The following is a 71,890-nucleotide window of genomic DNA, read 5'->3' on the forward strand; positions in this document are numbered from 1 at the left end:
CTAGATTAATGTGAGTTTTGTTTTGTTTTCTTGAGAGGAGAGTTTTCTCTTACATCATTTACCTTAATTAAATCCGCTGAATAGAGTATTGACTACTAGCATGCCTTTAGAAAAGTAATTAATTGCTAATTTAATGCATTGAATTTGACATGGGCAAAGGTGTGGACGAGAAGGATGTGGAAGCAGCCGTCTTTTTTTATTTCAGCAACTTTATAACGTGGATGCCCATCATCCCTATCATCCCTGTCGACTATTCTACGCTCCAAATAAATATCTCTTAAAAATATGCAGAAGGTCTTGTCACAAAAATATATACAAGTTACGAATTGCTGACCGAGAACCATGCTGCCCTTAATATCACCTTAAATAAGAGTTAAATACGGAGGAGATTTTTTTTTTTTTCATTAACTACTGATTTGTTCGCCATGCGAAAAAACGCATAGAGTTGAAACGATGCTTTGCTTTCATTGGTGCTGTACATAATGCATGAGCGTCGATTAAATGTAAAGGACTGAATATTTTTCGTTCGGACATGCTCGATGAAAATACTATTTAGTCCATCTGGCACTGAGGTAGTGCTGAGGTGACGTACACATATATATAGAATGATCTTGAAAAAGATATGTGCAAAAATTTCTATCCGCATTAAATATTTTTCGATGGGAGGGACCAACGTGGGCTGCTACGCGGCCGAGATTTTCTCTCTCCCATTGAGACCTATCAATCATGTTAGGGAAAACATCAGCAATTCAATGGAGCTAGTTGTTGCACCATTAATGGCTGCAACTCTCGCAAGCATGGCCCCACTGCCTCCCCCCGTTACATCAGCCGGTTGGAATGTCTAAAAATGGTGGTACAATAAAATAGTACGACGCTATAAAAAAAATAATGAACAATGAGTTTATTGAATAGTAGAGCAGGGAAGAGCAAGCTTCTGGAAGGAGAAAAAACTTATTAAAGATGGTCACTTTCGGAATACTGGCATGTATCCACCAATAGCCAAGCACGCGAAGTTAAAAAAAACCCATTCACACACGAGTAAGCTTATCAATTTTTTTTTATTCCGGCCTTGTTTGGTTTGTTAAAAAAATACAAAGTAGCTTCCCTAAAAATATTTTTTTTATATTTTATAGAAAATAAAAATTTATGTGGGATATGGAAAACTTCAATTGTCACTGATCGAGATTTTTTTTAATAAAAAAAATATGCTTAAGCTTTTCGATAGAATGAAATAAGATTTTTTTATTAAAGTCATAACAGATATTATACATATATTTTTTAGAAAATTAGATGCTCGATCGAATATAGGTCACTTTGAAACATGTCATTTTTCTATGATCAAGCAAATATGTAAAAGCTACTTTTCAAATATCATATCTTCAAATATTACTTTTTTATAAAAAATATGCCAATGAGAGAGAAAAAATTTCGCGAACCAAATGAGTTCTCTATGTTATAGCTAACCACCTACCACATTCTTTCTAAGCATCATATTTTCTGGCATCAGTTTTTCACAAAAAAAAAATGCCAATGAGAAGAAAATATTTTTACGAATCAAACGAGTATTCTATGTTATAGCTAACCGCCTACCTCATTCTTTTTATTCAGGTTGGATAGCCCAATCAACATAAGAAATTAGGAAAACATAGGCCTCCCACCCACCAAATATAAGACCTCATAGTGAGGGTGCTTTGTTGATGTGGTAGTACCACCGAACAATTAGCGTCCAAGGTTGGGTCATAGAAAGCTCAAGTTGTACCATATGCATTGAAAGTGCAAAAAACCCAAGTAATTATCTGAATTTTCTGCTTTGCTTCTTTCCAAAAACAATTTCCAGTTTTTTGCACAAAAGGCCTGTCATGATTGCTTGGGCTCAATCACTCACTTCTTCCTTATTTCAAACGAGGTAGAATGAATCAATTCATATAATATAAGAAGCAATTCAAAGTTGAAACAAAAGCCCTAAATGTCTCAGCCATTCTCAAATAGGGATCTAATGGATGCATTGAATAGTTGAGCTCCATGAACATAAATTTCTATTATCATAAATTGGTGCCATGCATGATTTGCTATATAGAGATCCATCAAATTAATATCTAGTATAATATATAGTATGGGCCTTAGCATTTTATATGCAACAGATTTTGATATTCGAAATAGCCATCATATCTTATTAATCAGCGTACCAAAAGAATTGCATCCAAAGTCTCAAAGCCCTCCATGTAATGTAGAAGGGCCTAAATTGCACATAAATTTCAGAGAAAACAAAATTTAATGATTGTCATTCTTGGCCCATGGTTTCAATGATTATTTTAATTTCATTTCTTAAGGTTTATAAAAGAAGACATAACTATGTATGGAAATTAGAAACAATTATGCCCATGTATAACAGATAAGACTAACAATATTTTAGTTTATTTTGATTTGTGTTGGTGCTTGTCTTTCTCAGGCTCGTGTCCCAGTTAGATTTCACCTTATCCCATCGTACCAAAGGAACAATTTTTTTTTTACATAAATACCCTTCTAGAATTCAAATTTGCATAAGTATTTTTTAAAATTTATATTTATTTATGTATTCCCATAAAACATTGTTTATTTAACAAATGCCCCTAATACGATGTTTTTTTTAATACCGTTTATAAAAACCATATTTATTTTAATTAAAAATAAAATAAAAATTTGAAATTATTTTTTTGTCCTCCATCGCGATCGCCTTACAAATATTTTTTTTATATCTACCCATTAAAAATATTGTAGTCATGTTAACTCAAAATTCTTAATTTTTTAAGGCATAAGATAGGGTAGATATATATATATATATATATATATATATATATATATATATATATATATATATATATATATATATATATATATATATATATATATGTAAAAACAAGAATGAAAAAAAAATACAATAGCAAAATAAGTGTTTTAAGAAGATAAAAATGCAAATATTAATTTTGAGAGAGTGTTTATGCAAAATTTGAAATTTAGAAAGATATTTATTAAAAAAAAAGGAGAAAAAATATGCAAGCGACCAACCAAGGACCAAGTGCCAAATAAACCAATAAGAAACCATCCACGTTGGATTAACTGCCAAAATTTCTAGCCAGCTGAGCTGCCAACTAAGGGAAGCGTTTAAGCACCAGTGTACCGCAGTGCACGCCATGCCACCCATCAAAGACCATTTCGCCCGTGGGCCTATAAATCTGAACCGACGAAGTTGTTGCGCTCGTTTCCAAGCCCCTGCACGCGTCCAACCGTGGATTTTTCCTTTGTGACCCCGAAAACTAGCCCAAGCCGCCTTCTTTGTCCCCGTCCCCGAACCTTTTTTCTAATCCCTCCCCCCCCCCCCCCCCCCCCGCCCTTGTTCCCTTCTTCCCCATTTCTCCGTCCATTCCCCTCTTTCATATTTAATAGTGTCATCCCCTCCTTCTCTCCTCCTATTCCAACCTTATTCCGGGGGATAGAATGAGGGGAATAACTTACTGGTTAGCGGAGCACCCCGCCATCGTGGGCTTCCGGTGGAGCCACGCCCAGTCCTGGGGCTCCACCTGGTTCTTCCTCATCTCCGCCATCGCGCTCTATCTCTCCCTCTCTCTCTTCCTCCATCTCGCGCTCCGCCTCGCCGGTCGCCGCCGACCGGTCCCACTCGGTCCCCTCCCCGCCCTCCACTCCCTCGCCATGGCCCTCGCCTCCGCCACCATCTTCGCCGGCATCCTCTTCTCCTCCCTCGCCGAGATCCGTGACACCCGTTGGTTCTGGCGCCGCATCAAGACCCCGCCTTTCCAATGGCTCCTCTGTTTTCCCCTCGGGACTCGCCCTACCGGGCGGGTTTTCTTCTGGTCCTACGCTTTCTACCTCTCTCGCTTCCTCCATCTCCTGCGGACCTTCATTGCGATCCTCCGGCGGCGGCCAAGGGCGCTGGCGCGGCTCTTCAGCCACTCGGCGCTGGTGTGCATGTCCTTCCTCTGGCTCGAGTTCTCGCAGTCGTTCCAGGTGCTGGCGATTCTATCGGCGACGCTGGCGCACGCGGTGGTCTTCGGGTACCGGTTCTGGGTCGGGGTGGGGCTGCCGGTGGCCAGCGGCGGCGCCGCCTCGTGCTTCCCGGTCGTAGTGGCGTGCCAGGTGGCGCTGCTGGGGTGCAACTTGTTGTGCCATCTGGGGGTCCTCCTGCTCCACCTCTCCAAGGGGGGCTGCAACGGGATCGGCGCCTGGGTGTTCAATTCGGTGCTCAACGCCGCGCTGCTCGTCCTCTTCGTCGATTTCCACGTCAAGAGGGCGGTCAGGAGGCGGAAAGGTCTCGCCTTGGACGACGATTGCGGTAGCGTCCGTTGTTACCGGACTCATACTTCTGGATCTTCTGAGGCTAATAAAGAGCAATGATTGTGATTCAATGGAGGAAGAGGATGAGGAGGGAGAACGAATAAGAATTCTTCTACTCTTCTTCTTCTCCATTCTCCTTCGCCTCCATGTATGTATAGGTGAAATATTATTAGACGACGAATTATTTGTAGAGACGGAGGATTATACTAATTCTCGGGGAACTCAAAGGAGAAGAGTACCCTTTTTGTATAATTTACTTCATATATTCATACAGAGACGGACACACAGAAGAGAACGCTTTTTTCTTGAAGTTCTTCTCTGTTGTTTTGTTTTTTTTTTTTTTGTCTCGCTCTCTTCCCTATTCATCAAAATCCAATGCTTCAATGAATGAGAAACAAGCATTTCTGCCTTTCTTTTTCGAAAAAAACTTCTTAAGAATCCAAAGCGAAGATGCAATGCAACTAAAGTATATTTCTGATGGCCAATATATAGATATTCTTTTTCCCTAATCAAAGAATGCCTTTGAATTTTGTCTGGCAAAATCTAAAGATTCGAACTCTAGTATCAAATTCTCTGAAGCTTGCCTTTCCAGCATCCTAACAAAGTTTTTTTTTTTTATTCCTTTATTGTTCCCTTAAGCATTTTCGCTTCATAGTTTACATGGCGTCCATGAAGGTTGTGCCCATCCCGGCATGTCCGCCGGCATGAAGTTTTATTTAGATTGGAAGGATGGTAACAAGAAGCCATTCAGGCCATCAGGTGAAAGTTTTGGCTTGCTAATAGTTTAGTCTGCCGAGATGTCATGAATTTTTTTGCCGGGCTTTGCAGATGTTAAGGTGGAACCCCCGGAGGGAGAACTTTAGCATCACAAGGCCTTGTCTAACTCACTTCTCGCAAACCCTGACAAATGAAATCTGAGCTTATCATCCCCTACTGCAAGCGGCAAATAAAGCAGGTTTCTTCTCCTCTCCTTGTTGCTCCTATCCCCATTTCTATCCAAAGCACTGGCATACAAGTCCGTACATTTTCCTCCTTTTGGTGAAACACCATCGATACGTTTAACCTAGAAACCATCTATCCACTCTACTCCCATCCTTTGCAGCACATCGTTCAAGATCTAGCGCTAATAAAACGTAAATTTTTTTTTTTAAAAAAATTCTCCAATCCGCAAATAGTGGATATGGATAGACAAGTGTTCTAACAAGTAGCAACTCAAAACCTCATAATAGCAGAGTTGCATCGCTCGTATGCAACTTGCCTGGTGCTCCTTGGTCCAAAACTTGCGTGGGTCGAACCGAGTTCCTCTCTAGATTGTGTTTGTGCTGGAAGACCAGTTCGATCAGTGCCACTTCGAAAGGGAGAAGAGGAAAAGCACACGACTATTTGGTGGCGTATGCTCCGGCTTTGGCCAAGGCCAATCCACACCCATATCATTGCCAAACACGACTGATTTGGCAGCGGGACCCAAAATATTGAAATACCCTGCGTGTAACTTGCTTTACCCCAACAAACAGCTTTCATCAGAGTCACCATACCATAAAGCTAGACTAGTGGAAGACTTTCTTTTGTTTTGTTGCATGGATGCTCTAAATGATTTTGACATGTTGCCTGCCAAACACGACTTAGAATCTCCACGAATCACGACAACATAGTAAAGTTGCCAGGCAATCTTCACTGATATCCCTAGTATAGGATTTTTTTTTCGTAAAACAAAAGGCCAAATTCAAACTTCATTTTTTTTAAAATTTAAAAATTATGTAGATCTGTAAATTACGCTATAGAAACAGTGTACGAGCGAAAAAAAGAGGCGGTTTTGCTCACGTCGTCATTGCCATCCTCAGAAAAGGGCCGCAAAAAAGGGCGCTACTGGTACCAAAAAAAAAAAAAAAAACACTAATCAATGGAGATGAAACATGCATATAATGATTATTGACAAAGAATTTTGTTAAGAGGAATAAACTTTTCCAAGATGTTGAAGAGATATTATTTCAATCATAGAGGAGTCCCCTCTTGTGCTCAAGCTCCGACGTGAACCTCTTGAGGTGACAAAAAGAGTTCATGCTCACCAAATATTTCGTCCCTACAAGAAAGTGCAGGCCACCATCCAGGGGAGGAATATCATGGCTAAGCCTTACTTGATGTTACTTTTCGCCTGGACGCATGCCCGCTGCAAAATAAAACAAATTTGACAAAATAAGATGGCACATATAATGTTACAGTAGTGGAAAGAAATCCATAGGCCATGAAGCTGATGAGACGAAAAGAATCAAATGCGGATCCTTGAAATTTCGCAATGCCTACGACACACCACGTTGAAACAAGGAGGGGACGGTATCAGTTGAAAGGCACATGTAAATGCATGCACGCGGCATTTTTTGCTGAAATCATGGCATTGGTCGTGTTGATTCCAAGCCATTGGAGTCTCATCTAAACGTCAAGGGACCGTCATATTTGTTGGTTCACTGCATAACCGAGCGTCTCTTTGCCAAAGGCTGCTTTTCAGCTCATGTTATTAGAATTAATCTGCATGTCTGAAGTTGCTGAGTTGCTGCGTGGATAAGGAAAATAAAGCAGCTAATATCATCAGGACTAAATCTAAATGGATGCAGTGAAGCTCCTGCACATGATCATTTAGAATCATAAGCAACATAAAGATCAGTGGGGAAATTTGGGACAAAAGTGAAGGTCATACATTGAATTACCTGCACATTGACCTTATGCAGCTTTTATTATAACCTTCAATGTTAGCTCCAACTACCGCAATCTTTGATTTCATTGAAGCTTTTGCATCATTTGCAACACTTTGGACATCCAAATAAATTGCAACTGATTTCACAAGGTCATCTAACATCTAATTTAAATTAATCAAGGAAAGCCGTCGCAGAAAACTTGTAATGTTATTAGGAGCTGATTAGTCCCTCAATGTGGCAAACCATTTGCATTTTTCTTGATCTCCTAAAAAGACATACAGATTTCATCGGTGCATAAATATTTGAAGGAACTAATATCCACTAGTAGATGACAATCTTACACCTTAGGAACAGAATGCAAAAATTTCATAACTGTGAAGCAGTAGCATAGTTAATAGCACACAAAATTGTTCATTGCAGGCATGTTTAGATGCTTGCGTAAACTGTCCTTCGCTAAACTCCATGTGTGGCCGAAATTGATGAGAGAGAAGAAACTTAAGGATCCCAACTATTCTAAAAGGTAATTTCTAGCATCCCAACTATTCTGGATTGTATGATTTGAAGTTCCCCAATCAGAAGAATTCTTCACTCTCACTTTTAAACTTACTCTCACTAGTAGCCATGTAAGAACAAACCTACAGATACTTCTTGCAAGCATCCAATCAGCCCCTCCATGTCTGTTGAAATGAGATAGAGAAAATGAATGGCATAGAAGAAAGCAGCATGCTTCAGACATCAGAGTTCATCTGATATGGCAATATGCAATTCACATCAATGCATTTTCATAGCAGAATTAATATATTCAGGTGAACAACGAATTCGATGATATTATAGCATGACTGCCCAAATGCTATAATAAGAGGTATGTAATAACAGTCTCCCCAAGTGCAGATATTACATAATGCATTTGCCAACTTGGAAACTGATCAATGGAAGTATCTGACAACCATCAATGGAACATGCCAGTTAGTGCAGAGATAACCTAAACTACCCTGCTAAATTTTCAGTAGTTCAATGATAAATTAGTTGGCATCAATTAAAGAGGCTCTATGCCACACTAACAAGGTATCCAGTGTCACATCTTTGAAGGAATGTAAGGTATGGAATAACATTCTCCCCAAGTGCAGATATTACATAATGCATTTGCCAACGTGGAAACTGATCAATGGAAGTATCTGACAACCATCATTGGAACATGCCAGTTAGTGCAGAGCTAACCTCTACTACCCTGCTAAATTTTTAGTAGTTCAATGATAAATTAGTTGGCATCAATTAAAGAGACTGTATGCCACACTAACAAGGTATCCAGTGTCCCATCTTTGAAGGAATGTAATCTATTGATGTTCATACCACTAGATCACATTTACATTGCTTTTCGAAGTCAAAAATTTGACTCTTTGATTAGCCTTGAAGAATAGGAAAACTGTTCTCCTGTTTCTTTTCCTTCTATATTTTAAATTTCATCACATGGAAAACATGCCCTCAAAGACCTGTCGAATATTGCATCAAATTCTTAAGTTAACAGGATTCTATTAATAGAGATATTCACATGGAAAGTTCTTGTTAGTGTTTACTTTGGCAATAAGGAACTCGTATTCCATAATAATGGGAGGGAGGAGGGCGACTGTGTTCTCTATAGTTTCTCTCCAATTTTCTTCTCGTCAATGAACAAATGCAGGGTTTTGCTGGTTCATTTAAATACTATTCCTCTTGAATGGATAATTGATTTTATTAACTATTTTCTTAAATGATCAGGTTGGTATGAATCTGCTTCTAGACACTAGAAGATCACTTAACACAAAGAAGATAAAAGAGCAGTTGTTATAGTGCAATCTGATAATTAACCACTGATCAAGAAGAATGATTGCAGAAATATACTGCAGCTAGCAATTTCAAAGTAAAAAAAAAAATGATTGAAAGAAGCACAAGCAAGATCAATGCACATCAACATTCAGAACATAAATATCTAGGCAGGTATTTAGATAGGTACATATGTATGTGTATGTATGTACTTTTGTGTACGTGCAAGCACATGTATTGAAAAGCTCGAGCATTCTAGAAGAATGGATAACTTTAAGCAAATTAATCTACATGGTATTGTAGACATTTAGATGCCAAAGTTCAAATAAATACTGAACACCTGCAGTATAAAATTAAATTTCAAAAAAGATACCAGTGAACCAATGGCAACAAGCACTCAGAATCTTTAACCAATGTCTTGGTTCCCATCCTCTGCAATCTAAAAGCCATTAGGGGAGAAGATTAGAACCAATATATTTGAATAAAGCAAGCATTGTCAAAGAATGAGCTTTAAAATTTGGATTAAAAGACAGCAGGATCTTTTAAATACTAATGTCGTGCCCAAACAAAACTACCTATTCTACCATATAATGCCAACTCCAATGTGCCTGTCCATGTGGGATGTCTGACCATCCACATTTCTCCACAACTAATATTGTGCATTTCCTCACATCACCTCTCCCTAACCCATCATGTTCTGTCCGCACATTTACCCTTTCTCCATGTGAGTGTTAACCACACAGTCAGAGGTTGAAGTCCTTTCTAGTATTTTTCATTTATTCATATAAATTTTCCTTTTAATAAAAAATAAAATAACATGTTCATTGCACATGCCACATTCTAGTATAAGATAATGAAAGGAAGATATTGAGTTTAGAACAGTTGCATAAATAACTGGCCATACTCCAAGTGCCGCACAGAGAACTTGAGACTGGGCTTATCCTTTATTTCGCCCAAAAGAACAGCATAGCTGCAATAATGAAGAAATTGGAAGAAAAAAGAATAACTTCATGATAAATGAAATTATCTCACCTGCACATCAGAAAACATTAACTATACTTAGAAAACAAAATTTGATAAAGAAAACATATCATAATCTGAATCATCACGACCTAAAAATGTACACAACAAGATAATACTTTACTATCCACAACAAAAAAGAAGACTAACCTTAATTATATTATGGATTATAATATAATGGGGTAAGTCTTATTATTTGTTCTTATGGATAGTAAAGTATTATACACTGCAAGGTGCGCCGTACCATTCTAGACCGGGCAGTACACAGCATACCGTACCATACCAGAGCCAAATCGAGATAGTTCGGGCCCCTAGATCAGCGGTATTGAGGCAACTCACACCGATTCAGGCTCAGTACCAAGCCCGTTCACCCACACTCACACCCCGTGCTCGACGAGTTTACAGGATTGGGGGGACACGTAGATAGAGTGATATTTATGAGAGATATCGCCCGTTCATTCTGAGCCCCTGCATACCAAGACGACCTCGACATTTATGAGAGACATCGCCAGTCAATAAGATTTTAGATGTTGGTATGCATTTAAATTAACTTTCTATTCTTTATTTTATTGATTTTCTTTATGAATATAATGATTTATATACTTTAACTATATTCATCACTGAAATTATAGTCATTTTATAAATAAAAATCATATTAAAAAAAAAAGAAACAACACATCAAAGAATATCAAAACACCTTAAAAACATCAAATTAATGTTTCAACTACTCAAAATCTCTATAAAATATCATTAAATATAAAAAAATTGAAAAAATAAAAAAAATTGCATGCCGGTTCCTACCAAGCCATACCAAGTGTCGGCATGGTACCGAACCGGTGGCTGACTGATACAAAGCCTGGTATCAGTTCAGCCTACCTTGATCCATTGTGACCTAAAACACAGAAAACAACCTATCTGCATGCAAGGCTAAGGCTGTAAATCTAATCCTCCCTAGATACAACAATGGCAAGAGCCTTGTGCACTCAATTATATTAGAGACTGGCTTTGTGAATCTAGTTTGCCAATCATTCTTAAGAAGTGTTATCAATTGCAAACTACAAGAAGATGACACCATTTACTGCAAGAATGGTAAGAGATCCACTTTATTCTTTTTAAGTTTTTTATCTAGTTTTCAAGGGACAAACTACCAAACCACAAAGCTGCAAGATAACCCCCGGGAAGAAAATGAAGGTCTGAAATGAACGCATTGGTTGCATGGTTATCACCACAGAAAAGATTAAAGACATGCGGTATAAGAAGAATCACATAGAAGCTTGCTCACTTGCACTGGAGTTGATAAGGAGAGGCCATGTGCATTATGACAGGAAAGAGGTACTACGTAGCTGGAGAAGGAAGAACTAATTCTCAATCAATTCATTCCCATCTAAGTATGATAATTACATGTACAATCATTAATACCAGCAGAAAAACTACAGCAATTCACAGTGGATCCTTAAGAATTCTTTGATCAAGCCACAAGAAAATAAATCTACAAGAGAACGTATATGAAATAGATAGATGCCAAATGACATTGAAGAACCACAATCTAGGATGACAGGATTGATCTTCAAATATGGACTATGATCTCATCAAGTTGCCCTGGTGATGGTAGTAATTAAGCAAAAGCGGCTCAAGAACAATCTACTGCAAATGCCACTTCAGTTTTAAAGCCTCTACAAGATTATGGTATGCCTACTTGGAAGTTACTGGTGGAAATAGCTGAATATTACTCACCTAAATGTATGGTGCTTCTCATGTGGCAAGTTTGACCATGTTTCTCATGTGTCTTAGGATGAAGAAGAAGTCAAATATAACCAAAAAAGGTAGTTGTTTGAGCATGTGCTGTTGAAGGTATAAACATTATACCCATATACCCACAGTACAATCTTTGCTGTAATTTATTACCACCTCATAAAACCCTCTTTATATGCTCTAAGCCATAGACATCGTCATTGACAACATAAAGCATATAGATATGTACAAGCTTAAACCACAGGGCATGAATTTGAGGTCACGCAATGATGTACTTTGTATATACATATGCAGAGTGTAATACATGGATGAGAAGTTACAACAGCGGTATGACCCTTCTGATGTTGAATCTCATCTAGCTAATTCTTTCATTTAATCAAGTATTTCTCCAACGAATCAAAGTGTACCTCCAAAAAGATCACAACTGTTTTTGGGGGAAAAAAAAAGCAGGAAAACTATTTATCTTGTAATTCAAAGTGGGCAATTTTCCCACAAATTAAACCAATATTCACAGATGGCACCTCTCCACTCAAGTTACTAAAAGTTGAGTGGAAGATAGTTACCAGATCAAAGTAACATGAAATTCGAACCAGGATAGCTATGGTCAGCAGAGCATTAGATGTTAAGTCCTTAGTGATTCCAGAAATCTAACAGAATCTATTTAAATAAGAACAAATAATCCAAGGAGAGCTCTTCATGCTTATGGAGCGGGTCTAATATGTAAATTTTGAACTGAAATGCCTTTAACCTTCAAATATAGAACTTCAGAACATACATCTATATACTTAGTAAACCATATGTATAAACTTTACAATTTGAGTTTTTGTCTTCCCCTCCAAGGGCAATTCTCCCACAGAGGATATAGCTAAGAAGAATCCATAAAGTGTTGGAATTATTTTCCAAGAGTCAATTATACAACATAAATGTGACAAGCCTGCAGAAGTAACTATTATCATAGTTTCCATGTCATTTCAAAAAAACAAAACAATTAGGATAAGAATGTAATGCATTAACAATTCAAATTTCAACCTAGGCATTCTAATGAAAAGTCAAGATTTGATGATACAGATAGTTATGACTGATGGCCCTTTCAGTCATACCTGATCGAAAATGCTTAGAAGTTTCAAAACAGCCATAAATAATTAGAAAAAAACTCATAGAATTAACAAATTTAGAGACGGAAGCCATGAATAGTTTTAGTGGCACTGAAAAGGGGTCTGAGTTTAATGATTAATATTTAATATACCAAAGAATTTATAGCCTTAATATTTATATATATGCACTATAAGAAACTTTAGTAGAAGTGTGGCATAAGATAGATGGGCACTCTTGTTAAACGACAATTGGCAACTTGACAGCATGTCCAGAATCTGGGAATTCAAACATTTTTACTAGAAGCAAAACAATCTTTTTAGCCTTCAAAACATTTTCCTGTTCAATTATTACTAGCAGTGTATACTTCAAATCTTCATTCTTATTCATTCATTTTCCTCATAATTCTTACCCTAGTACTTATGTTAACTCCACAAAGCTATGATATCCTTTTTGTCTTTAACAGAGAAACCCAACAGTTTTAAACTTATCAAAGAAATTTCTAAATATTAATTAATTAAAACTAAGTTTTAGATGGGGAATGGCTTTCTGTATACATGTTTAAGTTATGACACGTATTTTGTTTATTGGAATTAAAACTAGTTGCAGAATAACTGGAACAATAACAATTTGAAATGCTTATAATGCCGCGGAGGTGTTGAACCGAGGCTGAAAACTCGAAGAAGGAAGGGTATATCGGCGCAACCGATTTTGACGAGGTAGAAAACCCACTATGGCACGTAAAATGTAAGGTGTTCGAATAGACATAAGATAATTGGAAGAGTAGGGGTGGATCACCCTCTTCTAAGGCCGAAAACACCACCTTGGCTAGCCGCTCCAATAATACACCTCTCACATGCTCACAAATCTTAGGAATCCACCAAAACGGAGGAGAGAGATAGAATAGAGACAAGGCAAGAACAATTTTCATAAGAGAATTCTCACTAATCAATAACTCTAAGTATCCCTAGCATGATTACAAGAGGAGCCCCATTGCAGGTATTTAGAAGTAGTACAAGAAGACTCTTTTCTTCAACCTTTCAATGTAAAATTACAAATCCTATTCTAACTCAAAGAACCCTAACTACTAACTTTCCTAATAACGCCAAAAGTTCTTTAAAAAAAAGTCCACAAAAATCAAAACTTTCTAGAATTAACTAACATCAAACTTTTCTAACAAGAGAGAACTTATGTTGGGTTTCGCAACCCGTGCGGCCGAAATCCACGACCCATGCAGCAGGGACCCGCGACTCGTGCGGTCAGGACATGCAACCCATGCAGTGGCACATTTGTCCTGGGCACTCCGGCATCATACTCTTCTAGTTGGAGAAGACTTACTTCCTGATCTTCAAATTAAGGTTCGCGTGGCAACGAATATTTTCTTCGCTCGATGAAGATGCTTTTTTATTGTAGAACGGATTTAAATCTTTCACTTTTTCATTGGAACGCTCGCTTTCATTATCAAAGAGCTCTTTGTCAAAGTAATGATCAAAACTTGAGAATGTTGGTGTTCATACTGCTCTTGTCGTTGTCAAAGCCACTGATTTTCTTTTTGAAGTTGTTGAAGCCGGCGGTGTAGTTCATCCAATTCAATGTCATGCACATCTCGTACACGTTCAACATGCTCTTCAACATTGCAACAATGAGGCGGCATCTTGAAGCTGTGCTTGATTCCAACTGACGCTAAGGAGGTGTTAAATTTGGGATGAAAACTTGAAACAGGAAAGGTATGTCAGCGCAACGGATTATAGCGAGGTAGAAACCCGCATGTACAATGCAAAGTGTTAGAATAGACGAACGGTAGTTGGAAGAGGACTAGGAGCGGATCACTCTCTTCTAAGCCAGAAAATACCATCTTGGCTGGCCATTCCAAAGATACACCTCTCACATGCTCGCTCACAAACTCCAGAAATCTAGTAAAAATGAGAGAATAGGAAGAAGCAAAGAACAATTTCCATATGAGAATTCACACTAATCAATAACTCAAGTATCTCTAGTATGATTACAAGAGGAGCCCCACTAGGGGTATTTATAAGTAGTATAAGGGAATTCTTTTTTTCAACCTTCCAATATAGAATTTCAAGCCCTATTTTAACTTGAAAAATTCTAACTACCAACTTTCCTAATAACATCAAAAATTCTCGTAAAGAAAGTATACAAAAATCAAAACTTCCTACAATTAACTAACATCAAACTTTTCTAACAAGATAAAACTCATGTTGGGTTCTGCGACCCATGCAGCAAGGACCCACCACCTGTGCGGTTAGGACCCACGACCCATGCAGCAGGGACCTACGACCTGTGCGATTAGGACCTACAACCCATGCGGCGGCACGTAGGTCTTAGGCGCTTCGGTGTCGGTTTAGCAATATTAAATAGATTAAAGGATTCTTGCTATAAAAGTCTTAGTGATGCATAGGCATGGCTAAGAGCATCTTCTATTTTCCAAGATAAATTTTGTAAAACTCCAATGTTGACGTCTATTTTATGGTACATAAGAGATGCATATTCGATGTGCTTTACAACTTTAAACTTTCATTCTTCAATCATAAAAAATGCATTCTGCAACCAATACAAGGACTGCAAGCATGCATCCCTACACTCTGAAGTATGTTTGTAAATAGTGCACTGTCTGTAACACTTGGACATAAATTCCATGGTTTCAGAGCCTAGGATTCCAATTTTGGACCTTTGGAAAAACTTCTACATTTTTTGTGATCAGGAGACCCTTTTCCAATTTTTACAGTTAGAACAAATCATCACTGAATATATGAACATTTTCTGGGTGTTAAAGCATCACTAGAATCTGGCACCTTGCGACTATCAACAACTCCTCAACTTTGGACGAACAAATGATTCTGTTACAGCTTTCCATTTATAGCTAGAATTTGTAAAATCATTCGTATACAGATATGACCAACTTGTGTGCCCCATAAAAGTGTGTAAACAGATATGACCAACTTGTGTGCCCCATAAAAGTGTGTAAACAGGTCCTTCCTCTCCATAGCTTAAGAGTTGTGTCATTCGAACCTAGATAGCATATACAAATCGGTCATATTATGCACCTTCTTAACAAGAATATATATATACACAACTACAACTACTTATACATAGACATACATGCAGACTATGTTAAGTGCTCAATATGTTGATTCAAGCCATAATTAAGTTCTTTGGGAGCTTTATAATTAAATTGAGGCATTTTCTAAATGTGTAGGTGGGCTTAACTTGTTTTAACTTTTTTTTACAATTTCACTTTTACACTCACTGCAGCTTATTGTGTGTTGCAAAAGTTTGCAAAAGCTTAACCTCCACAAGAAAGGTTGTATACCACCAATGTCATTAGTAGAAAGCTGTTGGATACAATTTAACAGCACAGATTACCAATAAGTGAAGGTACCTGCATTCTTCTACTTTATAGAGATAAAAGTGGCGCAGACGTTTTAACACCATACTATTAAATACACTAGCATAATTCTTCTAGATATGTATAAACAGAATTATGAAAATCTACAATGCTGCAAGACCTAATCCTGATTCGGAAAATAACCTAAAATTAACTAAGATACTCAATCTCTCCAATCCAAGACTTCGCGCACTAAGGGCATCTCTATAGCTTTGTTTTTACCTCCTTTGTCAAGTGCCACTATCACTGGAAATAAGCAAAAATTAGATTGCTTCTACCAATTTTTCATCCAATGGTAAAGCTTGGAACTCAAATGAAAATTAGAGGGCAACTTTTAATGATTTGAGGGGTCAGATGGTCAGCCTCATCTTTCATTACATGGACCAATCCATGCTCGCCACCACTCCCTCCCCCCCTCATCTTTCTTCCAACTACCAAGCAATTTCACAAGGCTCTCAAGTTTATTTTGTTTGGTTTTTTAAAGTAACTCACCACTGACAAAATGGTTCTCTCCATGCAAGTGTAGAAAGTCCTTGCAGTAACTGCTCCCAAACAATCATTTGGAACTTCAATTGGGATCGTCCAGAGCTTTTTTGTATCCTTATTGATCTAAACATTTAGTAAAAGCTTTCATTCCACAAATATAATTGTTGTTCATGGTAGTAATCTCCATTTTTTAACTATAATTCTCCATTATAGAAATGTTATGAACTATGAAGTTTTCAAACCTCATCATTAAACTTCACCTGAAAATTATGAATCACAATGATGATTTGAATGAAGGAGTTTTAAGAAATCTATGGCATACATGCCTCACAAATTGCTCACACAATAGTTTCATCAAGTAATTTTGCTTAAGTGGCTCTTTGTCATGGTAATTCTCCCAACTTAAACCAAAAAATTCGAAGTTGAATCATCATCAAGAACATTTATAGCACCATGTCATTCAAGCACATCAAATCATTAACCACAAAACTGAGCTGCCTAAAATTGTAAGGTTGCATCATCTGATGCCTAATATTAAAAGCAATTTCAGCTTTCAATTAGAGAGTTGCAAGAATTATTAGGCAAGATATGATGTCCATTTGATCCATTATGTAAGTTTACTAAGCTTTCTTTACCATAAAAGAATGAGATGCACGTAAAGAAACAATGTTCCAATGCCATATCTTCTAAGTTCGTTGGGTTGAGAAATTTGCCAATTTGCAAAGACATCACATACAAATCTACAAACTTCAGCAGCACTAGAAACCAGTAGTGAATTTCTGCATAAAATCCAAAGTAAAATTTTCAAATTCAAAGGGTCAATTGTCTATCTGAACTTCATGATTAGAAGGCTAGAGAATTCTAGGCTAATTAAACTATGCAAAAAACCACAAAGAACGATTTCTTCCAAATTTTCCATATCACTTAAAAAAAAATAGCAGTAACAAGCTCACCACTGGGTAAGCGTCATAACTGCTTGAACAGCAACCCCATGAGCCTCCAAAACTCAATAGCATGACCTTACCACCACCATTGTATTGCACTACAAAACAGAGCTCGGTATATGATAGTACAGCAGCAAGAATATTTCAAAAAGGACTTATGAATAGAAGAAAAGACTGAATAATTTACTGAAATATACCAAAATTTTTTTAAAAATCAATATTTTGGAGTGGTTTCAGCATGTATTTTATTTCAAGATCATGTAAATTTATATTGCAGCAGGAGTTGAAGTACAGGCACATGCATTTGCACCTCGAAATGCATTACTTATTTCAAAAAACTCAGTGAACACACAAAGCACAGAAAAAGATATCCATAAAGATAGAATAAACTGAACCAAACATGACAAGTCGCACCAGAGATAGAAATATGATAAAAAAAGATAGGGAATCACTATGATCTCCGGCAGTTAGATACATAGAAGCTGACTTTAACTGATAACATCTTAAAGAATCACCGGAACATTGTTACCAGTCAATAGATGACCACATAATGTCCCTATTTTCATCAACGGCGAGACCAGCGACCTAATACGGATGTGCCTTCATCATCTCCGCAACCTCTCTCTTGCTCAAGTCACCCAACAACATGAGGGCGTCGAACCCTCCAGACACAATCCCACCCTCAGGGAAACGGTCCCTTGGAGGAATCCAAGCCATAGGTCCCAGAAAGCTGGAGTCCCCAGCAAGAGTCTTCCAAAGAACGTATCGGTGCTTCTTGTCCGGGTCCGGGGTCCAGAACCTAACCATCTTGTCCCTGGAGAACGTCGTGAATCCAGAATCGCTACGGATACAGATGCCCCGAACCAGATCACGAAAATTCAGAAAAATCAAACCAAGAATCTTGGAGTTTCGGTACCATACAGATGCGACGAATTTGATCACGAAAAATCAGAAGAATCAAACCAAGAATCTTGGAGTTAGGATGCCTAGGGTTTTCACTAAAACCCCTATAAATTCCGATCTTGCACAGAATTTGGGCGATCTACGAGATGATTTCAAGAAAATCTTAGAAACGAGAAGATCGAAGCGGAGAAATTCGAACGTAAACGAGAGAAGAGGACGAAACGGAGGCAGAGAGAAGAGAAGATCGCTTACGTCGTCTTCGTGGGCTCGGCGCTCGCAGCTGAGGCTGTACTCGGCGGTCTCGAGCGCCACTGGTGATCGCAGGAGAGGTTTAAGGAAACCTCAGAGGAAGAGCGGGAAGTCGGAGAGAGGTCGGTGGAGAAAGCGGAGTTGGGCACTCGGGCGTCGTTTCACAGCGCGTGGCTTTTATAGGTGTTGCTCGCGAATCACTAGTCCTGTGCGTCCTATATACCGGAAAATTGATGTGAGGCTTTTGAATTTGGTACCCAATGGAATGCAGTCCCGCCGGACGTTGATCGACGCAAACATCATCACCGTCCATTTCTAACGAATAACCCATCTATCTAACCAAATCCAACTAAATGACATGAAATATACTTATACCATAAATTGCCCCAAATAATTTCATGCTAACACTAGAGGAAACAAGGTAAAGCAGGAGAAAGAGTTTTTTCATGAATCCTAGATGAGTCTAAAAAAGGTATAAAAGGATATTTTCTACCTCTGGTTATCTTAACCGCAGAAGATACATTATTGTGCCCGTGGGTTGTTTATAATTTGCCATTGCATGATCCTAGATGAGTCGTTGATTGCCTGTTTGAAATTCTATGAAATGCCCTCAAGCCGAGGAATGATCAAATGCAGAAAAGTGCCATTGCATTATAGTAAATATGCAATGATACCAGGAGCTCAGGTTGATTGCGCTAGAAGGACAACGCATCTTCGATGAGTCCATCCTAGTGGCAGAGCTGCGCGCAGCATGAGAGGATCTCGTATATGCTAGTGTACACTTGAGGGCTCAGTGGATATTCTTGGAGGGTGATCCTGTCACAGTGATTGAATGGATCAGGTGCGGGCGTGCCAGGCCAAATTTACATCCACTAGTCAGGGATGTCTGCCATCTTCCGGACAATCTTGATTCTTTCTGAGTTGACGGCGGACTGAGTCGCCTCCTCCGCAGCTCATCACTCCGGAGCCTTCATATGGGATGGCACTGGCCCCATCCCGCAGGACCTCAATCGTATTTTGTATTCCGATTCCTCGCGGCGCACTCACATCCATGTGTAAGTGAGACGCCGATTTACCAAAAAAAAAAAAAAAAAGCAATGATACATAGACAAAGAGACTTCGCAAAATATAAAATGGATAAAAAAACAAAAAAAAACCTGATCTTCCTTGTAAGATCAGTTGAAAGGCAATAAGATTTTCATACAACAACAACTGGAGTTTTATTTGTTACAGACAACAAAAACAATAAGGAGAGAATCAAACATAATGAACCACTCATAACCACCAAGTATTGTCCCAACTACAAGGAGCCATATAAATAAAGATGGCCGAAAGGTATTACTCAAGCAAACGTCTACGCTTACACCATGCAATGGCAATTACATACAGAAATATACTTCCCGTGGCTCCACCACCCACAGTCCACAAGAACTCATTCATACCAGATTTCTTCTCATCAAACAAATCAACTTGGATGTTCATGCCAAATATACCAGCTAGTACAACGAAGGCGCTGACCACCAAGGTTGCAGTGGTTAGCATGACCCCCATTTGTAATAGATGATTCTGCTTATCATCCAGCATGATGTTGATGTAATCCTCGGTATCATCGACATACTCCCTCAGCTTCATGGACCAACATCAAAGTAGACAACAATGAGAACTCATCATATTGATGTTACTTGGTACAAGCTATGTACACAATACACATGCAAAAGCATTTACCAAATAATCCACACTTTAAAAACATTGTAAATGAAAAAGTTATGGGAGCCATCGATTTGCTTCCAAACAGCAGCAGACAACTGAAATGAACTTGCTAGATCTGAGGTGAGTAAATATATGCTTCCGATGAGAGTGCAGGAGCGCTACCTATCAATTTTAATTAATTTACTTCTAGTAGGAAAGTACACCGACCGGCTATCTCTATATTCAGCCAGTGCTATTCAAGTTAGTAGTTTGCGAGTAATTTAAACATTAAGTTGCTTCAATTTTCTTTGTAAAATATATGGATGGATCAGCTGATAGGAAACTTATGACTTGACCAAGTCAGTAATCAGACAGTTCGCACGGTGTCCTTGAGATTTTTCTTTCCTTTGTTCCCCTTTCAATCAGCTGGTCTGCTATTCTATATAGCAAGAGGGAACCAGTGAAAGACAACTGATAACCATAGCATAAATATGGCTACCACCAAATTAGTGAACAATTTTAAGTCAACAGAACATAAGATGCAATAGAAATTACAACCATTGTTGCTGCAACATGGTTAAATATTAACAATTCATGCTAAAATCTACAATAAACATTACCAAATTAAATGCATAGAGAAACTATTGAAACAAGTTATATCAAATGCAATTTTTGGGAACTTTTAAACATCAAGACCCAAAGTCCTCCAGGTAGATTGTCTGTATACCAAGTCTAATTTCTAACAGAAATATAATCATCAAGCAAGATACATCTCCATTGTAGTTATGGATAGTGAAAACTGGTTATTAATTTATTTCATGATATGCCTCTCCAACATCAATATCCAAGAAGAATGAGAAAGGCAGAATCTTGAGAGTATAGTGGATATTTCTCAAATGCTTAAACCCATGGCAGCAGCAAAACTTATGGATAAGATTTTGGCTTCAGTCTGGAACATCTAATAAAGGAATGTATTCAATTCCAAATAATGTAGGCAACATTATGAAATAAACAAATTGCTTTCTTTATAAGAAAACATATAAAATTTTGAACTCTATTTGGTTCTGTAATTTCTCTTTTGCCTATTATTTGTGCTTTCGAGATGAAGACAATTTAGCATAACGAACACTTACTTTTCTTCCTCTTCATTTTTAACTTTTTCCAAGTTCAGAGGCTACATACCGTAGATAGTTTGTTCAATGTACTGTCAATTTGTACGAAGTATGCTTCCAAAAGCATTTCAAGCTCTTCTACGTCAAGATGTTTGACACCGCTTCTTGTGCTGCAAGTATGGTTTCCGTGGCCATCCCCATAGATAATACTGGGCCCAGACAGTGAGCGGTCATGGTCAACATTCTGAGAGTCATCTTCATGATTATTGTCAACATCATTCTCCTCTGACAAACTCTCAGCATGCAGCCTTCAAAACAAATAATATTTTCCACAAAGTAACTCAAACAGTAAAATGAAGCATTTCAGCGACTCACTGGACAAGCACAAGCCAGAGACAACACAACTCAGAGAAAACATTTTTAAAGCAACTGTTCAGGTACCTGTCATAATACATGCCATCACCATGATTATATACAGAAGAATGAGAAGAACCATCAGAGAGATTTTGCTGCATCAACTTGTCAGTCAAATACATTTCAGCCATATCATCATCATCATCCAAGAGGTGTTCAAGTTCATCTCTGACCTACCATATATTGAACAGACAATTAATTTAACAAGCAAATCTGGATGACACAACAAGGAGGTATTGCTAAGTTATGTTTATATCCAAACCAAATCAATATAGAGAACATATTGTCCACCAGTTGGACTAGCTTAACTTTCCACGGAATGCCCCTTTTTCTTTAACACCAAAGTATTACATTTATTTGATTGCAGTCTGTGGTGCAGCTCTTCATGTTTTGTCAAAGCATAATTCATCAGGTTTTTGAGCAAGTGCTATAACAATACACCTATTCTAGAGCACTATTGGAATGCGAACATAATGAGAATATCCATTAGGATGAATAAGCTCCGATAAATAGAGATATTAATTTTTGCCATGAAAGGTGAAATGAACTTGTGCACTCCAAATCCGCATTGATGTGTTGATCTAATAAGGTTAACAATACAGAAAATAAACTCATAAATAAGTGCTGAGAGTTTTCCTTACCTAGAGAATTACATCTAGGGCCCATTTAGATGGTTCAACACAATCCATTTTAATGCAGAAGAATAATAGAACCAAGTATACTAAACCATCAAACCCACTTTTGTACTAAAAGGAACTATATGGTTTTGCAATAGTGATACTACAGGCCATTTGACTAGAATCTAAGAAAAGAATCTAAACAGAATTTAATTTCCATCCTTTATCAGCAGCAGACACCATCTTTCTTAACCTTCCAGACATTCACTATACTTCGTACTCCCTCTTCCACCCTAACAGAGAGCCGCTCACCATCAATATTTCTCAGATCGCCCATAACCATGATCTCAGTTTTTGTCTAGCTACATCACCACAAGAAACTCTCTTTTGCTTGTATCCTTGATCAGCTACCTCAACCTCAAAGTCTTCATCCCAGCTTAATTTTAGTAAAAACCCAGATTAGAATCCATCTTCTTTCCCTTCCAATCATCCTGCACCATATAGGGTCCACCAACATTGACCGATAACATCATATATATCTGCAGAATTCAAAGTATATGCTTCTTCATAACTAAAAGAAATTTGCTTCACTAACAATTTTTAATGGCGAGACATCCATGTTTTCAAATTCGATGTTCCAGAGTCATTCACTTAACCAGCTACAATTAATTATATACTTCTGATAAAGAAGAGCTGTGCTGGTTCAACTGTAAATGTGTCTAAAACTAGGGAGATTATCTCAAGACAATGGCAGGAAATACTGCAATTAGGAGATCAATCATAATGGAGGGGATCAATCTCACTCCTCTTCCATCTATATCTCTCGTGTTCCTGACAAGCACTCAGCAACCAACACGCTGCTCTTTCTCCCACCCCCAAAATGCTTCCGGCTACTTTCCCTTCCCTTCTTATTTCTTCTCCTAAGACCCAAATGCCCTCAAGCTTAATCTGCTTGATTCCCCTTCAATCTCCAGTCTAGCTCTAACCCCTCACCAGTAGAACTTCCTCATCTTATCAAAGATGTGCTTTTCCACTTTGTGACATTCAACGGCTCTCGCCAATTTAGTCAAGATATAGATATGGATTCATGACTTACAAGGACTGTCGTTACATTCCTTAGACTACTTGAAGGGTTAACCATTGATCGGAAGCTAGTGGCAGGAGCTGGTGTGAGGGGATTGCCTTCTCATACAACCTCTCTCTCTCTCTCTCTCTCTGTGTCTATCTATCTATCTATCTATCTATCTTTCTGTGTGTGCGCGCGTGCATGTGTCTGTGTGGATGGGTGCTTGGCTCTTGTGCTCCCTTGTCCAACCGCATCACTTCCCCATTTTGCTACCTTCTGCACAATATGAAACACTTCCCCATTCACGAGATAAAATATTAAGCTACTATATTATCCCTCACGACTTGGACAGATCAGATTATAAGATTCCTTTTTTCACCAAAGCAAAATTCAAACTAAAATTAGATATCACCATATCCTGCTTTCTCTAGCTCACATGCAACTGGCAAAGTCCTTTCTAAACTCAGAATAGCTAAATTCAGTCATTCCAGCAAGAAATAAATGAACACAAAAGAGCAAACGGTCTCGTCAGAAATGAATTCTGAGTGCGCGTTTGAACATAAATACGTGCATGACATTTTTAGGCTTGTCAAATGTGCACCTGACTCAAATATATCACGGTCCCTTATATCAATGTCGGTTATGCAGGGTTCACATCTTCAAGACTTCTTATCGATAAGAATGAAAAGTTACTCAATTATTATTGTCCTGTTATCTGTTAAATATGATTTGTAGACAATATGTGGTTTTCATTTCCAATGAAAATTTGCATACTGTCCAAAAATGACACATGGCGCAAATTTATTGCAAGTAGAAGCAAAAGACTTGATGGACAACATAACATTAAAGTTAGCGCTTCCCATATCTCCATACTCTGAGATTTCATATGCTTTATATAATCATAAAAAAAAAATTACAGACCTTTTGAACACGTCCTGTTATTGTAACCAATCGGCTTTTGATCTGACGGACACGTTCCAAGTTAAGGGTGCTTATCTTTGAAGTCAGCTTATCCAAGGCTGGATGTGCTTCTTTCTCCAGCGTTGTTGCCTTATTAAGAAAATAAAAGAACAAAAATAAGCTGGAAGAAAACTATTGAATGACAAATCATTGTGATGTCACCAGAAATGCTGAAGATAAAAGGAAAGGAGAAAATGTAAGGTATATGTTAATACACAACAAACATTGAGGTCTACAGACAATCAACAAGACCAGGATGAAGCACAATTTCTGTTTTTTTTTTTTTTTTGCACTATTTCAATTCAAGTAAGCAGCAAAAAATTCATGATTCCATCTACTGCAGAAAGCAATACAACATAATGATTTCTACAGCTTACATCTATCTTTGTTGATTGGGTGCGCTACTTAATTTGGCTTGCAAAGATAGAGATTGGATTGTCTTAGCCACTGAAGTCATGAAGAATTTATATCCCTTGAAATGTGTCAAAAAAATGAGAAATATTCTTCTATAAAGAATCAAGAGCAAAAATGGATATAACCAAGATTTGCTGTGCCGGAACCGAAGCCCATACCAGTCAAGAGGAGGCACAGTTCAGTAAGCCCCTGTGTCGTTTTGTGCCAGGCCCGTACAGATATAATAAAGAGGGCGAGGGAGAGGAAGAGAGAGAACGGGAGAGAGAAAAAGAATAAGAGAGAAGGGCAGAGGGATAAGGAAGGAGGGAGGGAGAGAGAACGGGCTCCGGAGGGGTGCTGAAGGGCGCCGGAGGGCCGGAGCAGGGGCTCTACTCTCTGGACTTCTTTTTTTTATTTTAAAAATTTTAAGTTAAGTCGGCAAATCCCTCCGGCGGCCCTCCCTCCCTCTCCTTCTCCCTTCCTCTCCCCTCTCTCTCTTTCTTTTCCTCTCTTTTCTTCTCCCCTTCCCCCTCCTAGTGGTTTCTTGTTTTGAATGCTAGAACCATTCCGGTCCGCCGCTGGCATAGCTTAGTGGTACACTCCGAACTAGGCGGTTCGGAACAGTTCTACATACCTTAGATATAATAGTACTGTACAAAAGACAAAGTAACTAAGCAAGTAATCAGCAGGAGTAGTCGACGACTATGATAATGAACACAATGACTGCAAAAAGATAAAAAATAATAATTTCTCAAGGTAGGTTTCTGACCTCATTCTCTAAGCAACTGCAAGCAGCCTCTAGACAAGCTTCCAGTGCAATGAATTCAAATGGAAGAACTCTCGGCCCGTTACTGGAAATTTCCTCCCTCTTTCCTTTCTCCTCTGCCTCTGGCTCTGCATGAAGAGATCCAGGATACTCAAGATCTTCAGAACCCTGAGGAGGGCTTGCAGTTCTTGACTTTGGCTCCCCAAAATCATATACATTAGTCCAATCCTCACTGCTGCCAACACCTCTTTCCTTTAAACATACAATGATTTTGACAAAAATAACAATGAGAAACTAACAACAAACACAAGGAATAAAAGACGATATACAAGAAAACAAAGCTTATAGCTTCACAAAGAACAAATGCCATTATTTGCAGTTACGAAAGCTACTATAAGGACAGCTTAGTTCTGAGTTCAGTTACCCAAACCTCTTTAGAAAGGCCATTCTGTTGGCACAATTAGGAAAAAATAGGTAAAATACCCAAAAGTCTATAATCATTGGTATGCAAAGATTGGTTGTTGTATTTAAAGAATCACATGATGTTAAAGAAAGTATTCTCACCTTTGCTTGCAAATGCTCGAGCAAAACTATCTAAAGGATACAACAAACTGTATGCATTTCACAATTTGTGAACTCACAAAAAATCATGTAAGAATAGTAGGCACTAAACAAAAACCCCCACGAACACTTGATCCTGTTGAATTCTCCTTCCTCTCCACTTCTGGATTCATGCGTTGCCAGATGAGACCATGTAGTGGACAATTAAAAGGCATTACCATGTCCATTCAATCACACTGCTTCATTCAAAGATTGCAGTACAAAAATTTGGTTACTCCAATTACTCATACATCACATCTATTAGATCCATCGTCCATTCAATCCCACCCTCCAGTCTTTAAGACAGATTCCTTCAATCTCAGATAATTCAACATGCATCATCTGGATTTTTTTTTTTTTTTTTTTTTTTTGGTGCTCTATGAGAGGTATACCGCTTCACATTTCCTTAAAGCAATGAAATGTGATTAATAGATCAATCATTCATTTGAGATTGTCTAGCGTCCTATATTTTTTAGAGAAAATATCTTATTCTCACAGAATAAAGTTTCTAGTTGCAAATTATCTGACAGAGTCATCATACATATGTCAAAGAGAAATCCTCATAAATACCATGAACATATATCGAAAACAGTTAAGCAAAACCTAGAATTGGTTAAATAGTAGTAGTAGAAGAAGAAGCAAATGCATTCAGAAAGAAATCACAACTGGAGCATGAAAGATGACCTTTTCTATTAAAAAAAACTGAGAGTATCAGCAAATTAAATATGTGCAGTATACTCCATTGGCATTAAAGGTTAGAAGAAAGTGAAATATATATATATATATATATATATATATAGAGAGAGAGAGAGAGAGAGAGAGGACCTGGTGGTTATCGTCGGCGGGATGGAGGTGGCGGTGGTGGAGGAGGAGGCGGTGCTGGAGTTCCTGGACGAAAGGGGCGACGGAGGGGTCGCGGTAGTTGAGGAGGAGCACCTCGTGGGCGGTAATGATGGCCTTGATGTGCTCCAGGTTGACGACGATGGCCCGCTCCCGCCCCAACACCGTTGACGGGTACGACAGCTGCGGGTCCAGGATCCGCAGGTCCCTGGCCGGCAGCCCCGTCCGCCGCATCACCGAGTGCCGCCCAGCCTCCACCACCCGCGCGTCCCCGGCAGCGTCCACCGTCAGCCAAGACCGAACCCCGGCCGCCGACGCCTTCTTCCTTCCCGGCCGGGTCCACGCCGGCTCCGGCTCTTCCTCCCCGGCCGGCCCGGCCTTCCAGGTTGGCCGAAGGGCCGCTCCTCCGATTCTCATCTCTTTGAGACGATCTCTTTCTTTGTTGGTTGGTGGGAGTGATAGTTTTAGCACTAGCGGTTGTAGTAAATTAATGGCTACTGGTGGTGGTGTCTCAGCTTCTCTGCCGCTCGCACTATGCGTGGTGTGGAGCGGAGTGCGGTGGCATTATCAGCAAAAAAAAGTGACCTCATCAGGTTTGGGCACCGGACAGGTGCTTGCCGCCAGACTATTACTGGCAACTGCTTTCTGAAAATATCTTAAGTAACAGTCAGGAGAATATATATATATATATATATATATATATATATATATATATATATATATATATATATATATATATATATATATATATATATATATATATATAAGAAAGAATTCATATTTATCCTTTAAAAAAATATCAATAACATTAAACCCTGCAAAAAAAATCCTAATGCATGTTTAGGGGTGAGGAACCTCGCAATTTGATATCAAGCTATCATGTAAGCTTCAGATTTTTGGCAATGCTGTTTTTGGTTTTTCTAAATTATTTGCAAGAAATTAGGTTGAGTTATGAAATTTTAGGTCAATTTATGTTGAGACAACTTGGTACTATAATGATGAGGCTAAGTCTCTCCTATGCATCCCTCAAAGAATTTCTAGTGAAAATGTAATAAGACGACTCATTACAATGACGCATTTGTATAGCAATATATGCTAGCTACGTGGTGATCATTATCATCATGCACTCGTATCATATTGCCATCCTGCACATTCTGTTTTAGTTTGTTAGCATGGTGCATCACCGATGTGGTGGGTATGGTGCGCGATATAATTTTCTATTAAGTGCTCCTTTTCGAAGAATAGTTTGCTTTGATTTTGTAGTTATATTAAATTCTGCACAATTTTGTGGGCGACATAATTTTTCTATTTAGTGCTCCTTTTCGAAGAATAGTTTGCTTTGGTTTTGTAGTTATATTAAATTCTGCACAATTTTGTGGGCGACATAATTTTTCTATTTAGTGCCCCTTTTCGAAGAATAGTTTGCTTTGATTTTGTAGTTATATTAAATTCTGCACAATTTTGTGGGCGACATAATTTTTCTATTTAGTGCCCCTTTTCGAAGAATAGTTTGCTTTGATTTTGTAGTTATATTAAATTCTGCACAATTTTGTTCCTCATGAATGCTACGGATCCACTTCACCTATCAATACCATGGATTTACTCTACTTGCTCAAGACAAGGACAATACCATACTTTGGATGCATGCAAGACAAGATTTACTACTTGACTGTCTCACTCCCGTGATTAAAATATGTCCGCTAGTGAATGGCGTCTTGTTCGGGAGACCAAACCGAACGTGACGCCATGTGTTTTTGGCGCAGGGATGATTACCAGGCTACCAGCCGGGCCACGGGATGAAGTCTCGCAAAGTTGATGGTGCTGAAAATTTTGAGCGAATCTGAGCGGCGGGGCCATGGGATGGAGTCTCACAAACTTGATGGCATCTTCGCCAAGATAAAACCTATTTGAATCCACAGCCTGGTGGCCCCGTCATAGATTCGTTTATGAGTGTCTCGGTATATTTATGCGCAGGTTTTTTTATGAGTAGGCATAAAAATTACATTTCCTGGAGAGAAAAAATAATAAAAATTGAATACCATATCAGAAGAAGGAAAAAAAAAAGGTAAAAGGGATGTGGAGTTACATATGCATTTACACAATGGCTGCTATTTAACCATTATGATACTACAATAATTGTCATACAGCAAGAATGGTCCTGCCAACCAGACTACATAATTTGTTATTGGTGACACTGAGAGAAGCAGCCTCAATAAAAAAAGAGAGAAGCAGCCACTATTTTGTTTTGAAAAATAATTCACCCAGTCACAAGCTGAATTCGGCAAATAATAATGACTAATTTCCTTTAAAACTGCAAATAACAGTTTATATATATACATAAACTGGTTTGATATATACATATACATACGTATGCATGTATGTATGCATGCATTCGTCTCCTTTAAGCTTCTTGTTTTTCTATTTATCATGTCTCTCTAATCTTGGTGCCTTTTGTTTGGATCATTTCCTTTTTTGAGGTGAACCTTTGTATCATTTCACCTTCAATATAGTGAAGGATGGATGGTCATCATATTTCTGTGAAAAAAAAGGTAATAATTTGAAAAGGGTTTGTCATCTAGAGATATCTGCACATTATCGAACTATCAACGACAACATTGTACAACTTTTTTGCCCACTGGCCTCGAACTTTGGGAGCCCCTAATACACATGAACTCATCAACTCTTTTCTGACAAGTCCACAGGCCACAATTTTCAGTAAAATAAGAACATTGGACAACTTAAACTATAATATGAGTAACAGTAAATGCTGTAAACGCTTGCTGTTGAATATTCTTAAGGATACAGAACAAGAAGAAGAACAGATGAACTTGTAGAAGAAAAGTTGCAAAAGAAAACCTGTAATTTGAATCGTAAACATGGCATCTTGAAGTTTGCTGTACATAAGAAAATTGGTTATAAATTTAGCTATCTACTTGAATATATATTTTTGCTGTAATATTACCTACTAATTTCTAATAGCTCTCTTGCAGATCTTCTCATAAACCTAATCAACTATCATGTGCTGTGAGCCCATGTTTTTTCTGCTCTCTCTATTTCACTGCTAATTATTCAAACCCAAGCAAACTGGTTGCAAATTGTAGCAAAGGCTCCAAGGCGCTTGGAGCAAACTTCCGAGCAAAGAGGAAACAAACTGATGAAGGCTGGTCATTGTACAAACAAGTCTTACCCTCAAGAATCTTCTTTAAAAATGCTTCAGTAATATCTCCCTTTCCAAAGGTTGCAGGGTGAGCCCCACCCCTTGACCAGTCTACCCAGGTTATGGTTCTATTTGCTATAAAATGCGGCGACTCTATTGTGAGCATGGTGGGAAAGTAGTGCTCATCCACATAGCATGATGGCCTGCAGAATTCATTAAACTTTGGGTAATATTTGGTGTCTCTGACTATATCGATTGCAAGTTTTCGATTCACTTCAAACCACTGAGCCCCTTTACGCCACTGCATAATGTTGACCTCAGGTGCCATCCTCAGGTTGTACCGTCCCCTTCCATAGGGACCAGGGTCATCAAATGACCCAACAAAACTGTACCTAGACCTCATCAAGTAGTGGTAGATAATGCTGAAGTTGTACAGAGGAATACATGACTCTGAAAGCAGGACAAACCGTTCATTGGATAGATCAAGCAATGCATTTGCAAGTAGCCGCCTCTCTGCATCGCACATGCTCATCCTCCCCCACTCAGCCACCTGTTAAATTGGAAGTACAAGTCAAAACAAGGTGCAAAAAAAATTATTCGCATTAAGCAACTGCTTACAAGATATTTAAGCGCCCGACAGCATTTGCTTGAGAAGGATCACATCTTGAGATGCAACTAATGAGATGCTAAAGCACAATTGTGCAATGGCTAAACCAAATCTGCTAACTCATCTAATCTACTTCTTAATTTGAAAATTAATATAAACACGAAGTAGCAGAAGTAACAATCAGATATTGTTCTACAGCAGTCCAACATGAAAAACTTGGTTAATTGTCAGCTAGTACAGTTCCAAGACTAAAAAGCTTTTTGTAATGTAAATTCTTTACATGGAAAATCTCTAACTATCCGGTAAAAGAAAAGCAGTAACGTCGGCATCACATAGACACGGAATGATCACAGCTATTTGATTGTGCTTCTTTCTTGCCACCAATAAAATTTTGACTTCCTTGTATCACATAAATGCTTGCAGGTGACATGAAGTTATATGATAAATTGCAATCTCTTATGCATACATTGGTTAATAAAGTGCAAACAATGCTAATTATTTTATGAGAAATAGAAATACATAGCAGACTAGCGGTGCTATAAAAACCTTATAACTTAATTTGATTCACACATATAGGATGCCATGGGCATGAGGCACTATAGTCTTAAGGCAGTAGGGCCAAAAAAAATTAGCTTTCGCCCTATGAGCCTCCATAAGCACATCAGATCAGAAGAGCCTCCAACAGCACCACACATGCTAAAAACCTGAGAAAACATTGATAAGTTTAAACCAAAGATCACCTCCATACCAAGGGGATTAACAAGCATTTGGGCTATAAAATGGCTGCTCTGCTTTATTTTTACGTGAAGGACAGAGCTGTGTATAGCAATTAAGATTTACCTGTGTTAGTTTCCGGACTAGTATCAATATGTAAATAGACATCTACTACTACATAAAAATTGCACTTCATGAGAACCAACCAACTTTTGTTATCTACATGGAGTTGAGTGAACGAACCAAGCAGGATCTATCAGATTTCATGAACATTTACAACCAACTCTCAACATTATCTGAACCCTTTGAACTGAAAAATATACTGCAGCAGTCTATAGGAAAAGCCAAATATTACATGAGCTGTCCTAACTTTAATTTACAAATTCATTGAATTTAACACAGCGTATCTGAAAAAAATTTCAACAAAATCTTAAATTTGATCGATCTAAACTTATTGCAATTTATGACACAATTTATTCTTTAATACTTTGATATGTAGATGCTCTTAGGGATTTGTCCTAAACAGTGGTAGCATTTCTTATCCCTCTATATCACACAGCATGCGCAGAGCTACCAAACCATATTTCTGCACAAATCAATTCATGGATCATTTTCTATAAGCTACCTATGTGGCTAAAAAATCATGTCCATCGGATGACATAGCCATCTAACCGATTTCCTCTTGCAGAAGTTTATTCGTCAATGCTGATTGCTGATGGAGGCAGCAAAGTAATGGGAGGAAAAGAGAAACAAATTGTAGGGAGAAACTCTGTCTCCCATGCCTATTTACAAGGCATTGCAAACCTATGGTGCCAACAGATCAATACACTATAATAAAAATTCTCTCAAGAAAAAATACACCATAACAGAAAAGATATTAGCATCAATGAGAATTTATCAGAAATGATAAATTAACCTCACAATCCATCCTTAAGCAGGTCAGGTTGGTTTTTCAATATCCAAGGCTTAGCCTCATATTAGATGGACTTGGGAACCACCCTGCTGGAGCAGGTTCGAGCCAATTCTTAAGGAAATTGCATAGCAGGTCTCATACTTTTATTTCTTAGTCCAAGTCCTGTTTTAACAAGACCCTGCTAATTTATTTAAGGCATCGAAATATAAGAAAGAACTCAGATATATAGATATCAAAACCCAACAAAATCTAAACATCAAGCTTCAAAAGGCCTAATAGCCAGAAATGTTTGAAGAGCTGAACATCCTATAACTCTGCTCCTCCAGCATCCGAATTCAACAGCAACTGAGAATAAGGGTGCTTTGTGAGGAAATCAACAGCTCAGGTGGAGTAAGTCCATTAATCACATCTCTGATGTTGCTACTCTTTTCTTTTCTGCAAAATAGTTCATTATTCTTTTTTTTTTTTTTGTGCAGTAGCCACTGCACCACAAATGAATCTCATTCTACAGAAAGAAAGTTAAAAGGCTCTTTAAAATGCTGAATGTTGGATTTTGTTAAATGGACTAAAGTTCTAGATGGTAAAACACATCTGCTTGATGCAGCTATCTTACGACTAAGGAACACCTTTTCCACCCTAGATGATTTTCTAAATGCATCACCAAAACTGCTGTTCTTGCATTGCGCTTGACCCTAGAGGATTTACCTAGAAATACCTTAACAATCTTTCATGAGCTAAGGCAGACAAGCCTAATACTATTGAAAATGAGGTAGAATTTAGGACATGAATCAGAGAGTAGTACATACTGTACCAGTGGATATTGGCTGTCCCTTAGTGCACCAGTAAGGTACCGGTATTGGTACACGATACTAAGACTTTGAAGCTTCATTGAGGTGCAGGATCATAAAAGAAGTTGCCTCTCAAGTAGGAAAACAAGATCAGAACTTTATTAGAAGAGTTAATTGAAAGGAAAAGTCTTGATTTAAAATGATTAATTAAAGATAGAAAAACTAGTTTTATTTAGAAAAATGTGAATATAGTGTACTTAGCTAAGCATATAATGTCCAATGGATGGAAATTTGAAATAAACAATCAATTTTAAATTTTTTTGGCAATTACTCTTAGATGTCCCCCTTGCTGGTAGCATGTTTTCAGTATTGCAATAGTTTCTAGCAAGTATCAAGGATTTAAATCTCAATACCAAGCCCCATCTTAGTTTGCTCGTAGGACAGTAGGGACTGGGGTGGACGGTATGGTAGAGATGGACCAAAAAAGTCATTAACATAAAGAATAAAAAGTAAGAAATTGCATCTTGGCCATCTCAGTGCATCCTGGGTGTCTGGATACAATCGAGACATTCGAGGTAAATTGGTTCAAGAGAGAACTGGTGTCTCGCACCCATACTAGGCACTTCCTGAAATAGTACGGTACCGGCGAGTCTCGCCTATACCACCTGGACATGAATCCTTGGTTTTTAGATTTAGTATTCATTTTCCTAAAAATTATACCAGGATCCATGAATCTCTATTAAAGGCTCGTGCATGAAGCTATCCTTTGTTCCATTTTCATCAGTAATTTCTTAGGAAGCGAATTTCGTATATAGTTGTCACATATATTTTGCACTCTTATCAGCAGAAATAAAATTAAATGTTCTAATTATAGGAAACCAAGGTTGTAAGCCGCTTCCTTGATCCAGCAAGATTTTTTAAAATTCACATATTCGCAAGAAAAAAACATGTGGCCTTCAAATACAGCCTTTGTCAAATTTATGTCAACATTTGTAGGTCACAGAAATCTCTAAAACTAAAAATCATTTTAAACAAAGCAAAAATTTTGCTTCCCGTGCATCATAATATTTTGCTCCAGCATCATTTTACTCTGTATTGACCAGTATATAAAAACAGATTATGTTTTAAAGTACCATGGTAATCTCCATTTGGTTGTTCAGCACAGGTATCATTCTCTGTCACTGCAAGAAGGCGGTATCAATCCTTACATTCAACATTGTTTACTCCTTGAACATCTAATAAATATCCACATTGCATTAATTCATTGAACAGCTGAATGATAATTCTTAACAAGGTAAGCTTCTAGTCACTCATATTCTAGATGATTCTCTTTTGATTTTCCATTAACCACAACAGTAACAAGGCCCCCTAAATTAGCCGATAAATTAACTCATGACAGCTCCGGTTTGCAGACAAAACACGGAACCTATTTTATACCAATTCAAGGCCCAACATTATAGAATATATATATATATATATATATATATATATATATATATATATATATATATAGTTAACCAACGAAACAGATAAGTGTGATAAAGCAATAAGCGTTAGTGCATTTAGACTGAATCAATACAGACATTAAAAGACATACACAGTTCTATACGAAAGCTGCTATTCTACTACAAGTATTATTTTGTTCGTTGTTGGTTAATAGTACAACTGATTTTGTAACTGCAGCAGATAAGGAACTTTGGAGGAGAGATATTAAATGGCACATGAGGCACAGAATGAGATTATGAGAGGAATGGCACAACACAGCATGTCGACATATGGGAAACTACCATTAAATAAATTGGGATTGCGAGAATTTAATCAAAATCAATTTAAACATAGGAGAAACAGTATGATTTCATTATCCTGACTCATTTTCCAGTTATACATGTAATAAAGAATACCTGTGAAAAAATATATAGACAGACACATAATCCATGAAGAATTTTTTCTTTATTCAGAAAACGATACAATTAAAATCTAGCAGTCCTCAATGAAACCGCATGGCAAGGTAAAGGCATCAAGAACTAGAATCTAATATAAGTTAAGTGAAAGGTCACAAATACACAGGGTAACATGCAAAGCACTTAATTGGCATCCAAGTAAGGAAAGAAAATGCCTTTATTGGCCATTAATTGTATAAGAATCACCAGTAAGTTAATAGAAATCTAAAGGTTACCTTGCTAGGGATCTGCCTGTTATAAAACACAGAAGTTGGTGGGAAGTTGGGCAGGTAATCTGGAAGGGAATGAATGTAAATGGAATAAAGCCCTTCATGACCTTTAAAGAAGTTCTCCCAGAGTGGAGAGAGCGGCAAAGGTCCTTTAGTCAAAAACATGAAGGCAACCTTCGGAACCCTCTTAAATGGATACTTCTTCACCTGAGGAGCAAAGGAAGCACGCCAAAAGAGCTCCTCCTCGCTCATCTTGTGCATCAGGTTGGTTGGGGGCTCGATCAAACGTCTAAGATCGCTCTGCTCCTCTTTGACACAGGGCTCGATGACAGGGCGAGCTTGGAACCCAATCGTCTGAAGGTCAAAATACCGAGTCGTGTACACGCTAAGGACAAAAAATCCAATACCCAGAACCACGAACAGCGTGAGAAACTTGAGAATCCTCGCCGGAAAAACCCTCGATTGGGTCCTCTGCGACGAATCCTTGCCATCCTCCGAAGGCAAAACCCTAGCTTGCATCTTAACCAGATCAAAAGGAGGGCCGCAAAAAAAGAGAGATTTTTAAACTTCTGTAAACTTCAATTCCAAGTATTCCACTCAATCTAACACCAACTCCGCATTGAATACTCGAAGATATTCGAGCAAAACAACTTCAATTCCCTCAGAAAGCATCCAAGATTGAATCTTTAGATAAAAAGCAGTGCAAAGATCCGGTCTTTACCTTGTATGAGTTCGAGTTCCAGCCAAACTACCCGACTTCCCTCAGAACAAATCCAAGATCGCAACTTTGATCGAAAAACAGCGAAAAAGATCCGATCTTTACCTTGTGGGAGCCCGACTTCCGACTGATTCTTATTGGAGAGCTTCCCAGGAAGCAAAGATCTTCCTCGGGATCAGGAAACCCAAGATGCGGACTTAGTTCGGCGGTTAAGCGCTGTTCCTCCACCGGGCATTTAAATCCACATGGCTTTCGGAAACCGGCGAATAAATACGCGACGTTCGCAGGCTCTTCCAGCAGCCGTGAAGACTACGAAAGGGTTCGGACACTCCAGAGGTTGGGTGGGGCCACGAGAGGGGGCCGGGCAGCGAGGGAAACGACGGAAGCGCGGGGAGAGATTGGAGGGTCCAACGAGAGCTGCAGAAGAGAAGTCTTTCCGTTGCTGAAGGAAAAGAAATTAATAAGGAGGGGAGAGAGAGGGGGGCGGGCGGGGGTGGGGTTGGAAACGGAAGAGAAGATGGGGGCTTTGAGGGGTCTTAATAAGGGAAAACGGGGAGGTTTACGCAAGGGGGAGCGGAGTTTTAAATGCGTTTTGTCTTAATTATCTTGAAAAGATGGCGAGGGGCAGCGGAGGGACATGGGATGAGGGAAAGATCATGGGGTGCGGCCATCTCAGCCGGCCCGTATTGTCCTCATACTCACAGTTTTGGCAGGCGGAGTCAATTGGTGGACTTATCTGGAAAATGCCGGAGTTATAATATATAACTATTGTTCTAGGTACAAAAATTGCAATAAACCCTACCTATAATAGGTTTGGAAATAGGAAATATAGAAATTGAGAAGTTGAAAAATATTTTCATCTCAATTTATTGAAGTTAATACATGCATTTCCCAACATAGATTAGATCTCGTAAAACCTGTCCGCTATTAGCTGTTGAATCGAATTGATCGTGTCATGTGCGTTATCTTGTACTACTCTTAAAAATAAAAATATGATAGCAGAAATTATAAGTAGAAAGAAAGCAGGGGGGAGCTCAACTATATGAAGCCTCACAAATAGCATGACACTCGAGAATTTGGGTGTGCGATCATGAAGTTCGTATGAATCTAATGAGTTGGCATTATAACTAATAAACTCTAGGATTTTCTTTTGAGCTCTTAGTTGCTTCCATATTAGAAAGAACAATGTTACATACACACATCATGTGGTTCATACTCCTCTCTAATCAACTTGATTTAATATGTGTGACTGAAATAGACCGGTAGTTGCCTAACTCTCAATCGTGTGAGGATAAATCTAACTTTAGTCAGACTGACCAACCTGTAAAACTGTAACGTGATCCTTTCATCAAATACATTAGAACATGACAAATGCAAACAGTGGCGTGGAGATGCGTGAGGGATTTAAAAAGTACACGGGAGTCACGAGTTTAGTAAAGAACCCAACAAGTGGGCTTCGAAAAGTAGAATCCGAGAAATGGATGGATGAAGAGGCACATAGGAGATTAGATTCGGCGAATTAAGGTCAAGTCCCTGGTCAATCAACTTATAAAATTTAGCATTTTAAGTTCAAAAAGGCAATGGGTTGGAAAATATAAACCTATTCCCACCTCCCGGTCTAAGGGTTCACCCAGAATTCATACTTCCTTTTCAAAGTTATTTATTTTTTAAGAAAATATAACAAGATGTGGGGTTCTTGATTCAAGGCCCGCAAGCAAAGAATTTCAAGGTGATAGACGATAGGATGGTTGAGATTTTTTTTTTTTTTTGTGACCATGTTTTGTGTCAATAATTCAAGGGAAAAAAAAAGAGAGAATCTTATTGATTTCGTTTTTTAGTAAGGGGCATAAATGTATTGTTCTAACTTATATTTTCAGTGGCTCATTCTAAACCACCACTGGTCTTCATGTAATAGTTTTAGACAAAGATTTTCTTGATCTTTAAAGTTGAACAGAAGGATCAAATGCATTGCTTTCTCTTATCTTCGGTGCATATGTGACATTGAACCTTACTTTCTTTTAAAGTAGCCATTGGTGATCTAACTAGGATCACCAAGGTGATCTTTATCCTGGGCTAATATGATCCCCAATGATCTAAAACTACTGTGTTTAGTATGCTGTTCTAGTGATTAAAATTTTTTGGATATGAATAACCTGTTTGGCATTCCATAGAAATTCAAGATGCTTGGCCATATAATACTAAAATTATTCTTTATATATTCCACAAAAATATATTTATTAATATTATAAAATATATTATAATAAAATATTAATATACCAATTATTAATATATTTTATAAAAAATATCTTTATTAGTCCTATAAATTTTTTATCCTATAATTATATATTAATTTTTATTATAGAATTAATATTTTTATTTATATTTATAATATACTTTTTTAATACTAATATTTATTTTGATTAGACAATAAGATAAATAGAAGTAATATATTAAATAATTTTATTATATAAATATAAAGCACGATAATATGTTCCTACCATAATGTAAAATTCTCATTAAATAATAATACGACAATAATATAATTAATAATATATTGTAACATAATATATATCATAAATAGAATAATAATATAAATATAATATAATATAATATATAACATACTAATCGTATATCTATATACTAATTTTTTTCGTTTAAGATCACTATCTTAGAATAGTCATGGATATCCGACCTTAAGGTCAGATATTTCATTATTGAGTGGGACAATAATTTTAGGATCGCTGCTATTTAGGGTCATCGTTGTATAACCGATGACCTCATCATTTCCACCGGTATTATTCTTAATTCTGGGACGACCGCACCATGTCAAATCTTTCCAATGTTTAAGAAAAATTTAAAATGAGACTATCCATCCATGCAAGAAATTACATTGTACTTGATCATTGAGCCAATAAAATGCTGCCACATCATCCCAATTGCTGCCGCAGAAAATAAAAAAAAACAAAAAGAAACCTGTAGTGTTCGCCTAGTGGTAAACCATGGCATGCGGCATCGCAAACTCTCCAAAATCGCCGGTTCCCTCCGCCGTCGCCACCTTCTTCCTCATCCCCAGCCCCTTCTCCTTCACCTCCTTCATCGCCTCCCTCACCTTCCGGTTCGTCGGATCCCAAGGATATCCCATGCTCGCACTCAGATCCAACAGCTCCATCTCCAGCTGGTCCGCCCCCTCGATGCCGGCGATCGCCTCGATCTCCGTCAGCCCTGCCGCCGTCTCCACCTGGAACCTCACCAGCAGCTCCTCCTCCACCTACACCAAGTAGCTGTCGTCGATACCATAGGCGGTGGCGCGCACCACCATGTGGGTGGATCCGCGGACGTCGCGCGGCGGGAAACGGTAGAAGGAGATGGCGAGCTCGGTGGCGGCGGGGGACTTGATCATGTCGAACGTGAGGCCCTAGAGGCTGAGGTCGATGGCCTTCTTAGCCTAGGTGGAGAAGATCTCTGGAAGGCGGAGGATGGCCGGGGTGCGGGCGGCGGCGAGGGCAGGGAGGCAGAGGAGGGCCTCGGTGGTGCTGTTAGGGCCGCGCTCCATGTCGACGACCACCTAGTCATAGCCGACGAGGCCGGCGATCTCGACGAGGGTCGGTGAGGAGCTCAGGAGGAAGAGGTCGTAGAGGGTCTCACCAGCGGCGAGGCAGGACTTGAGAGTCCGCGGTTCGGGGGACAGGGGGCGGGGTCGGGATCCAAGGAGGCGGCGGCGGCTCAAATTCGAGGAAAAGAGGCTCTTTTCTTGGAAGATTCGGAGATAACTGAGATGGAGATGGAGATGGAGATGGGGGAAACGGTTTGATTGGATTTGAGGACGAGGTTTGATGGGTTTCAGCGATTTAGGGTTTTGGGGGAGAGGAAAGGGGTTTTTTGGCTGCCGCCGGCAGCGACGGTGGTGGTGGAGGCGGCGACCGCCATGGCTAACCACTCTAGAGGACAGTGGAGGTTTCTTTTTTATTATTATTATTATTTTATTAGACGGTAATCTCAGCTAATATGGTGGCATTTTATTAGTTTGATGCGGTTACGGCATAATTCTAGATGGTTATTGATTCGCAAAATACTTCTTAAAAATAGATAAGAGCCCAAATTTGATTCGCAAAATACTTCTTAAAAATAGGTACGAGCCCTAACTCCTAACTCCTAGTTAATTTTAATACTTTGATTCGCAAAGTATTCCTAATACGTGCATTACTAAGTTCTCTCTATTATCTTTATCTTCCTTTTTATCTTTCGCGTTCCGACTTGAATATTAGAGAATTCGGTCGGAACCAGCTGTCTTACAAGAGAAAGAAGCTCACGTCATCGATTCAAGATCGGTGTCAATGTCTTATTTTTGAGAGAGATTGATGGAAAAAAAAGTAAATTTTTCTTGACCTATTAAAGCTCACGAGAGCTGATGGGTGAAACCAACGGCCTTCAGACTCAAATGAGATTATGAGAATCTGTTCGCCTTTATCAATTTGGACTTTTTTTTGTCATCTTCGAAATGATCGGATGGCAAGTGATATCATCCATTCCAACCGCCTCAAAGTGATATCGTTCTTATGAGGAGCAAGTATACACACTGTAGCGGCTGACTTCCAGGCAGGCGTCACTATTTTTTTATTTGGAAGGAGATTTGCGTCTGTGCTCCGACAGTGCTCTTTGCGATCAGGTAGGCCATCGGTGATGAGCAATCCATTAATGTGTTAGATGATGTTTGGATGATTTAATTATGTGCTGACGATGGTTGATTCGACAAGGCTAGCGGATTGTAGAGTCAGTGATTTAATCACTTCGGAAGTGGATAGATAGAATGAGGTGCTGATCCGGAATGCATTCGGGAAGCAGCTGGCTGAGAAGGTTCTGACACTTCCGATTCCTATTGGAGAGACGACGGATAGACTGGTCTGGACTTCGACAAGAAGGGTGAAGGTACGTGCCAGAGGTCTGCAGGTACTAATGAGAGGGGAGACAACCTGATAGATCGATGGTGGGTGGATTTGGAGGATGCGCATCCACCCTCCTGTGGCCTTGTTCATCTGGAAGGTGGCATGGGGCTGTCTACTGATCTGGAGTGTGGTGGTCAGAAGGGGCATGAGGACTACTTCGATGTGTGAGGAGTGCCTCAACGTGGAGGAGTCATCAGCTATGCTCTTCTTAACTACCCTTATGTAGTGTAGATTTGGAGGAAAGCTTCATTTCCTATGTCGCGGTCCGTGGGATCAGTTGAGGAGCTTTACGCCATCTAAGGGATTTCTTGTGAAGATCGAGTTCTGTTAAGTGGAGCATTATTTGTGCTTACCCGATCTATCACATCTAATTGGACCGAAATGCCTCCTTCTTTGAAGGTAGGAGAACATCCCCAAGGTCCGTGGTGGATAGAGCTCTTCTTTATGTTGCCAAAATCATCAATACTACTATGGCGACTTTATCGGGATGGCTAAGAACATCTGGAACTCCCACTTCGCTGCTGCAGCACTCAGATTTACTCTTGTCTCTTGGGACCCCCCACCCTCTGGCTAATTCAAGGTGAATTTCAACGGTAGTATGTCTGTAGGTGGAGATAGAGGAGGTATGAGTTTTGTGATCAGGGATCACAACTTTAAACTTGTTGCTATTCGAGAGCGTCGCATCTTTGACATGACAGCTATAGGGGTGGAGCTCAGAGTAGCTTGGGAGGGCATCACCTACGCGAGACATATTCTAGGGGCTCCTCTTGGAAGGGGACTCAGCTACGGTGATCGAGTGAATTTGGAATAAGAATTGCCGGGGTGATGGCCACCCACTGCTTAAGGAAATCCATAGGATGGCGAGAGATTGTAGCTCATTTCAGGCTGCGTATGTGTATCGTGAGGCAAATATGGCTGCAAAGTGGGTCACCTCCTTCGCTGCTCACGACTCGAGAGAAGTTTATTAGACATATTTTGTAGTCGCCTCTTCATTTTTCACCATTTTTTTTCTCTCGACTTTATTAATTGTATTCATGTTAGAACAGTGTGAGCAGTTGTATAAGGAGATAGAGAGTCCAAGCCGTAAAGCATGGCACCTGTTTTTTTTCTTCTTTTTTTTTCCCTACTGATTGACATCTTTCTCCTCAGAGCTTGAGCCGGTCTAAGGTTCTAGGCTCCATCAGGGATGGTGGCACCACCATTTTTCCTCGGGAAGAGGGAAAAAACGTTTCTGTCTCATTAGAAATAAGGATAATTTATTCTGAATAAATGCCCTATTCTATTTGCAGAAGAATCTAATGGGTATTAAATATTACTTAAAAAAAAAAAATCTATAACAGTGATGGTTTCACTTCGCTTCGCCATCGACCGTCTTCTCTTTGCCAAAGCTAACTCCACTGGATGCTCCATCCTTATGGGGGCGCTTTCATGGTTTTTGTAGGTGCCGGTCAAAACGTAAATTTATTCAGCCCCAGTACAGAGCCGCACAGTGTTCATGAGCTCATTAATGTCCTGGGTATGAAGAAGACGGAGACCCTTGGGATGTATCTCGGCATTCCTATCAACTAAGCGGCTTCGGATGCAAGATTTCAATGGCTTCGAGATAGGAAGAGGCGAACTTGATCCATTCCTATTTGGCATTGGGCTCTGCTGAGCAAAATGGTGGAATGGCTAGTAATGCAAACTTCCAACCTTTGGAGTACGGTCATGATCCAGAAATGTAAGTTTATGTTGGTTATTAAACTTGTTTTTTAATATTAGTAACTTATGGTTTTATTTTGTAATTGCATATTAATATGGTGAGGAGTTACATATCTTTTGGGCTTTTAGTCATGTGGGAGTTACATGGAGTTATAAGGGATTTATTTAGAGGGAGTTATTTGAGATTTATTTGGGATTATGAATGGTGTAATTACCAATTCAATTAGGAAGGTTAAAAGATCATCTAATGATGCCTATAAATATCCATGTACTCTAGTTGTTTTTTAAGAAAAAATAAGTAGAATACAAGTTATTCATGTGTGCCTAAAATCCTCTTCACTTTTCTTCCATAGAATAATTTGTGAGTGTGAATTCTCTTGGTTTCCAACAGTTTAAAAGAATCGTGGCATCACTACTCTCTTCTTTCCTCATATTCTCCAGCGTGGAGGGCTGTATGCTGGAGCAGTGAACTAGGCAAAGACAAATTTATCTAAAAGATGGAGAATGGCACCTCCACTTGGATTGATAGCCATCCACTTGGACAGCAACAGTAAGATTCAACGTAAATGTTGCTGATGACCATACAAAATCTCTCTTAGATTTCATAGTCCCAGGTGTTGGGTGGAATGATAGCAGACTTTGGTATTGTTTTGATGTGGAACTGGTTCTCAGAATTGTTTTGTTTTAATTCCTTATATTCTGACCTTGATGACCAACTGTGTTGGGGGAGTGCATGCAAGACTAGAATAGCCGTCGGGATGTCTACTTGGTCTCCTCCTACGTCGAAAGCTCCGGTACCATGAATACCTGTTGCAAATGTTGGCTGCCATCTCTTAGAATTGTTAAGAATTTATATAAAACAAGATTTTTAAATAATTTTAAAATTTAAAAATAAGATAAATTGTAAGAATAATTTGGAAGGAATGCATGCCTAGCTAGAACGGGGTGCATAGAGATACCATCCTAAGAATGAATTTTGCTTCCTTTTGAAGGACTACAATGAGATCATCCATAAGATACAACGAACCCAACTTAGCTTGAAGCCTTTTATCATGAGCACGATTACGTGGAGATATGGCTCAATAAACTCCTTTAGTTACCCAGGAAAAAGAGCAGAAAAGGCTTAGAAAATTCAAAAAGAAGAAGAAATTGAGTGGAAAATTGAAAGGAATAATAGTACAAGGCTTGATTTGCTTCATGATTGTCTTGTTCGAGACCCAAGAGAGAGGTTCTTGGATAACATTATGCATTAAGACCCATAACGCATATGTTACGATGCGCAGGTGATCAGCGGAGAGTTGGCATATATAAGAAATCAAATTTCAATTTCAACATTCCCTCACAAAAAAGTTTAAACTTAAGTTACTAAAATCATAGAGAAGAAGATCTGGGCCACATATGCCATGCAATGGATGAGGTATCTTGTGGACTTTTACCTATGCAGTATTGATTATATTTACCTGAAAGAATCATAGTGGATTAGATTTTGAATTAGGTCTTTGTCTCGAACTTTTACTATCACACACATAATATGGACTGATTGGATCTTAATACGGTCGGTGCATATTAAAAATCTCGGGCTTAGTAACTTGATTTTTCATAACAATTTGTCAAGATTAGCCCAAACCCTTTGTTATGGGGTTTATGATTGTTCTCATATAAATGAGTCTTCCAAGTGTATTTGTAATATAATACCCTGCAATCTTGGACCTATTAAGAGCGTTATTCAACCTTTTGGTTTACTTTATCACTAATAAGAGTACTCGCCATATGGATGAGAGGAGATGTTCTTCGAAAATTATGCTCGTGCATGATTTCTCAATCAATTTCATTCCTACTATATTGAATATCTTTCATGAAATCTCCGGTCACATATACTGAGCATCCACCGTTGGTTACCAAAGAGAAGGCTCAAGCCTTATCCTCCTTGATGATTCTAGTACTCCACTCCTAAACACTTGGTTAAGTGGTTTGCCAATTTTTTCTATGACTCAATATATTCCAATGAAATTATATTATTTTTTTGTGTTATGCATTTATAGTGTAGCTAGATATTCCGGTTAATCTTTTGGTTGGTACTTTTTTGATCTGTCAATTCAATTACGACTTTATTATTTTAATAGATTGATATAGCCAGAACTAGCTTTAGTACGAAAAGTAACTTTGATATAAAATTTTTTAATCCACTCTACCGCCGTATATATAGTATTCAGAGCAATAAACTCAACCTCCATAGCACTTCAAGAAACGATAGTTTGCCCCAAAGATTCTCAAACTATGTAGCACTGCAAAGAAGAAACAAATTACAGATAGTTGATTAAGATCTAGAGAGCCGACAATCCAATTTGTGTCACCATAATTGTCAACCATTCTAGGATATCCAATATATAGAAGAGATAAATCGAGGATTGCCTTAGGATATAATAAATAGAAACTTCAATAACCAAATTTCTTTTGCAAATCAAGAACCAACTTTAATGATGGTCGAACACAAAAATACCGGTCTTACTAAGATATGTTCCATATTGAAAAAAAAAAAATTTAATGATGGCCAAGCACAATACGGATGAGGACGAGATGTATGTGTGTGTAGTACAAATTAAGCAATAAATTTTGATAATAGAGGGGCGCATTAATACCAGCTCCATTACATTATTGTATTAAGAAATAAATTTTAATAATGGCTAAGCATATAAATATTAACATTATTTTATGAGTGTTTACATGCTAAATAAAGAATTTGGGAACAAATGGAGCCTATATGTTATTATCTTAGTAAAATAATTTTCTTTATTTGTTCAAACAATTCCTAGTATTTTATAGAATTTTTCAGAAATAAACAAAGCACGAGAGGAGCTTTTTATATACTTTACAATATATAATAAATATTTTTCTCATATAGGTATAAAATTGTAATAAATATAATTTTTTTTTATATTTTCAAAAAATGGCGTTTACATGGTACTTCTTTGTTAAGTTATCCAAGGAAATAGATAATATTATGATTTTTTTAAGCTCTCTTCACCAGATATGGACAGTAACGATAGATACCTTTTATAAATTTGATTAGAGAATCTCCCATATAAGATTTTTTTTTTAAAAAAAAACTAAGAATGGAAATTCTTACTACATTCAAGCCAATCCCGAGCACACTGTATGTAATCCAGCATTCCATCTATCCAGCTATAGCTTGGTTATTGTCCAAGCCTGACCATCAATTTCCGAAAAAATTCAACTTATTTTATCAAAGCTAGTATTTGCAAAGCTGGTATAATATAGAAATTTCATATGAAAAAGTTACACAGTTGATGTGTAACTCTCTTGCGAGCAATAATCACTGTTACTCTCCAACGTTATCCTTCCTTCATAATTTTACATTATTAATTCAAGTATCTACCGTTTAGGCAACATATTTTATAGAATGTTAAATATGCATTAATTCACAAGATTAATGCATATTTAACATTCTTGCCACTTACCCTATATGGAGGATGATTGATTAGTGAGCTTAGTTATTAAACCCCGATTGAAGCCCAATCCAAAACTAAGGGTCCGGGACTGGGTCAGTGGTTTGAGCACTGGGTTAATCAATAGGATCAAGTTTACATGAAAATATATTTAAAATTTTAAAACTACACAAAAAGTAGAATTTGATGTAATAAAAATATGTATAACTATTGGTAACCTTTTATTTAATATACTATTTTATAATTCACATGGATCAACATCCTATACTACTCTTTAGTTGTAGCATAAATAGGAAATAATCATGAATTGATTAAAAAGAAAAATTTTGAAAATATACAAAAAATAAAATGAGTATACATATTTTATTTTCTACCTAAGGCAGAAGGACTTGATTATATCTTTTATAGAAATGATTGATTATGAAATATCAAATCCTATTTGAAATAGCTTAACCTAAGGACAAGAATAAGTATGAAATAGCATCTTAATGGAGCAATAAGAGGCAATAGCATAGTGGCAGAAAGTCTTTATTCTATATTACGCTTTCACCCACTTGGGTTGCCAGTTATTTTCCAAAACCTGGTCGAGTTATGCGATTTTTGACTGATCCCAATGTATCCTCTTTCTCATCAAAAAAATTGGACAGGCCAAGGTGAGGTCCACCGATTTTCTAGTTCAAGTCTTTTCATCATTCCTCATCTAGGTTCTCCCTCCACGAGTCCGCACTCTTTTTTTTTCTCGACACATCGGCGACTCACACACAGCAAGTGTAGGTGCAGTCCATAAAATCATAAAGAAGAAGAAAATATATAGAAGACGAGACCAGAACATGCTCTGAATGACGAGCCGCAAAGAATTCCACCCAGTCCGCAGCACTTTTACAAAATATGCACCGTAGAGAATCCAAACTTCATAAAAAAAAATATGTAGTTACATTAGCCTAGTTAATTATCTTATCCCATTGATAAATCAAAAAGATTTTGTTATATATTTTTCACAAAAAAGAGGATTATTTAGAATTTGGGTTTAGGAATGGGGACCAACATATCAAAATCCCTTGAATTAATGGGTCAAAATACCATATTTCTCATTATACTATGAAGTAGAAACATGAACAATTCTGATTAAGAACAGAACTTGAAAAGGGAGGGAGAAACTAATAGCGTGCGATGTTTCGTGAATAATTAATTGTGCATGGTTCCAAACTTCCACATATTTTTTCTCCACTTGTGTTTCAAGCCCTATTTCTCATTATTCCCAGTTGCCACAGTAATGGATGATAGCAAAAGATCGATGCAGCTAATAGAAATACACCATCTAATTTCTCACTGCACTTGGTATGTCAGTCTCAAATTCAAGCCTAACGCCTCTATTCAACAAGAACAAGTCATTTGCACCCCAAACATTAATGGCGGATGTTGCAAGCCCAAACGTTAGCCCCACAGAGCTCCAAATTTCCTTCAATCCCCACCACCCTGCTTCTCTCTCTCTCTCTCGTACCTCATTACTATTAGAAATAAAAAGAAAAAAAAATCAAATCAAACATGAAAGGAAAAAATCAGGGAAAATTAATTGCCTCGTGATACGTTTTATATTTAGAAAACATGAAGGAAACGTTCTCGGATCCGAATCCGGATCCGAACACATCAAGCGAACCACCGCGGACGCCGCTTGGCACCAACGGCGCAGCTCCGGCTCCGGGGGAACAGCAAATCGGATCCGACCCGGACGTCGTCATCGAAGTCGCAGGGCTTGTCCTCCTCGATCCGGCCGACCGCGACACTCTGGCTCCTCGGCACGACGACGCCGGCGCGGGCGTTGAGCGAGCCGGCGCGGCTCTGCGACGCGGCCCGGATGAGCTCCCTCAGGTCCTCGTCGCTCGAGCTCGTCCTCGCCGACCCGAGGCTGTAGCTCCTCGGCACCGAGGCGAAGGTCGGGTAGCCGACCGCCGCGCCGTACTGGACGCCCCCGGCGCACTCCGTGAGGCTCCGCACGTACATGTCCCGCGCCCGGCGGAGAACCCGTAGCGGCGCTCGCAGGCACCGGCCGAAACGGCTCGTTACACTGCTTCCCTTGCTCATAATTCCAAGGCTTTGATGAGCGGGCCGTAGAGTTATCCTGGGAATAAGGTAGGAGATTGGAAAGGAATAAGAGGAGGGAGGAGGAGGAGGAGCGCTATAGCATACAAGGGATGGAGAAGGGGGAGAGGCGGAAGAACCTAGGTTGGTGGAATAATACTTATTTCAAGGAGACAGCGGAGGAGGGAAGGAGATAAGCCGGAGAAGGGAGGATTATGCGGACGTTTATTTCTTCTCTTATCTCTTCTTATGCGATGATTTGGACTGCTGGAATAAGGGATTTGGATAAGGACGAGAGACGGTGTCAGGGATTGGAATCCGGCCTTTCTAAAACACGGCAATTCATCGCCCACCGGTTTCCTCTCAAGGGCACGAGTGCGTGCGGATGGTAGGCGACACGTGATAAGTATTAGCTATGAGAGCGGGATCCGACTGGCTAATGTGAAAGAGATATGGGACAGGGTATCACGCTGGACCGAAACTTTGGTCCACTTATATTAATTTTTGCTAGATGATAATTGGCCGTCGATCCTTTTGTATTGCACTTGTAGTCAAGTCTAATAGTAAAGTTTTTTTTTTCTTTCTTTTTATAGAATTATTAAATGAGGATTCACTTGAAAAATGAGATCTTGTCTTTGATTTGTGGTGACTCACCATTGTTTTTTTTTTTTTTTTTGGTGAATCGACTGCTCACACTACCTTAGCATGAGCACAGCCAGCTAAATTAGCACCAAGCAAACAACACGAAGTAAAAGGAACGGAAGACTGCTGAGTCCAAAAAAAAATCTTCGGAGTAGTGCACAACGAAGGAGGCGACCCAATTAGCAGCCTGGTTCGCCTCCCGCAAGACATGCCTCTGAAGAACCCGGCACTCCCGTAGCATCCGACGAATGTTGCCCAATAGCGGGTGCTCCACCTCCTCCCACCCCTCCTCTCTCAGGCGCACCATCAGGGAAGCTGGGTCTCCCTCCAAAATGATGCAACCAGCTTGCAGAATATATCTCGCATAAGAAAGCCCCTCTCAGGGTGCCCTAAGCTCCGCTCCAAAAGCCGAGGCCTCGAAAAAACGGCGTCCACCTGCAACAATCAACTGGTGCCATGATCTCTGATGACAAAAGCCACTCCCGCCTGATCGGCATCGCCAGGTAGACTCCCATCAAAGTTCACCTTTAGATAGCCAGGGGGTGGGGGCTCCCAAAAGATAAAAACAAACCTGGGCGCTGTGGTAGCGAAGAGGGGTTCCTAGATGTCTTTGGCTATCGCAGATAAATCCAACTCAGCGGCCTCCATGAACTCCACTGCCTGATAGAGGGCCCGTTCTACAGCAGATCTCAGGGGAGCCCTCCTCCCCTCAAACACTCTGACATTCCTATCCAGCCAAATGTGATGCGCCAAGTAGACGGCAGCAATATCCCATCCTACAGTGCTCGATGATCGTAGAGCAATCCTTGCCTGCCGTAGAAAGTCCTCCACACCCAAAGTACGGCCCGGTAAGGGAAAAGATACCCTCCTCCAAACCTGAACTGTCCGCGGGCACTCAAATAGTACATGGTTAGCAGTCTCCATCGACTCCGGGCAGTTCACGCACATTGGAGAGACCCTATCCCTCTCTTCGCCAATATCCTCCTGGTCGGCAGGCAATCCTAGACCACCTTCCAAATGAACAATGCCATCCAAAGGTAAACTCGCATCCTCCAAATCCACCTACCCTCACAACACATGGCCGGCTCACCCCCCACCAGAGCCTAAATATCCGCTGCCTTCACCCTAGCTGACCCACTCACCATTGTTGATTCAGTTCTGAATAACTAGAAATTTAGCATGTGCTTGCGTGAGAAAAGTATGAATGACTATGCTATTTATTATTAAAATATTTGTAGAAGAAGAGAAAAATAAGAGGAAAAGAGAAAAAAAGTGATTTTATTTTTATGTTCAGTTATATTCGTATATTTCAGGGGTTACATATACTCATATACATATTTCATATAAAAATAATAATATAGGCTAATATATAATTATACTAACAAAGAAAAATATTATAAATGATACTTGTTGTCATACGATCTATAAAATTACTCTAATAAGATCATGCTAACAATAAAAAATAATATAGATTAATACAAAATCACGTTAATAAAAAAAATTATGAGTGATACATATTGTTATATGATTCCTAAAATTATACTAACATTTATTATTATAATTTGATAAATATATTATAAACTCTGTGAGATGCATTTTTCATGTTTCTCTTATTTAGAATAAAAGATGAAAAAAATATGAACTTTTGCCAATTATATATATATATATATATGACATGGAGTGTGGTGGCATGGAGGAGAGATGCTGGACCTTTTTCTCTCTTTGAAAATAAGATGATGTTCAATGTCATGTGTCCTTTCACGTTAGTTAGTAAGTTTGACAAATATGCTTTGTTCCTTTTTTAATTTGTAACTATCATCTCCCATTTAGTCAAAAAGAAAAAGAGAAAAAGTTTGACAAATATAATGATGAAGCATGACGTAAATTAATTGGACAAATGAATATGATGGTTTTTTAATTAAACAAATATGAATATATAAACTATAGGTGATCCTATATGAAGTGTGGGCTTGGAAAGGAACTGCATGGTTGACCATCCACTTTGTAGAGTAGCTAATGCTGCGAGTCATTGTATCGTGCACCCAAACATATAGATGTGCTTGATTTCACAACACACCTAATAGATGGCTGGCTTTCACCCTGATTTTTGGATTGATGACCATCATGCCAATTTTCATAATTCTCCAAGGTAAAGATATTACATGCATGGAGATCCGGCAACTATTGTTAAATGGCTATTTTCCATGATTGTTGCATAGAGTTGACCAACGACTTACATCTAAGTAGCTTCTGCTAGTTGGCATTTGGTCATTTGTGTTGTGTTTCTGATCGAATAGGTGCACTTGAGTTTATTTAATCCTTGCAGACCATGAGCTTAGTTTCTTATAGTGAAAGAAAATGACCCTCTCATCATGTTACAATCAGTGTCAAATGATGTGTATCCTACTCATGGTGTTTACCAGTTCTCCCCTTTGAATTAAGAAACCTTACTCATTTCTTCAACAGTTTGGTTAGCGTGTGGTTTCTCCTGGTCGCTTAAGACATTCGTACTCTGAAAAATCCAACTATCATGCTTCTATATTTACTTATTCCAAAAAAAAAAATACATGGTTACATTTTTGTGGACCGCAGGGACTTGAGCATTGGCAGCAAGAAAAGGTGCGTGGTAGGGCCTATGGAGAAATGGATTTAGTAGGATCTTTTCCATCAATGTAAGAATAATATTAGACATATAATATGGCATGTATATGGAAGGTGTTACGGGGGAAATAAGCCGCCATGCCCCACGTGACCGGCACGCGCGCCCAGGAAGACTACGGCTGCCCTTTGATCCAGCGCTCCGACCCCGAGTCGGACGTCCTCGGCTCCGCAGCCCGACCCCGAGTCGGCTGCCCTTTGATCCAGCAATCCGACCCCGAGTCGGCTGCCCTTTGATCCAGCAATCCGACCCCGAGTCGGCTGCCCTTTGATCCAGCAATCCGACCCCGAGTCGGATATCCTCGGCTCCGCAGCCCGACCCCGAGTCGGCTGCCCTTTGATCCAGCGCTCCGACCCCGAGTCGGACGTCCTCGGCTCCGCAGCCCGACCCCGAGTCGGCTGCCCTTTGATCCAACAATCCGACCCCGAGTCGGACGTCCTCGGCTCCGCAGCCCGACCCCGAGTCGGCTGCCCCTTGATCCAGCGCTCCGACCCCGAGTCGGATATCCTCGGCTCCGCAGCCCGACCCTGAGTCGGCTGCCCCTTGATCCAGCGCTCCGACCCCGAGTCGGAGATCTCTTGATAACGACAGGCTATTTCCCAGAGGCACGCCGCGGCCTCCTGCTCCACTACTCCCTGCAACGGCTGTATCCGATGCTGCTCCACGATCTCCTGCATCAGCCGTACAAAGCGGAGCCCCACTATGCCCTGACGTGGCCGTACCCGGTGCTGCTCCACGACGCCCTGTAACGGCCATGTCAGTGGCCACACCATCGTGCCCCACGATAACGAACCCCCCTGAGAGACCCCCCAGCCAGGTATATATGCGGCTGGGGGGGAGAAAGGGGGGAGGTGAGCAATATCTCCCAGAGCACTCTCTTACTTGCGATTATCACCTCTCCTCCTCCTCCAATCTCCTCTGACTTGACCGTCGGAGGGCCATCACCACCCTGGTGGTGGTGCAAGGCTTGTTTGCAGGTTTCTTGGCGGAAGGTGGAGCGCAACCAACACCAACCAAGACAACTCAGACGGAACCCCGTTCACACCGCAGTGCCAATCGTTCTCGGTTTGGACCACCAGCAACAGTTGGCGCTAGAAGGAGGGCCCGAATCTTAGAACGATCGTAATGGCACGGCGAGGTGGTCGTGGAGCTTCCAATGCTTCCGGTCGCGGAGCCTCTCGCGCCTCCGGCCGAGAGGCTGCTGCGTCCCCAACGCACTCTCAGCAGCACTCCACCGCCCCTTCTCCCATTCAGACGGTCGAAGCTGCTCAGTTCGACCAGCTAGCCCAGCAGGTTCGCACCCTCGCGGAGGCAGTGCAGAATCTGCAGGGTGTGATCTCTCGGGTGCCGCAACGGGCTCAGGAGCCGCTGCCCCCCGAGCACTCGCCTCTTCCTCACAACCCGCGCTCCTTCCTCTCCCATGGAGAGGAGCGCCGGCGCGAGGAGGATTCTCGAGTGTGGTCCATTCTGCCAGGACCTTCTCATCGGAGCTGTGCGGGGTACGAGAGGCGGACCCGGGCGCGTTCTCAGACACCCCAGTCCTCGAGGGGCCCGCACTCCAGTCGGTCCCCCTCGCGCCGCTCCTTGTCCCCCACCCACCGGTCGCGCTCCCTGGACCGGCGGGTGGACGATCTCCACAGACAGCTCCAGGTCCTGAAGGGCCACTCCAAAGATCCCTTCGCTGACTTGGAGATCTCCTTCCAGCCGGCGCTTGCCTCGAGGATCCTGCGGACCCCGAACCCGCCGGGGTTCAAAATGCCGGCGATCGAACCCTACGACGGGGCGGCGGACCCGCGGGACCACGTGGAGAGTTTCAGGACTCTTATGCTCCTCCATGGAGCATCGGATCCGCTCCTCTGCAAGGCCTTCCCGGCGACCCTCCGTGGCCCGGCAAGGGCATGGTTCGCCGGCCTGGAGGCTAACTCCATCCAGTCCTTCGACCAGTTCACCCGCTTCTTCATCAGCCATTTCGCCGTCAGTAGCAGGCGGCGACTGGTCTCCGACTCCCTCTTTGATGTCCGGCAAAACGAGGGAGAAAGCCTGCGGGATTATCTCACCCGCTTCAACAAGGCTACACTGGAGGTCCGGAACCTGAGCCAGGAAGTGGCTCTCTCAGCCCTGAAGCGTGGCTTCCGGAAGGGCAGACTCACCTTCTCCCTGGACAAACGCCTGCCGCGGAGCTTCCCGGAGCTGTTATCTCGGGCAAACCAGTATGCAGACGCCGAGGAGGCAGCATCCCACCGGAACAAGGAGGCCGCCGAGGCCCCTCTAAAGCCCGGGAAGAAAAGGCGAAAAGAGGCACCCCAGAGGAGGAGCCCGACGCCTCAACGCCGGCGCAGAAGCCCGTCACCAGCAAGGAACCACGGCGCCACATGCCCTCGTTCTCCGCACCGACGCTTCAACCGGTACACCCCACTCCTGGCCCCCCGGGCCCAGATCCTCATGGAGGTCAAGGGGCGGGAGGACCTCCCGGTCCCGAGGCAGATGAAGAAGATCCCTGGGAGGAGGCCTTCTCGGGCGTACTGTGAGTACCACCGAGACCACGGCCACGATACCGAAGACTGCTTCCAGCTTCGGGACGAGATCGAGGCTCTCATTCGCCGAGGGCGTCTCGGTCGATATGTAAACGACCGACGTCCCCCGGCAGGCCCGCGTCCGGTCGACCCGGCCCCTCAGGAGCCTCGGGAGCAGAATCGACCCGTTGCGGGAGTGATCCACACCATCACTGGGGGCTGCTCTCGGCCCGTGAGGAACGCAGGGGGCTCGGCGGGAGCATCAGGAGTGGCCGTCGCGAAGAGGCAGCGGGTCGGAAATGTAATCACTTTTTGTGATGAAGATGTAAAGGGGGTTCAGACTCCCCACGATGACGCCATGGTGATCTCTCTCACTATGGCGAACTATGATGTAAGGCGTGTTCTTGTGGATAGTGGAAGCTCAGCTGATATTTTGTATTACGAGGCCTTCCAAAAGATGAGCTTGTCCCGACAATTGTTACACAAAACATCCACCCCCCTCATAGGATTCACTGGAGACGCTATCTCGGCCGAAGGTGTCATTGAGCTGCCTGTGACTGCGGGCGTTGCACCCGCAGAAGCCACGGTGCGACTCGGGTTCTTGGTCGTCCGTGTCCCCTCGGCCTACAACGCTATCCTCGGACGACCCGGACTGAACGCCCTTCGCGCGGTGGTTTCTACCTACCATTTGCTCATGCGGTTCCCCACGGCGGCCGGGATTGGAGAGGTCCGAGGTGACCAACCAACCGCACGGCAGTGTTTCCTAGCAACTCTCAAAGGGAAGAAGCCCATGGAGGCCCTAAGCGTCGAGTCCCTTGACGCCAGAGACGAAGTGGCCTTGCGGCACGGGGAGCCTGCCGAGGGCGTAATCGAAGTTCCCCTCAAAGAAGGCCGCCCGGACCGCACGGTCCGGGTCGGTGCCAACCTCGACTTGGAAGCTCGGCTCCGGTTAGTGGAATTCCTCCGAGCCAATGCTGATGTGTTTGCCTGGTCGGCGGCCGATGTACCTGGGATCGACCCGGAGGTCATTTCTCACGCCCTCAACGTCGACCCGACCCACCGACCAGTAAAGCAAAAGAAGAGACACTGTGCCCCGGATCGGATCCGGGTGGTCGACCAGGAGGTAGACAAACTCTTGGAGGCAGGTTTCATAAGGGAAGTGAGCTACCCCGAGTGGCTGGCAAACGTCGTACTTGTCCGGAAGGCGAGCGGGAAGTGGAGGATGTCCGTCGACTACACCGACCTGAACAAGGCGTGCCCCAAGGATAGCTTTCCGCTCCCGCGAATAGACCAACTGGTCGACGCGACTTCCGGATATCAGCTGCTGTCTTTCATGGACGCCTTCTCCGGCTACAACCAAATAATGATGGCTCCACAGGACGAGGAGAAAACGGCCTTCATAACAGACAGGGGGCTGTACTGTTACAAGGTAATGCCTTTCGGTCTGAAGAGCGCTGGCGCTACTTACCAGCGCCTCGTCAATAAAATCTTCAAGGAGCAGATCGGCCGGAACATGGAGGTGTACGTGGACGATATGCTGGTAAAGAGCCGCCATGCGGATCAGCACATTGCGGATCTGGAGGAGACCTTCGCCACCTTGCGGAAGTTTCGTATGAAGCTAAACCCAGCGAAGTGCGCCTTTGGTGCTTCGGCCGGGAGGTTCCTCGGCTTCATTGTCAACCAGCGGGGGATCGAGGCCAACCCGGACAAAATCAAGGCCATCCAAGATATGTCCCCTCCGACCAAAGTGAAGGAGGTTCAGGAGCTCGCTGGGAGGGTCGCCGCGCTCGGACGATTTGTGGCAAAATCGGCCGAACGCTGCCAACCGTTCTTCAAGGTGTTGAAGCGCCCGAAAGACTTCCTCTGGACGGCTGAATGTCAAGTGGCGTTCGACCAGCTCAAGGAGTACATGGCGTCTCCTCCCCTGCTGTCCAAGCCGCAAGAGGGGGAGATGCTCTACCTTTACCTGGCGGTCTCCCCAACCGCAGTCAGCGCAGTACTGGTTCGGGAAGAGGCAAAACTTCAGAAGCCCGTGTACTACACCAGCCGAGTCCTCCGGGATGCCGAGACGCGGTACACGAAGGCTGAAAAGATCGCCTTCGCGCTGCTGACTGCGACCAGGAGGCTTCGCCCCTATTTCCAGGCTCATTCTGTCACCCTTTTGACCGATCAACCACTGCGGCAGATCCTCAGCAATCCTGAGAATGCGGGACGGCTGGTGAAGTGGGCAGTAGAACTTGGTGAGTTCGACATCCGCTACCAGCCCCGGCCCGCCATCAAGGCCCAGGTGCTCGCGGACTTTCTCGCTGAGTGCACTGTGCAGGAGGCGGAACCTAGGCCGCCGGAAACACCCAGCCTCGATCTCCCGATCTGGACGCTCCACATTGACGGGTCGTCGAACCCTGAAGGTGGAGGGGCTGGGCTGGTCCTTACCAATCCCGATGGAGTGATAGCCGAGTATGCCTTGAGGTTCGGATTTCCAGTGACCAACAATGAGGCGGAGTACGAGGCCCTAGTCACGGGACTCAAACTCGCCAAGGAGCTCGGCATCCGGCGTCTGAAGGTCTTCACCGACTCCCAGCTGGTGGTCGGGCAGGTTCGAGGGGAGTTCGAGGCACGGAGCCCGACCATGCAGAGCTACGTCCGGAAGGTGCAAGCACTCATTCCCGACCTCGGCAGTATTGACATTCAGCAGGTCCCAAGGAGCGAAAATGCTAGGGCCGACAGGTTGTCCCGCTTGGTGGGCGCTGAGGCACACAACTTGTCAAGGGCGATATACCTGAAGACCCTAGATGCCCCGAGCATCGGCGAGGCTGAAGCGGTAATGGCAATTGATCCGGAACCATCTTGGATGGACCCGCTTGTAGCTTACCTCGCCGAAGGGATCCTCCCCGAAGATGAAGATCAAGCTCGGCGACTTGTTATGAAGTCCGCCCACTACGTACTCTACGAAGGGAGGCTGTATCGGACCTCGTTCACCGCCCCCCTCTTAAGGTGCCTCCGCCCTTCGGAAGCGGCTTACGCCCTCAGCGAAGTCCACGAAGGCATCTGCGGATCGCACCTGGGGGCTAGGTCCCTGGCACATAAGATCATGAGGCAAGGCTACTATTGGCCGACCTTATTGGAAGACTCAAAGGATCACGTACGGAAATGCGACGCCTGCCAGCGCCACGCCAACATCCAGAGAGTCCCCTCTGTTCCCTTGGCGCCAATCACCGCCCCCTGGCCCTTTGCACAGTGGGGAATGGATATCCTCGGACCATTCCCCATCGCTTCGGCCCAGCGGAAATTTTTGATTGTCGCCATCGACTACTTCACCAAGTGGGTGGAGGCAGAGCCACTGGCCACCATCACGGAGGCGCAAGTCCGGAAGTTCGTAAAGAAGAACATCATTGTCCGATTTGGGGTACCTCGGGTCCTCATCTCGGATAACGGTCGACAGTTTGATAACAAGCATTTCCGAGACTTCTGCGAGGAGTTCGGGATCGAACATCGGTTCACGTCCGTGTCGCATCCCCAAACCAACGGCGAGGCCGAGGTCACAAATCGGACAATCCTCCAAGGTATCAAAGCGCGGATCGGACGGACGGGGCAAGCTTGGGTCGAGGAACTCGAGAATGTCCTTTGGGCGTATCGGACCACGCATCGGACTCCTACCGGGGAGACGCCTTTCAGCCTAACCTATGGCACGGAAGCCGTTGTCCCCGTAGAGCTCGGACTTCCCTCACCTCGGGTAGCCGCACACCGACCCGAGGCCAACTCGGAGCAACTCCGAGGGAACCTGGATCTCTTGGAAGAAGCAAGGGAAATGGCGCAGGTTCGGATGGCAATGTATCAGCGGAGGGTGGCCCGATATTACAACTCCAAAGTCCGACCGAAGCTTTTCAGAATTGGAGATCTGGTGCTGAGGCGAGCTAAGGCATCTCAACCTACGGAAGGTGGGAAGCTAGCGCCGAATTGGGAAGGCCCGTATAAAGTTCGTTGGGTAAACCGACCTGGCTCCTACCAGTTGGAAGCCCTAGATGGCCGAGAAATTCCAAGGGGCTGGAATTCCGCTAACCTGCGGATGTATTACCAGTAGAACAACAAGGCCAGAAAGACAATTTGAAAAGGTGCAACACTTTTCATTTCAATAATTTCTGGTTACAATGGCGTGCTCGTGTGATTACAAGGAATTCCCAGAGGGGAATTAGGGAGTAAAGAAAGCAAAGAAGAGGTGGAGAATCCGTGGAGCTGAGGACCGAGGATCCCAAACCCTCAACCCAAAGCAGCTGCAATCCCACCGGAAGTGGGTGCTTCTAACCGGAGGCGCCATCCAGCACCTCACCAAAAAGACGAGGAGCCACCGCAGAAGAAGCTCCCGCTGCCCCCAGGGGAACGCCGCCTCCAAAGGATATTCCCATCCTCCCCAGTGGTAGGAAAGAGAAGGAATACGAGGGGGAAGAGCATATGGAGGCGCGCTCCCGGACTGAGCGTCTGGTGCAGAGCTCGATCGGGAGGCTGAACTTCAAGAAGGGGAGATGTGATCCCGGATGAAACGCCTAGAGCGGAGCTCCGCCGGGAAGACCCTCCTTGTTGATCCCAGATGAAACGGCTAGTTGGCTGAAGTCGCAAGGGGAGCGTCTCCCCTTTCCTTCAACAGGAGTCTCTCAGTCATATGCCAAGGAGGAGGTCCGCGATCCATGGCAACCTGAACAGCTCCGGCTTGGCAAACTCCATCGTACCTGCACCTGTATTTATAGCCAAACTGCGGCCCCCTGGTCGTTCCGATGCGGGTGGCTCCAATAAATGCAGGCGCATTGAAACCGGAGCCGTTCCGGCTCCCGAGGCGTATCTCCCCGCGATTTCCTAAGCGTCATTCTCCTTAAACCGCATTCTTTGTGCAGGACAATCCGGGTGTCATGTACCCCTAGGTCCACATATCTCCGCTCGCGCTCAGGCCGTATCCTCCTCGAAGAACCCGCGTATCGCGGCCGCTCAACTAACACTCCTCGCAAGCAGCAGCTGGCGATCCGATTTCCCAGGTAACGCATTAATTAGCGTTTAATGCCCTTCTCGTGTTCCCCCAGGCAACGCTTAGAGAAAAGGAGAAACATGATCGCGGCTGGCCACGGAGAAACTCCGTCGGGCAGCGAGCGACAAGCGCACGACCAGCGAGCGGAATTTCCCGAGGCTCGGCCCTCGGATGCCTGGCTAGCCCGATGATCATCCCGGGAGCAGACTAGCCGGAAGCCCCGACCGGTCGCCTCGGCTTGCGCCAGCCTTGGCCGACCAACGAGTGGAATTTCCCGAGGCTCGGCCCTCGGATGCCTGGCTAGCCCGATGATCATCCCGGGAGCAGACTATCCGGAAGCCCCGACCGGTCGCCTCGGCTTGCGCCAGCCTTGGCCGACCAACGAGCGGAATGTCCCGAGGCTCGGCCCTCGGATGCCAGGCTAACCCGACGATCATCCCGGGAGCAGACTAGCCTGAAGCCCCGACCGGTCGCCTCGGCTTGCGCCAGCCTTGGCCGACCAACGAGCGGAATGTCCCGAGGCTCGGCCCTCGGATGCCAGGCTAACCCGATGATCATCCCGGGAGCAGACTAGCCTGAAGCCCCGACCGGTCGCCTCGGCTTGCGCCAGCCTTGGCCGACCAACGAGCGGAATGTCCCGAGGCTCGGCCCTCGGATGACAGGCTAACCCGATGATCATCCCGGGAGCAGACTAGCCTGAAGCCCCGACCGGTCGCCTCGGCTCGCGCCAGCCTTGGCCGACCAACGAGCGGAATGTCCCGAGGCTCGGCCCTCGGATGCCAGGCTAACCCGATGATCATCCCGGGAGCAGACTAGCCTGAAGCCCCGACCGGTCGCCTCGGCTTGCGCCAGCCTTGGTCGACCAACGAGCGGAATGTCCTGAGGCTCGGCCCTCGGATGCCAGGCTAACCCGATGATCATCCCGGGAGCAGACTAGCCTGAAGCCCCGACCGGTCGCCTCGGCTCGCGCCAGCCTTGGCCGACCAACGAGTGGAATTTCCTGAGGCTTGACAACCCTTGGATGCCAGGCTAACCCGACGATCATCCCGGAAGCAGACTAGCCTGAAGCCCCGACCGGTCGCCTCGGCTTGCGCCAGCCTTGGCCGACCAACGAGCGGAATTTCCTGAGGCTTGACGGCCCTCGGATGCCTGGCTAGCCCGATGATCATCCTGGGAGCAGACTAGCCGGAAGCCCCGACCGGTCGCCTCGGCTTGCGCCAGCCTTGGCCGACCAACGAGTGGAAGGTCCCGAGGCTCGGCCCTCGGATGCCAGGCTAACCCGATGACCATCCCGGGAGCAGACTAGCCTGAAGCCCCGACCAGTTGCCTCGGCATGCGCCAGCCTTGGTCGACCAACGAGTGGAATTTTCTGAGGCCTAACCCTCGGATGCCTGGCTTGGCGCCGGAAGAATTTCCTGAGGCCTAACCCTCGGATGCCTGGCTTAGCGCCGGAAGAATTTCCCGAGGCCTAACCCTCGGATGCCTGGCTTAGCGCCGGAAGAATTTCCTGAGGCCCAACCCTCGGATGCCTGGCTTAGCGCCGGAAGAGTTTCCTAAGGCCTAACCCTCGGATGCCTGGCTTAGCGCCGGAAGAATTTCCTGAGGCCTAACCCTCGGATGCCTGGCTTAGCGCCGGAAGAGTTTCCTGAGGCCTAACCCTCGGATGCCTGGCTTAGCGCCGGAAGAATTTTCCGAGGCCTAACCCTCGGATGCCTGGCTTAGCGCCGGAAGAATTTCCCGAGGCCTAACCCTCGGATGCCTGGCTTAGCGCCGGAAGAATTTCCTGAGGCCCAACCCTCGGATGCCTGGCTTAGCGCCGGAAGAGTTTCCTGAGGCCTAACCCTCGGATGCCTGGCTTAGCGCCGGAAGAATTTCCTGAGGCCTAACCCTCGGATGCCTGGCTTAGCGCCGGAAGAGTTTCCTGAGGCCTAACCCTCGGATGCCTGGCTTAGCGCCGGAAGAATTTCCCGAGGCCTAACCCTCGGATGCCTGGCTTAGCGCCGGAAGAATTTCCCGAGGCCCAACCCTCGGATGCCTGGCTTAGCGCCGGAAGAGTTTCCTGAGGCCTAACCCTCGGATGCCTGGCCTAGCGCCGGAAGAATTTCGGGAGCCAGGAGTCAGCAAGACGCTACCGAGAGTTAAAAGAAAAAGAAGGACGAAGGCGAGATGAAGAAACATTCAACTTGCATTAATTTTCATTGTTTCAAGGCCGAGGCCCATACAATTTGGCAAAACCCCGGTATACAAAAAAAAAAAAAAAGGAGAAGACAACGAAAGGTACAAGAGGTCAGCTTGGAGGAACTCCCGGGTCGGGAACGTCGGACTCGTCCGCAGGAGGTAGGGAAGCAGCAGGAGAACCAGCAGGCAATGGCGCCGGAGAGGAGTCGAGAAGGGAAATCTCGCTCAGGTCAACTTCGGGGTACTTAGCCGACACCCTTGCCAGGCCCTCCTCGAAGCCTAAGATAAAGGCTTCGGCCCCCGCGTCCGACGCGTCACGGACAAACTCGTCGGACTGACGATAGGTCTGTACTGCCTCCGACATATCATGAGCGAACTCGGCGGACTGGCGATAAGCCTCTACCGCCTGACGCCCGATTTCCGCACTCCTCTCGGCCAGCGCCGCCTCTGCCCGCTCCATAATCTGGGCTTTCGCCTCCAAGACCTTCGCCACAATCCGGCCTTCCGCCTCGGTGGAGACCCTCAGCAGCTCAGCCAGAGCCTCCTTGTGCTTCGCTTCGGCAGCAATGCGAGCAGCCTCAGCCTCCGTCAGGCGCGAATGAAGCTCCTGATCGCTCGCACGGGACTTCTCCAAGGCCGACTCCAATTCGCCCAGCTTAGCTTCAAGAGACCGGATTCGGTTGCGGGCGTTGTCGGCTGACCGCTGGGCCTTCTCCCACCTCTCCCGGTAGTCGGCAGCCTTCCGGGACTGCTTCTCGGCCCGCTCATCCGCCTTCTTGACCTCGCCCTCGAGACCCGAGGCAACCTTGAGCTGCTCCTGAGCCTCCAACAGTTGCTTCTCGAGGGCAGCTGTAATAACCCCAAAATTTTTTTTAATATAAAAAAGGGATAGAATAGTCCTTTAAAATTGATATAAGGGGTAAAATTGGAAGGAATCAAAAGATAATGGCATAATTGCAGATATATCGAAGTGGCGAGGGCAAAATGGGAATTTAATAATATTAAACAAAGGATGAATAGTGCTTTGATGTGATTTAAAGAGGGGTTTTACTGTGGCGTTGGAATGAAACCGAGAAAGAGAAGGAAGGGGGGAAATCTCAGGCGGTGGAAACACAGAGAGAAAAGAAAGAAAGAAAAAGAGAAGAAGAAGAAGAAGAAAGAAGAAGAGGAAGGGGATTCGAGGAGGAGAGGAATCCCGGTTGTGCTCCGAGCTGAAGGGAAGAACGTAGATCTCCTTCCCCTCTACGCAAGGACCTCGATTTTCAAAAAAGAAAAAGGTAAATATCCATCCCTATCTAGTCTTTTGATGACATTAGGCTATACAAAGGGTGAATATAGTCTAGAGGGGTCGGATAAGGGTTGTAGAGGCGGTTAAAAGAAGAAGAATCGGATTTTGACAAATTTTTCCGGCACTACGGAAAAATTGTGTCGAAGTCCCAACTTCGGCGAATTATTTAGGGGGTCAAACGGCCTCCGATGATGATGCATGTTATCTCTTTGGAATCCTCTATGAGTGTAGAATGTTAGGTAAAAATTTCATCAAATTTGGAGTCCTGAAAGTGGATCAAAACCGGGATGAAGTAACCCACTGTCAGTTCGGATTACTGTTCATCCGAGTGGAAAATAAGGGATTTCATGCCATAATAGGGTATTAATCCCAGATTAAGCTAAGGGGACCTTGTACTCATGCAAGGGAGTCCCTAATACACATAAATGGTGAGTTAATTAATTAAAAAGAAAAAGAAGAAAGAAAAGAAAAGATTTAGGAAACAGGGGAGTTGAATCAATTAAAGTTTCCTATGTTATAATTGGCACGTAGATTATAGCCCTTGATACAAGACTAAATGTATTGTAAATGCATGTCACAGTTGGGCAAGAAGCTAGGGAACAAGAGGAAGAAGTCCCCTGCTGCCTACTGTAAAATTCTAGAGGCGTATCAAGGCTGTGCCGGATTGGCAGGTGAGTGGGAGTCATGTACTTTGCACCATGAGCTTCCTTAATTCATTTTCATGAATGTCGCTAAGTGTGAATTGATTCCACTTGAGCATATTGATTGATATTGTAGTAGATTCCTCTATAATCTTGATTCTCCATGCTTGATTATTCTGTACATGCATTTGAGGAAACATTGAGAGGAATTACGAGGGGTTGATGAGTAATCAAATTGGATCTGAATTGTGAAATGATTTCTTTTGTAAATTGATTTCATTTCCTCTATTTCAAAGACTTGTGAGTGGTAGCCTTGATTATACTCTTTTATGAGTAGTTAAATTGAATCTGAATTGTGAAATGATTTCTTTTGTAAATTGATTTCATTTCTTCTATTTCAAAGACTTGTAAGTGGTAGCCTTGATTATACTCCTTTATGAGTAATTAAATTGGATCTGAATTGTGAAATGACTTCTTTTGTAAATTGATTTCATTTTCTCTATTTCAAAGACTTGTAAGTGGTAGCCTTGATTATACTCTTTATGAGTAATTAAATTGGATCTGAATTGTGAAATGACTTCTTTTGTAAATTGATTTCATTTCCTCTATTTCAAAAATTTGTAGAGCCCATTTCAGTGGTATATTGAGTTGCATTGCACACCCTTGACCCCTCACTCCCAAACCTGATGTTAGTTTATGATTGGGTCATGATCGAGTGAGTGGTAGTCTTGATTATACTCCTTTTTAGTAGAGTATTGGGAGGGTGCATTATGGCATTCATGCATGGCTTGACAGTATCTGCAGGACACCTATAGTCGATGGGGTTGAACATCGGCCTTTGTGCACATAGTAGCCTTCTGGGTGGGCGGAGCCCAGTCCCTTCCTAGGGGGGGACACGGCCCTAGGCGTAGGATTGGCCAGTCCTACGACTTATATTCTGCTTGCCGCCGGGCATAGTAAGACCCCGCGAGGTGCAGTATGGCTTTCCGCGGATGTAGAATTCCCGCGAGGTGCCGTTTAGTATGTAGATGTGAGATGGATTTCTGTTCTGGATACTGGCTTGCACTTATATTATTGGTATGGTGTCTTATTCTGCATATGCATGTGACAGTAGGGAGTTGTTGCTGGTTCGCCTGGGGCGTAAAACCCACCTCCCAATAGCTGTCTTGTTGATGATTCAGCATATTGACACCTGATTTGTATGTTCCAGCATTATGATCTGTTGAGCATATTCATGAGTAGTATATATGTTTACTCGATTATTCCATATATGCTTCAGATAAGTTGATTGTGATTGTGGTGATATTGATGATTTACTCCATATTCTTTATGTTGAGTTCATGTTCATCTTGTTATTGATCTTGAGATTTCACCTCGAGCCATGATTATATCTTGTCTCATGTGCATAGTACTCTCTACTCCACTCACTGAGTATTTATATACTCACTCCCCAGTTTGGTGTTTTTGATTGCAGGGCAGGTATTGTATAGAGAGGAGCAGGATTAGTGGTTGCCTGCTAGCTGTGCCGCTCCATAGTATAGTATAGTATAATGTAGATAGAGGTTTATACCTTTTGGTGTATTATAAACCTTCTATTGTATATAGTGCATAGTTACAGTCATAGATCCTGTTGTGGATATGGGTTTGACCATGGATGGATTAGGAAGCAGGTATATATATATGTGTGCAGATGAGTTATATGCCTGAGATAATGTATTGATATATATTGTCCAGGTTCATTATGTGACGGATTATGTGATTGCTGCTCTGACAGGTAGTGTGTTGTATGTATTGAGATAATCCTGACAGGTCACTATAGGAAAAGTGATCATTTTGTGCATGCATCATGCCAAATTTTTCAAGATTTATTGATGATTGATAGGTAGTAGGGTTCTACGCGGTGGCTGGTGGCCTTATGCCTACCCGCACCCTAGGACCGTCGCGGCGGCCCGCCGGGAACGGGGCGGGGGTCGTGACAAAGCTTGGTATCAGAGCAAAGGTTAAAAAGAGTCCTGTCAGAGCAATAGGGTGAGTCAGGATTAAGTATAGGATTATACTATGGAGCATAGGATTTTTCTATATGTTATTTTATGAGTCAGATACAATTCTGTAAAATATATTTGGGGATGAGACTTAAGAGTTCTTTTTGGCTCTACTTGAGACAAAATTGTATATCATTCAGTTTACAATCAAGATTTATATTTTGACAGAAAGTCAATTAATAAATTCGGAGGATATTGATCAGAGTTGTGTAGCGAAAGTATAGTGGATCGAATCAATTTAAATTGGTCAAAAATATTGACTGTGATGGGAGACTAGATTTTTCAATAATGAAGATTTGTGTTAATAAGAGAAGGTGAATATTGTAGATTCTCAGATTTATTATGATATGACTATGTGATCTCTTTGATGGTTTTTGCTATTTTACTATGTTAAGAGATAATTTATGTAAACTCATCATAAATTCTTGACTGCTAGGTAGCCATAAGCAACATGGAGGATGAAAGAGAAATAAGGGCACCTTCTCCGGACCCTGATAGCCAATCAATTTCACAAACTACTCCACACTCCATAGCAACCCAGGCAGATTTAGCAGGAGTGTACCAGTTAATAGCACAACTGCTTGAGCAACAGCAGCAGATGCAGTTAGCTGCCCAACCTGTACAGCCGATAGAATCCTATTACGAGAGGTTCCGTAGGCTGAATCCACCGATGTTTAATGGTGGGTCCGATCCCATGATAGCTGAGGCCTGGATCCGGGAACTGGAGAAGATGTATGAGTTACTTCAATTTCCCGAGGAGGTAAAAGTCAAACTAGCTACCTCCATGCTAAGGGGGAGTGCTGACTCTTGGTGGACTGCTATGGAGACAGCATATGAGGTCAACGGAACGGCCTGGGGAGATTTTAAGAGAATATTTTATGCTAAGTACTTTTCGGACTCGGTTAGGCAAATGAAGCAGAATGAGTTTTTATCGCTGACTCAGTCCGAGCATATGACTGTTTCGGATTACGTCAATAGGTTCGATGAGCTGGGTCGATTCTGCCCCCAGTTCATGGAGGATGATATGAGTAGAGCCAACCGGTTCGAACAAGGGCTTAGACATGAGATCAGGTCCCGGACATCCTCACAGTTAATTACCAGCTATATAGATATTTTGGACAGAGCCTTGAGAGTAGAGGCTGAATTGAAAAGATCTGATAGAGAAAGGGCTGACCTGATGAGATCCAGATCAGATAGAAGTCAGAGTGGCAGGCCATGGGATTTCAGGGGCACTCCAATTCAAGAGAAGCCCAGGGTCCGCAATTATTCTAGCAGATCTCATAGTGGAATCATCAATATCACTATAGCAGATCCCAGAGCCCGCACTTACTCTAGCAGATCCCATAGTGGGCCCTATATGAGGAGAGCGAGGGCATGTTATAGTTGTGGGCGGACTGGACACCTGGCACGTGATTGCCCATACAAGAGGAGGAATGAGCTCAGACCTCCTGTACCTGGTGACCAGAGGCCAAGAGGTAATGCTCGAGTTTTACACTGACCTACCAAGATGCTAGTGCCAATGACCGGGTGGTAACAGGTATATTACTAGTCAGCTTGATTGATCCCTCTATTTTGTTCGGTTCTGGCACTATGCATTCCTTTATTTCAGTTAGTTTATCTAGATAACTACACTGCATACTTGAGGAACTAGAAGAATCACTGTGTGTTCCTACACCCCTATAGAAAACAGTAATTGTTGACATTAGTGCAAAAATTGCATAATTCAAATAGGGGTAGGAGAGTTAGTGACAAATCTTATATAACTTGACATGCAAGATTTTGACATCATTTTGGGAATAACTTGGAGGTCTCAGTACCACACTCATATTGACTGCTACAGTAAAAGAGTGATATTCTAGATACCTGAAGAACCAGGGTTCTTCTTTCAAAGCGATGCACCCGTGTAATGTAATTCATCATAACATTAGTTTCTGCCCTGAAAGCTAGGAAGGCATTAGAAAAGGAGTATAAGACTTATTTAGTCTGTGTAATGAATACCTGAAAGGAGACCAAATTAGAGGATATTCCAGTAATGAATGAACACCTTGATGTTTTTTTTTTCAGAAGATCTTCCTGGTTTGCCACCAGAGAGAGAGATTGAATTTGCAATTGATTTGATTCCCAATACCATACCAATCTTCAAAAAACCCCCTATAGAATGGCTTCAACTGAAATAAAAGAATTAAAGGAAAAGTTGCAAGAATCGCTTGATAAAGGCTTCATTCAACTTAGTGTGTCATCTTAGAGAACTCTAGTATTGTTTGTAAAGAAGGAAGATGGAAGATTGAGGTTATGTATCGGTTATCAAGGATTGGACAAGGTAACAATAAAGAACAAATATCTTCAGCCCCGGATTGATGAATCTTGTAAGATGTATACTGATCATAAGAGTTTAAAATACCTTCTTAACTATAAGGAACTCAATATGAGACAGGGAAGATGATTGGAATTGATAAAAAATTATGCCTTGTCTATACACTACTCTCCGGAAAAGGCTAATGTTGAGGTAGATACACCGAGTTGAAAAACTTCTGGTAGTATTACTGCTCTACTCACATCCGAGAAAAGCTAATGTTGTGGTAGATGCACTGATCAGAAAAGATGTCAGTGATACAAGAAAGGTTGAGGACAGTGTTTAGTAAGCTGAAGAGCTACGCAGATGTTAGAAGGAGAGATGTGCAGTTTGGCACGGGAAATCATGTGTTCCTAAAGATCTCTCCTATGAAAGGAATAATGAGGTTTGGAAAGAGAGGCAAGCTTAGTCCTAGATACATTGGCCCCTTGAGATATTAGACAAGGTTGGCACTGTATCTTACAGATTAGCACTGCCTCCAAACCTCAGTCATGTGCATTCAGTATTTCATGTATCTGTGCTCCGGAAATATGTGCCAAATCCATCCCATGTGCTGTCAGTGCAGGAAGTTACAGTAGAGAGAGACCTTTCTTATGAAGAGCTTCCTGTAGCTATCCTTGATACTCAGATCAAGAAGCTAAGAAATAAGGAAATATGTATGGTAAATGTCCAATGGCACCGGCACAATGTTGAAGAATGCACTTGGGAGTCGGAGCAAAGTATGAAGAGCAAATACCCTCACCTCTTTGAGTAATCAGGTAATTTACTCTTTTAAATTCGAGGACGAATTTTATATAAGGGGGGGAGGATGTAATAACCCCAAAATTTTTTTTAATATAAAAAAGGGATAGAATAGTCCTTTAAAATTGATATAAGGGGTAAAATTGGAAGGAATCAAAAGATAATGGCATAATTGCAGATATATCAAAGTGGCGAGGGCAAAATGGGAATTTAATAATATTAAACAAAGGATGAATAGTGCTTTGATGTGATTTAAAGAGGGGTTTTACTGTGGCGTTGGAATGAAACCGAGAAAGAGAAGGAAGGGGGGAAATCTCAGGCGGTGGAAACACAGAGAGAAAAGAAAGAAAGAAAAAGAGAAGAAGAAGAAGAAGAAAGAAGAAGAGGAAGGGGATTCGAGGAGGAGAGGAATCCCGGTTGTGCTCCGAGCTGAAGGGAAGAACGTAGATCTCCTTCCCCTCTACGCAAGGACCTCGATTTTCAAAAAAGAAAAAGGTAAATATCCATCCCTATCTAGTCTTTTGATGACATTAGGCTATACAAAGGGTGAATATAGTCTAGAGGGGTCGGATAAGGGTTGTAGAGGCGGTTAAAAGAAGAAGAATCGGATTTTGACAAATTTTTCCGGCACTACGGAAAAATTGTGTCGAAGTCCCAACTTCGGCGAATTATTTAGGGGGTCAAACGGCCTCCGATGATGATGCATGTTATCTCTTTGGAATCCTCTATGAGTGTAGAATGTTAGGTAAAAATTTCATCAAATTTGGAGTCCTGAAAGTGGATCAAAACCGGGATGAAGTAACCCACTGTCAGTTCGGATTACTGTTCATCCGAGTGGAAAATAAGGGATTTCATGCCATAATAGGGTATTAAGCCCAGATTAAGCTAAGGGGACCTTGTACTCATGCAAGGGAGTCCCTAATACACATAAATGGTGAGTTAATTAATTAAAAAGAAAAAGAAGAAAGAAAAGAAAAGATTTAGGAAACAGGGGAGTTGAATCAATTAAAGTTTCCTATGTTATAATTGGCACGTAGATTATAGCCCTTGATACAAGACTAAATGTATTGTAAATGCATGTCACAGTTGGGCAAGAAGCTAGGGAACAAGAGGAAGAAGTCCCCTGCTGCCTACTGTAAAATTCTAGAGGCGTATCAAGGCTGTGCCGGATTGGCAGGTGAGTGGGAGTCATGTACTTTGCACCATGAGCTTCCTTAATTCATTTTCATGAATGTCGCTAAGTGTGAATTGATTCCACTTGAGCATATTGATTGATATTGTAGTAGATTCCTCTATAATCTTGATTCTCCATGCTTGATTATTCTGTACATGCATTTGAGGAAACATTGAGAGGAATTACGAGGGGTTGATGAGTAATCAAATTGGATCTGAATTGTGAAATGATTTCTTTTGTAAATTGATTTCATTTCCTCTATTTCAAAGACTTGTGAGTGGTAGCCTTGATTATACTCTTTTATGAGTAGTTAAATTGAATCTGAATTGTGAAATGATTTCTTTTGTAAATTGATTTCATTTCTTCTATTTCAAAGACTTGTAAGTGGTAGCCTTGATTATACTCCTTTATGAGTAATTAAATTGGATCTGAATTGTGAAATGACTTCTTTTGTAAATTGATTTCATTTTCTCTATTTCAAAGACTTGTAAGTGGTAGCCTTGATTATACTCTTTATGAGTAATTAAATTGGATCTGAATTGTGAAATGACTTCTTTTGTAAATTGATTTCATTTCCTCTATTTCAAAAATTTGTAGAGCCCATTTCAGTGGTATATTGAGTTGCATTGCACACCCTTGACCCCTCACTCCCAAACCTGATGTTAGTTTATGATTGGGTCATGATCGAGTGAGTGGTAGTCTTGATTATACTCCTTTTTAGTAGAGTATTGGGAGGGTGCATTATGGCATTCATGCATGGCTTGACAGTATCTGCAGGACACCTATAGTCGATGGGGTTGAACATCGGCCTTTGTGCACATAGTAGCCTTCTGGGTGGGCGGAGCCCAGTCCCTTCCTAGGGGGGGACACGGCCCTAGGCGTAGGATTGGCCAGTCCTACGACTTATATTCTGCTTGCCGCCGGGCATAGTAAGACCCCGCGAGGTGCAGTATGGCTTTCCGCGGATGTAGAATTCCCGCGAGGTGCCGTTTAGTATGTAGATGTGAGATGGATTTCTGTTCTGGATACTGGCTTGCACTTATATTATTGGTATGGTGTCTTATTCTGCATATGCATGTGACAGTAGGGAGTTGTTGCTGGTTCGCCTGGGGCGTAAAACCCACCTCCCAATAGCTGTCTTGTTGATGATTCAGCATATTGACACCTGATTTGTATGTTCCAGCATTATGATCTGTTGAGCATATTCATGAGTAGTATATATGTTTACTCGATTATTCCATATATGCTTCAGATAAGTTGATTGTGATTGTGGTGATATTGATGATTTACTCCATATTCTTTATGTTGAGTTCATGTTCATCTTGTTATTGATCTTGAGATTTCACCTCGAGCCATGATTATATCTTGTCTCATGTGCATAGTACTCTCTACTCCACTCACTGAGTATTTATATACTCACTCCCCAGTTTGGTGTTTTTGATTGCAGGGCAGGTATTGTATAGAGAGGAGCAGGATTAGTGGTTGCCTGCTAGCTGTGCCGCTCCATAGTATAGTATAGTATAATGTAGATAGAGGTTTATACCTTTTGGTGTATTATAAACCTTCTATTGTATATAGTGCATAGTTACAGTCATAGATCCTGTTGTGGATATGGGTTTGACCATGGATGGATTAGGAAGCAGGTATATATATATGTGTGCAGATGAGTTATATGCCTGAGATAATGTATTGATATATATTGTCCAGGTTCATTATGTGACGGATTATGTGATTGCTGCTCTGACAGGTAGTGTGTTGTATGTATTGAGATAATCCTGACAGGTCACTATAGGAAAAGTGATCATTTTGTGCATGCATCATGCCAAATTTTTCAAGATTTATTGATGATTGATAGGTAGTAGGGTTCTACGCGGTGGCTGGTGGCCTTATGCCTACCCGCACCCTAGGACCGTCGCGGCGGCCCGCCGGGAACGGGGCGGGGGTCGTGACAGCAGCAAAGCCGAGTGCCCGCTCTTCGGCCTCCCGGAGCCTCGCCTCGAAGTCCCCGGTCGTCCTGCCTGCCACAGCCTGGCCTCCCTTTTCCACTGCTTTCAGCCGGTCCTCGGCCTTCGCCAGAAGCCCCGCCTGTTCATTGTAGCACTCCTCCAGACGGATCATGTACTGGGCGAGCTAAGAAATAGGAAAAATAAGGGAGTCAGGCGGAGAACAACAGAGCCAATAAATGGTGAAAAGCGGCCAGAAGAACACTCACCGACATGAGACAGACACAGCTGGCAGCCCCAACGTCAGAGACCTCCAA

General features: G+C 42.1%; 4 protein-coding genes and 1 long non-coding RNA gene across 20 annotated transcripts; 1 reads left to right on the forward strand and 4 right to left on the reverse strand.

Annotated features, from left to right (window-relative positions):
• Positions 1-3,235: 3,235 nt before the first annotated feature.
• On the forward strand, positions 3,236-4,670 carry LOC103712293 (fatty acid elongase 3-like). The gene has a single exon (XM_008798773.6). The coding sequence runs from the start codon at positions 3,475-3,477 to the stop codon at positions 4,387-4,389; it is 915 nt and encodes a 304-aa protein (XP_008796995.2). The 5' UTR covers positions 3,236-3,474; the 3' UTR covers positions 4,390-4,670.
• A 1,560-nt stretch (positions 4,671-6,230) lies between these two features.
• On the reverse strand, positions 6,231-18,846 carry LOC103712292 (uncharacterized). Of its 14 annotated transcripts, XR_015968663.1 has the most exons (7): positions 18,675-18,845; positions 17,529-17,617; positions 10,084-10,307; positions 9,724-9,851; positions 9,193-9,258; positions 7,032-7,696; positions 6,231-6,946 (listed from the first exon to the last, which is right to left on the reverse strand). It is a non-coding gene; the product is annotated as an uncharacterized LOC103712292 (long non-coding RNA). The 14 variants fall into 14 exon arrangements; XR_015968657.1 differs by having other exon boundaries at positions 7,032-9,258; positions 18,675-18,846; XR_015968662.2 differs by having other exon boundaries at positions 7,032-7,284; positions 9,193-9,851.
• A 1,004-nt stretch (positions 18,847-19,850) lies between these two features.
• MGT4 (magnesium transporter 4) lies at positions 19,851-27,755 on the reverse strand. The gene is made up of 6 exons (XM_039115722.2): positions 27,114-27,755; positions 25,692-25,940; positions 24,491-24,619; positions 21,914-22,059; positions 21,543-21,780; positions 19,851-20,297 (listed from the first exon to the last, which is right to left on the reverse strand). The coding sequence occupies exons 1-6, from the start codon at positions 27,543-27,545 to the stop codon at positions 20,010-20,012; spliced, it is 1,482 nt and encodes a 493-aa protein (XP_038971650.1). The 5' UTR covers positions 27,546-27,755; the 3' UTR covers positions 19,851-20,009.
• A 2,114-nt stretch (positions 27,756-29,869) lies between these two features.
• On the reverse strand, positions 29,870-36,698 carry LOC103712290 (glycosyltransferase BC10-like). 3 transcript variants are annotated; one of them, XM_008798772.5, is made up of 3 exons: positions 36,301-36,698; positions 35,484-35,996; positions 29,870-30,835 (listed from the first exon to the last, which is right to left on the reverse strand). In XM_008798772.5, the coding sequence occupies exons 2-3, from the start codon at positions 35,994-35,996 to the stop codon at positions 30,194-30,196; spliced, it is 1,155 nt and encodes a 384-aa protein (XP_008796994.2). In that variant the 5' UTR covers positions 36,301-36,698; the 3' UTR covers positions 29,870-30,193. The 3 variants fall into 3 exon arrangements, with proteins under 3 accessions (XP_008796994.2, XP_008796993.2, XP_008796992.2); XM_008798771.5 differs by having other exon boundaries at positions 36,199-36,698; XM_008798770.5 differs by having other exon boundaries at positions 35,484-36,698.
• A 10,951-nt stretch (positions 36,699-47,649) lies between these two features.
• LOC103712289 (uncharacterized) lies at positions 47,650-48,780 on the reverse strand. The gene has a single exon (XM_008798769.6). It carries the CDS (start codon positions 48,386-48,388, stop codon positions 47,954-47,956), a length of 435 nt encoding a protein of 144 aa, XP_008796991.2. The 5' UTR covers positions 48,389-48,780; the 3' UTR covers positions 47,650-47,953.
• Between the last annotated feature and the right edge of the window lie 23,110 nt (positions 48,781-71,890).

This window comes from Phoenix dactylifera, chromosome 9, assembly GCF_051530095.1.
Source record: "Phoenix dactylifera cultivar Ajwa chromosome 9, Ajwa_hap1_PhDact_Kaust_v1.1, whole genome shotgun sequence".
NCBI classification, from domain to species: domain Eukaryota; kingdom Viridiplantae; phylum Streptophyta; class Magnoliopsida; order Arecales; family Arecaceae; genus Phoenix; species Phoenix dactylifera.

What these genes read in the sequence shown, in the direction of transcription:
- LOC103712293 (XM_008798773.6), top strand. Translation starts at nt 3,475, where the DNA reads ATGAGGGGAATAACTTACTGGTTAGCGGAGCACCCCGCCATCGTGGGC.
- MGT4 (XM_039115722.2), bottom strand. Translation starts at nt 27,545, where the DNA reads ATGAGAATCGGAGGAGCGGCCCTTCGGCCAACCTGGAAGGCCGGGCCG. An exon ending in GCAGTTGCTTAGAGAATGAG is followed by an intron (nt 24,620 to 25,691) that starts GTCAGAAACCTA and finishes TTTCTTAATAAG; the next exon opens with GCAACAACGCTGGAGAAAGA. An exon ending in GATGGCATGTATTATGACAG is followed by an intron (nt 21,781 to 21,913) that starts GTACCTGAACAG and finishes TTTGTTTTGAAG; the next exon opens with GCTGCATGCTGAGAGTTTGT.
- LOC103712290 (XM_008798772.5), bottom strand. Translation starts at nt 35,996, where the DNA reads ATGCAAGCTAGGGTTTTGCCTTCGGAGGATGGCAAGGATTCGTCGCAG. An exon ending in ACAGGCAGATCCCTAGCAAG is followed by an intron (nt 30,836 to 35,483) that starts GTAACCTTTAGA and finishes CCAATTTAACAG; the next exon opens with GTGGCTGAGTGGGGGAGGAT.
- LOC103712289 (XM_008798769.6), bottom strand. Translation starts at nt 48,388, where the DNA reads ATGAGCAAGGGAAGCAGTGTAACGAGCCGTTTCGGCCGGTGCCTGCGA.